At 43.3% G+C, this 71,800-nt stretch overlaps 1 protein-coding gene across 1 annotated transcript; it reads left to right on the top strand.

The window, feature by feature from the left end:
• Nucleotides 1–22,098: 22,098 nt before the first annotated feature.
• Nucleotides 22,099–64,442, top strand: VRK1 (VRK serine/threonine kinase 1; the record flags this gene model as incomplete). The annotated part of the gene is made up of 13 exons (XM_084240677.1): nt 22,099–22,261; nt 27,862–27,917; nt 35,954–36,023; nt 36,940–37,027; nt 40,266–40,374; nt 40,482–40,574; nt 42,528–42,660; nt 43,363–43,483; nt 43,740–43,798; nt 47,388–47,566; nt 59,946–60,033; nt 61,204–61,275; nt 64,411–64,442. The coding sequence occupies 13 exons, from the start codon at nt 22,099–22,101 to the stop codon at nt 64,440–64,442; spliced, it is 1,263 nt and encodes a 420-aa protein (XP_084096803.1).
• Between the last annotated feature and the right edge of the window lie 7,358 nt (nt 64,443–71,800).

Below are 71,800 nucleotides of genomic sequence, written 5' to 3'. Positions count from 1 at the left end.
TTTTGACAACTCTACATTTTTACTCTTAAAGCCATCTCTAATAAGATATAATGTACTATGAATAGGATTTTGATTTGAAAAATAAGGCTTCTGCAAATGAAGCAAAGCTTTAAAATTTACCTTAGAGCAAATGAAGAAGAATGACTTGTGAATTATGTCCCATATATTAGGCAGTGAATCTTGGGAGTTAGATGTGGGGAGGTGGGAGTGGAGAAAGACAGCCTTTCATGAAATATGGTCTTGAGGAAGTCTGAGAATAGGTTGGTGACTGAGTAGAACTGGAGACTTTTTGGGACTGGGGGAATGTTTTTCAGAGCGAGCAGGGCCAGGCTAATTTACCAGATACCTCGTGCGCCTAGTGTGTGTCAGGAGCTGCTGCGTGTACAGTATTCTTGCTCTCCATAGTGTTTTGTAGAAGCGAGTTATCTTTGTTTGAAATTAATATGGGTCATTCTTTATGACTTTAGTAATCTAGTATACAGCACACAAGAAGTTAATACATGTGTGCTACACCATTAGTGAGACAATGTAGAAAATATGAAATTTTTGATGAGGGTGTCAGCTTAATTTAGAAAAGGGGTGGAATCCTGACCAAGCATTTGCCAAGGCGATGTAAGCAAGATGTGCTTGTGCTCTCGGATATGTTTAGCCTTTGTACGAAATTGCTGTTGATGGCTTCCCATTTGCCATGATAAGGGAGGGCCCTGACCCGGGATTATATTTTCCCCCTTGACTTGTGCATGATTTTCTGAGGTTGCTGTGTTTCATGCACTTACGCCTACTCACTCTTTCTCTCTCCTCCAATGTTGTCTTAAATCTTTGCCCTCAGACGCAAGTACGTTCCGCTATTCTTCTAGGTGACTTGTGGGCAACACCGTAAAAAGAAAACTCTAGGGAGCCTGGAGAGAATGAAACTGCCCTTTCCCCCAGTTTGACCTGGAATACTCAGACATAACTGCGAAGGACAAGAAGCAACTCTTTTAGTAACAGTCTTTAGTAAAACGTATTAAGGACTTAGCCACAGCATCTTTGTCAACTTGGAAAAATAGGTGTTTGTGAATCCTATTTATTTAGTCATCATGTGGGTGCGTGGATTTTGATGGCTCTTTGCAGTAGCTCCTCTGTGAGTCTCTGCCTGTTGTCTGGGAACCAGTACTCTGGGCTTGAGCATGAAGAGAGACATTGTTAGTACTGGCACATAGTTAGGGTGAGTAGTCACAACTACACACTCAAATGTTTATCAATGAGATGTACATTAAATGGAAATTAGGTGGAAGTCATAATTGCTAGGTTATTTGAGATTTGGGGATGTTCATAGATGTTGTAGGGCTATTGGTCTTCAGTACTGTGTATGTACTGCCATATACTTTTAAATCAAATAGTATCCCTGTCTGATGGAGCACAACATCTGGAACAGTTTGTAGTTGGCCGGGCAAGGAACTAAAGAGGATTCAGAAGTCATTAGGAGCAAGGGCAGCACTGTGCTCTGCTTTGGGGACTTTATATTTTGTCTCTGTGCATTTATTTCATTTCTCTTTGCAGGACTTGCTGCTTGCTGCTGCTTGCACATGGGGCAGCTATGTCTGCTCTAGACTTAGCTTCTTGTTTCAAGAACCCAGAAGAGACTCCATTATCCATCTGTCAATTATATCTAAAATTAAAAGGAAAAAACATGAAGTTAGAAATCTTATAGCTCAGATAACTACAGCTTTATTTCAGGTTAATTGCTATCTCAAATTGTTTCACCAAGAGCTGAACAAATGTCATTGTTTGATGATACTATGTATAAATGCATTGTGATCACATTTCATAATACTAAGTGTTAAAGAGGGCTGTTAAGCCTTTAGTCTTCAACGACTCTGTCTGGGAGACATAGAAACTTACTCTTTCTACTGGCAATGTTGCTTTTTCCCACTTAACGCAGCTGGAAACTCTGGGCAACACAACTATCAACATCATTCAGATTATATCTAGTTGTACATTCTTTTTAGAGGTAATAAGAAAAGCGTGTTGTTTGGGAATCAGGAAAAGAGTTTTAATTCATTTTTTCAAAGCTAAGGCCAGGTTATCAACATATAAGAGGCTTACTCTTGCTGGTTTTTTTCAGACTCAAGTCATGACTTTCCGGCATGCATTATCACTCACGTTGCTGCGGTAGCGTGCGGGGGTTTCTTTGAGTTGATTTTAATTGTTACACATGATAAAATGAATGTAAGCAGCAAAATGTCAGCAAAAAGAGTGTAAAACTGAAATTTGAATAAGTAGATGGGTAATGAACGTATCGTGTCGGGTTCCTAGCAGCTTGGTGTCGCATGGCTCTGCCTCGTTGCATTGGACAGTTCACCTCTGAAGGACACGTGGGTGTTTTCTGGATTTGGACTATTCTAAGTAAAGCTGCTTTGAACCCTCATGTACAGGTTTTAGTATCAGTGTATGTTTTCAGTGTTTAGGGTAAATGGCCAAGGGTGCAGGTGTTGAATTGTAGGGTGAGCATATGTTTAACTTAATAAAAAACTGCCAGCCTTTCCTGGAGTAGCTGAACGTTGAATTGTAGGGTGAGTGTATGTTTAACTTAATAAAAAACTGCCAACCTTTCCTGGAGTAGTTGAACCATTTTACAGTCCTAGTGCTCACACACGAGGGGTCCAGTCCCTGCATCCTCAGCAGCATGTGATGTTGGTTTGGGTTTTTTCCGAGGTAGTGGTATTTTTGTGGTAGTCATTCTAGCAGGTGTGTGTGCTCTCTTATCTCATTTGGCTTTAATTTCTGTTTCTCATGGCTGATGATACTCGACACCTTTTTGTGGGCCTATTTGCCATTCATTGCTTGTTAGTGACGTTTCTGTTCAAATTTTTTGCCTCTTTGAAACTGATTTCTGAGTTCAGAGTATCCTTTATGTTTTCTGAATATGAATCTTGGCCTGCTGAGAGATTTGTGGATGTGTTCTCTCAGTCTGTGACTTGTCTTTTCATTCTTTTCTGGTGTCTTGCAGCACAAAAGTTTATCATTTTGGTCAAGTCTGATTTACCAGTGTGTGGGTCATGTTTTGGTGGCATGCAAGTCTCAGAACTCTTGGCCTGAACCTAGGTCAGGAAGGCGTTCTCTTTTCTTCTGAGCATTTTGTAATTTTATGTCTTGTGTTAACATCTCTGATCTGCTATGGGTTAATATTTGCACACATATGAGGTTTAGATATTGGTCCTTTGTCTTCTGCATGTGGCTGTCCAACCATCCCTAAATTCTGTCTTTGCTCTACTGAAACATTTTTTTGTTGCCTTTATCAAAAATCAATTGGCTAGGGCCTCCCTGGTGGCGCAAGGGGTTAAGCACCATACTATGAGGTGATCCACGGCCTCTGCAGCATGAGTTCAATCCCTGGCTGGCCAGGGAGCAACCCACATGGTGTGGCAGACCTCTCCTGTCTCCCCAGTGCTCCCCTCAGCAGTGTATTTCAGTCAGTCTGCCTGTTCTGTTCCCTGCTCTGTCTCTGGTGAATCCTCTCAGCCCACCCCACTCCACACACACACACACACACACACACACACACCTCTGGCCTGTACCCCAGCTCTTGTATGCATAAATAAATAAATCTTTAAAAAAAAGTCAATTGCTATAAACTGTGCATAAAGATGAAAATAGGGACTGAATAAGCAATTATGAAAACTGATATGGATTTATAAAGAGATGACATAGCTTGAGTTAAAAAAGTATGTATGGACTTGGGGGCATGGGGAAACCTTTGAGGGACCAGCATGGCTGTTTTGAGGGAGCTGTGTGCATGAAGGGGGACGGAAGTAAAGGAAGGAGAGTTGGTTCGTGAGTCCAGAGAACTGCTGGCTAGATGCTGGGGTTTAGAATCAGCCCCACTGGCCCCCAGAAACGTAATGTAGCTTCTTGAGTGACACGGTAGAGATAATCTTCAAGAGACCTTGTTTCAGGGCCTAGTTGGCAGGAATAGCTCAGTAGGAAGCACCGGCATCACCCTAAACACTTTTTGTTGTAGATACCCAGAAAGCCAAAAAAGTTGTTACTTCACGATATTAAATCCTTAGTGTTTCTTAGAAGACAAGTAGATTTAAGACTACTGTCTTCAGTAATTTTACCGCAAGCTGCCGGGCTTATAAACTCCTTCGTTTTGATGCTACTTTAGCATCAAGTGAAAGCATCGCCTCTGTTGGCTCAGTGGGTCAGGCACAGCATTTCTTATCCGGCCCAAAGCATTGAAAAAAATGAGTGACTGAAATGATCAGAACATAAAGGGTTGATAGATTGGTCTAATGAGAGGAAGTTAATGGAATCACTTTTACTTCTCAGGGCAAAGAGGAGACTCAGGGGTTATTTAATCAGAACGCCCTGATACTTGTAGATGAAGAACTATACAGAGAATGATGATGGGCCAGCTGTTGTTCAAACTCACCAAGGGCTGAACAAGAACAAATGGCTCAAATTGCAGCATTAGGGCTTTCCTCTGAGGGAAGAATTTCCAGACGGGAAGGACATTAGACACTTCACGCCAGTCACCCAGAAGGTCTTGAAAGGTAGAATGGGAACGTGAGTGTAGTTTTGGAGCATTTTGCTTATAGACAGGCTGATGTGAAAGGTTACAGCCCTCAAGTCCCGATTTATTCATTTGTGATTGAAAATATTCTATCTTAGCAGCCCCTCATTTCTTGATATCTTTCTTTGAACAGGTTATACTTCTTCCCCCTCCCCCCCCAGCTTTTCTACGGGCATCTCATTTGGTTTCTGCTTTCTTTTGTGTATTTAAAGGATTCTTTTGGATATAGATTAGACTTCAGTTATTTTTAAAATTACTGCCCAACAAATAGAACTTACTTAACTTATAAACTACTAAATAGTGATGCATTCCTGCTTATCCCATTTGAAAAATTACTGAAGACTTGTTGAGCAAAGGATGTCACTGCAGAAGAGATTACCATGCCATGTATTAATGAAAGATTGGCAATGTGAAAAGATCAGTGCAACATCTTATTTGTCTTCAAAGTACCTTTTCTGTTAGATTTAACCTCCTTAGTCTCATTGTTTGCCTCTAGTCTGTATCTTTTTTTCTACTGAAATGTTGTGATTGACCAAAAATATTTCACTTGTGATTACAAACCTTCAGTAGTATCATAGGAAAAAAGAATTTTTTTCCGCAGAAGAGCACGCTCTTGCAGTGCTGTGCAAGCTGCCCATTTAAAGCTATCATTGCTTGGCACCTATGCCCTAGTGACAGTTTGACCAACATGTGAGCAGGCACGCTGCCATCCTGACAGATGGGCGGGAGTCTAGGCAGCCAAGAAACCATGTATCTGCATCTAGTGTATTTGTTAAGGGCAGGATTCCCAGTCGGGGATGTTCAAACGTCTGTCCATCCTGAGCTTTCACGCCTGTGGATAAAGGGATGTCATCATTATCTCGGCTTCTGACTGGGCTTCCAGAGGCCTGTGAGCACCGCTTGGCTCTCTCGGAGGTAGGCGGCGGGAGCAGCCGGGACGCTGTCCCCTCCTCGTCGCGGGGCCGCTTCAGCCCGTCCTTCCCGCCTCCTCCTGGCCGACGGGCCTTGCAGGGCGTGTGGACACAGCGACTGCGGCTCGGCGTCCACCGCCGCGGGACCGTGCGCCCGGCTTTCTGGACTCGGCTCTTTCCAGGTCATTCCGCGCCTACGCCTTTGTCGGTGCCGGCGGCGGACGACCCGTGCTCCGCGGCGGCTGCGCGACAGTCTCGGGGCGCCGGGCCTGGCCGCGGGGCGCGGTGCTCACGTCGTCACGGCTGCGTCATCGGCGGGCGCCGCCGGCTCGGGCCAGCCCCACTCCACGTGGCCGTGCCGCCATCTGTTCTCCCGGTGACACCGCCTTCTTCCTAGCTGTGGGGACACTGTTGAGGTGGGGGGCGCATCTCTTCAGAGAGCAGCAGCGTCCCGTGCTTCCTCGCGTGCTGCAGGCGCGGCCACCCCGCGGCCTGGGGTTCGAGTATTCTCATCATCCCTAAACAGCCCTCACCCTCTCGTGGTCCCTGCGCTCTCTCCTTCTGCGCTGGCTTGTCCAGACATTTACTAAGTCTGGAAATTCTGCAGAATCAGACTCATAAAGGGGTCTTGGGTAACGGCTGCTGTCCCGCAGCGCGTCCCCACCGCCCGCCCGAGACGTGGGCCTGGGCGCTTCGTGCCTCTCCCTCGCCCGGCGCCACCCTGTCGTGCGGTCGCCGCGCCTGTTCATCCGCTCCTCAGCTAGAGGACACTGGCGGCGTCGCCACTCCTTGACCGCTGTGAAGAATTCTGCTGTCAATACGTCCGGACACGTTTTTCATGTTAGTTTTCATTTCTTGAGTATGTACCTACAGGTGGCATTGCTGGGCTATACGCTCGTCTAGGTTTCACTTTTCTAGACTCTGCCAGTCTCTCACTAGCAGTGTTGGTGGCGTTGGGTCCCTCCACATCCGCTCCCAGTACTTGTCACTGTCAGTCTCCTTGTACCCAACCTGGTGCCTGTGGCGTGGATCTTCCGCTGGTTTCGGCTTTCCTGTCCCTGGTGACTAATGATGTTGAGGATCTTTTTGTGCTCATTGGCCTTTTGTGTGTCTGTTTTGGAAAAATGTCTACTCACATCCTTAAGTTGGATTGTATTTTATTATTGAGTTCATTGACCTTTTAAAGTTCACTTTGATTTATTTTCAAATAGAAACACTTTCCTTCCTTGGTTTTCCTTCCACTTGGCTCAAGGCTGTCGGCTGCTTCCGTAGTGAGCCAGGGCGTGGCTGTGGAGCGTAAGCCCTCGCCTTCCTCTCAGTGACCACCTCTGTGGGCAGTGCGTGCTGCTGTGGGTGACCACGGCCTGGAAGTGCTCCTGCTCACGGTTGGAGTAGACCCTTTTGTGTTTCTGACTCTCAGATGGGCCATGTTGCTTTCCTTACAAGCCAGGAGGTAAAATGCTGAGTTTGGGCTTTGATCCTGCTCAGTTTTACTGTGAGAAGAAGAGACCTGGGGAACTTGGACCTTGTTTCCTTCACAACAAGTAGACCTGGAGCATGACTAATTTAGCTCATTTTCGAGAAATGCTTGTTGGTGTCTCGTGACAGATGTGTTACACTGAAGGGGTACCAGGGTGAGTAAGGTAGTGGCCTTGATTTCTAGAGTCGTCTAAAATTGGAACATTCCTATTTGGTATGATTTGGAAAATTTTATTTTGGGTTTGGGGCTATTTTAAAAAAAAGACTTTCATGTCAACGAGTGGCATTAGCATTCCTAGGCCCCCAAAGTAGCTTAGCAGGGAGGACTGGTCCACCCTCAGACAATGGGGGAAACTTTATGTTAAAAGAGACTGACTTAGGCCTCCCTGGTGGCGCAAGGGGTTAAGACACAACCTGTGAAGCTGTCCGCAGCCTCTGCAGCACAAGTTCGATTCCCAGCCAGCCACGGAGCTACCCACATGGCACAGCAGACCTCTCCTGACTCGCCCGCTGCTCCCCTCAGCAGTGTATTTCAGTAAATATGCCTGTTCTGTTTCCCACTCTGTCTCTGGTGAATCCTCTCACCCATCCCCACACGTCTGGCCTGTACCCCAGTTCTGGTATGCATAAATAAATAAATCTTTTAAAAAAAGAGACTGATGTGTATGCAACTAATGGCAACACCGAGTCACACGTGCTGGCAGTGTGTGAGAGAGGGAGCCTCTAGTGGCCATAACTCTGCCAGTGCTGAGATTTCCACTTTACTTTCTTTTGCGTGTCAGCCGAAGTAGATTTGTGAGTAGTTGATTTTGTCTGGATCAAAGGAATAGTAGTGAAAATGCCATCACCCACGCGCTGAAATGGAAGAAGTGGAGTTCAGACGAATCCTCAGGGTTTTGCCCTGCAGCCGGAGGATGGCCTCATTAAATGTGCCCTTTCTATATGTACATTATTTTTTGTAGCTATTTTTTCTTATATTCTGTGGTAGTTTATCACATCAGGTGTCCTCAACTGAATTTTTGTGACTTTCCTATTAAAACAACAATTAAAAACTTTCTGAAGAGCTTTACTTTGCTGAGTTATTTTATGACTTCTTTTGTCCTTTGAGCTTTGGATGTCGTCTTTTTTATTTAAGTTAGGCGTTGTGTTTGTGTTTGTAGTAACGTGGATGTATTTCTGTCTTGTCTTTTATGCAGTTATTACAGCATATGCATAATTACTCATTCAGGCTAGTCTCTTACCCCCTTCAGGCTTCGTCTGTTACAGATATGTACTCTCTCTCGATGCGTCTGTTAACTAGCAGTAAGGCATTTTTGCAGAAATTATGCTTTGCTTACCTGACTTTTGAATCTTGGCCTTGAATACTTACTGTTTGGTAGGCCATGGACAAATTAGGTATGGCCTGTGTAATACCTTTGTTTTATGGTTGTTTTAAGATTCAGAGGTAATACATTTAAGTAACCCGACAGAGCACATAGGTGCTTAGTAGTGAGGTTAGCAGTTGTATGTATTAGTTCATTCATAGGGAAGAGTGTAAGTTATAATTAATGGTTAATTGATTCTTTCCAGTATAGATTCAATCTTTTCATATTTACATTCACTTAGGATTCATGGGGCAAAAATAAATGATCATATTAATAAGAGAACTTCATTTCGGCATTCATTTTTAATTAATAGTCTTTCAGAGATTGTATTAGTCTTTAAAGACTGGCCTAGTCAAAACAGGACGGTATGATCTTGTCTGCAAATGAAAGTATTGAGAGCTATTTTCTACATAATTGATTGCAGGGTTTGTAACTTGTTTTGATCCTGATGTTAAAGACGTACTGGCAAATTCCAGATAACAACACCGAGAGAGCCACTTGATATTTAATAAAGCTTTTTTATCATTCATGAAAAATTTTTTTTTAAAGATTTATTTTATTTATACAAGAGCTGGGGTACAGGCCAGAGGTGCAGGCCAGAGGTGCAGGAGGGTAAGAGGATCCAGAGATGGAGCAGAACAGGCAGATGGACTGAGAGCACTGCTGAGGGGAGCAGCGGGCGTGACAGGAGAGGTCTGCCGCGCCATGTGGGAATCTCCCTGGCTGTCCGGGAATTGAACTCACACTGCAGAGGCTGCGGACAGCTTCACAGCGCCAGGCTCAACCCGCTGCGCCACCGGGGAGGCCCCTTGAAAAATTCTTTAAAAACGTTTTAATTGAGAGAGTACTACGCGCACACAATAATAAATTTAGTCACTATAGAAGGATAGAGAATGGCAAGTTAACCTCCCTCCCCAGACCGCTTTTGCTATCAGTTGATTGCACAGTTGGCCCTGGACAACTCAGCTTTGGGCAACTGGGCTTTGAACTGTGTAGTTCCAAGTATACAGGTTTTTTTAAATAAATATATGGTAACTTTTTTGGAGATTTGTGACAATTGGAAAGAAAAAGAACAACTTGCAGATGAACCTCGTAGTCTAGAAATACCAACAAAATTAACAAAAATGGCATGAGTGCTTAAAACATTTATAGATAATAGACTTTTTAAAAATCATTTATTACCTTAAAATACACAAATCTATCAAAAATTTGGGTTTATTAAAACGTATGCACACAAGCACTTAGGATGGTCATATTAAAATAATCGTGTGCATACAGGGTGCCATTCACAGCCGTCAGGAAAAACATAAGCAGAGGTGAAGATGCAGCACGTAATATAACTACATAAAACTCACTCAGCGGGCACTGTACGACTGAGTAATTTCGTAGCCGCCTCCTGTTGCTGTTATGGTGAGCGCAAGGATTTCAGCAAACCGCGGTGCTCTGCTCATCATCTCCGTGAGCGCACCTCTTCCAGTAAAGAATCTTATAGTCTGGATCTTGCCCCTAACCCCGTGTTGTTCAGGGGCTGATGAGGTAGCCTAGCAGACTGAGCTGTAGCTACATACACCGGTAGGTGGGTCTGTATTGGTGCATGTAGACCTACCTCTTTTAAATTGCTTTCAATTTTCTATTCTGAGGTTGCACCACCGTTCATTTCCCAAGTTCCTCTGATGTAAACAAGTCCGTGTGGTTGTGCAGGATGCTGCAGTGGGTGGCCTGGCACAGTTGATGAGGGCCGGGTAGGCCTGCAGGGGAAGTTGCTGGAAGTGGCCCTGCTGAGCCAAAGGGGGTGTGCATTTAAAATATTGGTAGATAATGCTAAATTGATGTGCCTTTTCCCGTGTACTCTTACCAACCCAGTGCATTTTCTAATTTTGAACTTGACTAATCTGATAGCTGAAAAATGTGATTTTAATTGTAAATTAAGTCTCATTGTAATTTTAATTTGCATTTTATTAATGAATGAAGCTGAGCCTGTTTGCTGTTGATCTCCAGGATATAGTGTTAGTGAAAGAAATTATGGTAGAGCAAGGGTGTAATGTTCTAACCCGTTATCTAAGAAGCAGGAAATGCAGATTTATGTATTTTTGTTATTTAAAAGAGAAAAAAAGAATGACGAAGTGAAGAAGTGAAAGTTACCAGGAACGTTGCTTGTGCAGAGGGAAAGAAGAAGATAGGGATAGAAACTAGACTTCTGTGTTGTTCTCACTTTATAAACTTAACTGTTTACATAATGATAAAAATTCAAAGAGAAAGAATTAGTTAACAGTTTAGGTTAATGTTGTTCAAAACCATGATTTTTAACGAAAGAGAAGAGACCTATACAAAAGCAAAGAAGTGGGGCAAAAACCCTGTAGCCCTAAGTTTGTTCATGTGCAACTCATGATATACTTTGTCTTTGAAAGGAATTCCCGTGGCACTGTCCACTCCAAAGACAGACGTAAGAACAAGCTGGAAAAGTTTGGCCTCTGCCCTTTTCCTAGTAGATGGGCCTCTTGTCCAGGTGACGTGACTGGTTTCAGGTTTGGGCCAGGAGAACACACGTGAGTTACCTGGACCATCTTCACTAGAAAGCAGGATAATGCGCAGGCTTCTGTGTCCGCAGGACAGAGCGGCCACCACAAGGACTTTCCTTGCCTAGTGCAGCAGAGGGAGGGAATAGAGCTGCCCTGGCCTCTGGACCTGGCCAGGTGCTCAGTAGCCGATCTGGAGACACACCTGCTTCCCGAGACCCTCCCCCAGATTGCCCAGCCAAAGCCCAAATTTGATCCTAGATTCTTTAGGACATTGACATTCTCTTGCTCAGATGCCCCACTAGTCCCCGTGGTGTGTGTTCTCCCGGCTTGGCTGATTTCAGGGGTGTTCCTGGTGGTCTTTGGCCGGAGGGCACTGACACCGGAGATGGGACATTGAGACACAACCAGCAAAATTCAAAATGGGGGAGGTTTTATTGGACAAATGACAAGGGGAAGGAAAACAAAAGAGGGAGGTGGCTCTTGTCACATGCGCTTTAGACAAAGGGCAGTGGCTAAACAGTTCTAAGAAGAAATTTTTTGGAGACAGTTCGAGAAATTTGAATCCTTACTAGGTGACATTAGGAAATTTTTGTTAATTTTGTTAAGTGTGGTGGTGATACAGGGTAGTTTATTTGCGTATGAAATGCTGTGTCTGTGGTGGGGGGGCACATAGGTTGGGGTAGAAGAGGGGAAATGAGCTGTGGGGGTGGGTGGTGATGTCAGGTCATGTGGACGTGGAGCTCATCATATTCTCTGCTTCCTGTGTATTTGAAAATCCCCCTAAATTTTTTTCAGCAAGACATTTATAGTTATTTTTCTGTGAATTTGCCTTTCCTTGTCATTTTCCATTTTTCTTTTGGGCTTTTGTCTTCTTGTCTTATAATTGAAAAGATTCTTTAAATACTGAGAAAATTAGCCTTTTGTCCTGTTCTGTAGATTGTTTTCATTTCTCCTGAGTTTGTTTATGGTCTTCTTCTAACCTGTGATGAAATTTTATTTATATTTTGTCAGATTTATCAATTTTCTTTGTGGCTTGAGTATTTTATTTCGTATGTTGGTTAGAAAAATTAATCTCTGAGATTAAAACTTGTTTTACGTTTTCATGAATTTTTTCATGGCTGTACTCCTCCTTGAGAGTGGCTTATCGCCATACCGACTTCCTTTGGGAGCACGTCGCCCCCCCCAAGACTCTGTATGGGCGGAAGCGCTGTCACGAGCTGCCCTGTGCGGCTTCAGGGGGGAAACACTGAGAGAAGGAGCTGTAAACAGAGGTCAGTGGTCAATTTTACCTCCAAAAGGGAGCATGACTGTGCAGTCTGTCATTTACAGACTTGTCAATATGCTAAATATTACCTAAGATGCTAATATAATTCACATTTGTAATAAATTTTAGTAAAGTTCTAGTGTCCGCTCTCCTGAGAGAAGCTTTCCTTTGGCTCGGGCCTGTGGTCTGGAGCCAGAGCTTCTGTGAGTGATGCGTGAGCACCTCCGCAGGGGTCCCTGGAGACCTGTTCGGCTGCAGGATGGATCTTCCAGCCAGGGCATCTGAAGTCAGAGGTGCAGCGTGGTTTCCAGGGCTCTTGTTTGGAGTGTGGCGTGCTGGGTGTGTCCCGTTAGAAATTAGTTCTGCAGTCAGTGCTCCTGCTGAGAACTTGTAGAAACCACTTGAAGGAAATGAAAGTTGAGGAAGTAACATCATCTGATACTGTGGCTGTACCACAGAATTGACAGTCTGACATTTTGATCTCCAGCGCAGTGAGGCTTCTGACTAGGAAGTGCCTTCTCTGAAGGGGGCCGCTTTCTTTTTCAGAGTTAGCAGCTCGCGTCTCCCCTGCTTCCATCCATTGTAGGTGTGAAGACGCGCCAGTGTGCCAGTGGCTTCTGAAGGTTGTGCACTGGAGGGTGGCGTAACGTTTTTCAGGAATAAATCTATGCATTTGTAGGGTCACTTTCTCTGCAGTGGCTCCCCTGTGTTCTCCCGGAGGGTGTGCGGTTTGCCTCTGGCTCTGCTGATGTTTCTTAGGGTGCGGGCAGCGGGAGTGTTTCTCCTGCCTCACTGCATCTGCATGGGTCTCTCAGTGAAACCAGGGACTAGTAAGGTGTCCCTAACTGGGCCTCACTGTTCACCCTTCTGGGTCTTGAGTTTTGCTCCTATGCCTGTTCTCACAGTTGTGTTTCAGCCCCAGGGCGTGTGGGCCTCGGCAGGCTACCTAGAGGAGGAGCTCTGGGAAGGGCTGTGCAAACTCCAGATTCTGTTTATTTTTCAGATGATTTCTTAGCACTAATCAAATGCATTAATCAACTTCTGATTAGCTGGCTCATTTGTACGGGAATTGTCTTTAGATGTATTGCTTTCAAATTGTTCTTGATGTAATTTAGCAAAAGAGGTGATGAAGTTCTTTGTTGACCGATTATCTCTTGTTTGATTTTATTCTTTGACTTACTGTAGTTTGGCAGGAAGCCATTCACACTAAAATATGTAATTACTTCTTAATTCCAAGCAAGTCTGAAACACGAATGAGTGATTTTGCCCTGCAATACAAAGGGGTGAGCAAAGGGCATTTTTTTAAGAGGGCGCACCTCCCAAATCATTCACTCACTAATTTATAACATAGAAAATGAACTGGAGGGAGCATTTGTTGATGCCTTCTGATAGAGTTGTATGTCCCGGAGCCAGCACATTGAAAGTCAGCGACGTGGCGAGGGAAGGAAGAGGCGCAGGAATGTCCAGGACGGAGGCCCCGCCGGTGGCCGGCTGCAGAGCCTGCGCTCATGTGGACTTTCCTGTTTGAATGCTGCTCCGGAGGTGCTGAGGGAGGTCCGGGCAGAAGACCTGCCTCAGAGGATGGGTAGATGCAGCCGAGTTTGTCCCTCTGCTCTAAACTTCCTGGCACCGGGTGAAAAAGAGGAAACTGGAGTTTCATGACTAAAAAAAGGTGCATCCGTGGGAAAGGCATCTTTTTCCCACCATGAAACCAGCAGAGTCAGATTTTGTAGCAGTCTGCGACTCTCGCTGTGCTTACTAGTTTATCAACGGGGTCAGAATATTCTATACCTGGAGGGCTTCTTACTGACCCATGTTTGAAGCTGATGGTACAGTATTAAATCCTGCCTGTCTAAGGTGGGACGCTAAGTGCAGCTTCCTGAGGCCAAAGGTTCCATTTTATTCCTGTTCGTATTTCCAGCCACTCGCACACTTTCCAGTACATATTTTGGAGACATTTTATAAATGCCTTTGGAATAAATGAGTTCAAGATTTTAAGGTCCCGGTGAACTACACTGCCATAAAGATAGAGCCCAGAAAATTTAGAGTAAGACATGATTAGCATGTTTCCTAGACCATCTGTCACTAATATCAATTGTTTCTACTTGGCACTGAAGACTTGTTTTTTGGGGGGGAGGGTAGCCTGTGTAAAGTTAAAAAAATTTTTTTAAAACCTTAGGCTGTTCTGCAACCCTCTGTTTAGTGCTGTTTTTTAATTGACATTCTTATTTGGTGAGGAGTCATGCAGTGACTGGGTGTCCCGGTGGCAGCTCCGCTGTGATAACTGTGGCTCTTTCTGCCTTGTCTGTTTGGTATTTTCAACCAGAGTGACCCTTTAAAATGTAAGCCCAGCACCCCACTTCTGCTCGGAGCCTTCCCAAGCTCTCCCAGCTCCCCGAGAGTTAGTTAAAAGACCTCGTCCTGTCCTCCTCTTGGGAGTGGTCTGTGTGTGGGGAAGTGACCTGGCACCCGACCCCTTACATCCCTGACACCAGCCAGTGCTCTCCCCTGAGGGCTCTTCTCCGGCACCCCAGCCGCCTCGCTGTTTCTGGAACAAGTGCCTGCGGCTCCCTCAGTGTGGCTATTCTCCCTCGCTTCGTTTCCAGGTCTTTGTTTAAATGTCACTTTCTTGTGGCGCTTTACTTGGCCATCTTTGACATTTCACCCCCATGTCCTCACCCTGTCCCTGCTTTCGCATTTTTTTCTGTGCCTGTAGGACTTGTTTGACTTAAAAAACACTCTTCTAAATTTAAAAACACGCTCAAGCAGGGCAGGGAGTTTTATCTGCTTTGCTGCTCTATCCCTGTCTTCTAGAACAGCTCCTGCCACAGTGTGTGCTCGGTAAGCATGTGCTCAGCAAATGCGTGAGTGAAGCCGGTGCTGTGTGTGGGAATACTGCGGAATTCCACGGGGTGCAGCACTTTATTTTAAATGAAAAAGAGGGTGTAGCATGGCAAAAGTTTTTGTATTTCTTGTCAAAATATTCTAACCGTTCACTCTCATAACACCACCAGATCACTTACACTTAAGTCAAAGGGAGCGTCGGGCCTAGTCCTAGCCTGTGAGATTTAGAAATGGAACTCGACCCATCACGAACCCCTTCCTACATTGAGGTGACTTCCGGGGCGAGGCCCTATGGGGGCTCTTTCGGGTGTGGGCTGTGTGTTAGCTTCTGTGGCTGGCTGTGGAGGGAATGGGGTTTGAAAGTGGAATAATAAACTCTTTAGCAAACTTGTGAAAGGGTAAAGACTTGTGAGGAATAGGGCAGTGGGAGTCTCTTGACTCAGGCATTGAGTAAGATTTGTGCTTTGATCAGAGCTTTGTGATTTAGAGCTGAGGTGCAGCGCGTGTTCCAACACCGTGGAGAAGCATGTGCCCCCTTTGGGGAGGCTGAGCCTGCGGGCCTCTCCTTGATCCGATGCTCCCAGGCCCCCTTCCCTGACTTCTCCCCTCCCGCTTCCCCCGCATTCATTTGCCAGCCTTGCTTCTGGGGGGAGTGTGGGGGAGGGCTGCTTCTCTGTGCTGCTCTGCCTCTGCCCAGACACCTGCTTCCAGAGCCCTCAGCTTCCTCACGGCCTTCGTCTGTACGCAGGCTCGGCCTCTGAGGCGGACAGATCCTGTCTGGTACTGCCACCCCTGCCCCTCTCACACGCCCATCCTCTGTCTCCCCGATCTCCATTAACTTACTTCAGAAAAACATCGCTCCTACGTCTTCTAAAATAGTAGTTCGTTTATCTGTCATATTTGTTTTTATTATTTGTTTCTTTCTGCTGGGTTGTGTCAAATGAATGGGACATTTTTGTTCCTTTGAGGTAGCAACTGTCTAGAATGGGGCTTGCCGGACACACGGTGGGTGGGAGGAGTGTTTGCTGGATGACTGAATGAGCCAGCCGTGACCTCCTGAAGTCATGGAATTCGCAGTCGGCGGGACCTAGTCGATGCGGGTGGCTTGCGCCTGTGCAGCTGCCGTGAACTCGTCCACGCCAGGCTTTTCCTGAACGCGGGGCCGGGAGGAGCGCCACCAAGGACGCGGCCAGGTTGTCTTCGTGCAGCCGGCGTCTAGGTCTGTTTCACCTACTGCGCCTGTAAACTCGTGTTCTTTGCCCACAATGTGGGCAAAAATGTGGTAAACATAAAATTTACCATTTTAGGCCTTTTCTAGGCTACAGTGCACTAGTGTCCCAGACGTTCTCCTGGTTGAGGAGCCCATCTCCAGAACTCTTTTCATCTTGCAAATTTGAAACCGTACCCATTAAACATCCCTCAGCCCTCCTGACAAACATTCTACTTTCTGTTTCTTTGAATTGGACCACTGCAGACACCCCATATAAGGAGAATTAGACAGCATTTGTCTTCCTTTTTTTTTTTTTTTTATAAGATTTATTTATTTTTATACGAGAGCTGGGGTACAGGCCAGAGGTGTGGGGGGTGAGAAGACTCACTAGAGACAGAGCGGGGAGCAGAACAGGCAGACTGACGAAACACTGCTGAGGGGAGCAGCGGGCGAGACAGGAGACGTCTGCTGCGCCATGTGGGATTCTCACTGCCTGGCCGGGATTGAACCTGCACTGCAGAGGCTGCGGACAGCTTCATAGCACGGCGCTCAACCCTCTGCGCCACCTGGGGCCCCAGTCTTCCTTTTGTGACTAGCTTACCTCAAGGGTCACCCATGTCGCAGCAGGTGCCAGAATTTCCTTCCTTTTTTACTAAGGCTGAGCAGTAGTCACTGTATGGGTATGTGGGGGATGGACACACATGCCACGCTTTGTCTCTCCTGTTGTATGATGGTGGACACTGGGTTGGTTCCACCACCTTTTGTCTTCTGTGACTGGAGCTGCTGTGTGAACATGTGTGTGCAGGTAACTTCAAGGCTACAAATGCTTTTTTTGAGGTGTTAGGCCTCAATAAACAGATCAGTTATTTTCTTAGTGTGCATCTCTCCATATTAATTTTAAGGTTCTTAATTTTATTTCCAAACTCTCAAATGTATTTCCAAGGTATTGGAATTATTTTATTTACTAGCATATTTTCTTTTGCATAGTTTATCATAAGATTTGTATTTTGATGTAAGCAGGGAAGTGTAGGTAGTCTTTTCAGTGTGATACAGTCTGGGATAACTGCTCATCAAAAAAGTAGCGGATTCCTTGAGAGAAGGAGCTGTTACTCGCTGTTCTGTCTCGTGAGTGTCCTGTTCAGCACAAGGAGAACCGGGATAGTATTGTGATAGCAAAGCAAGGGACTGTGGCTTGAAAGGAAGTGTTGTTGCTGCTGAGCAGACAGAAGAGATTTGGAGTGTCTTGGAGTTAGTGACCTGAGCAGGACAGAGCGGGCCCACGAGTGGAGTCCAGGGCAGGTGGGTCATGCTGTGAGAGAGGGCGCTGGTGGGTTTGGGTCTTGGAGAGAGAGAACTCCCACCTGGAGCTTCTGGGTTTTATTCTCTTTAAACTAGGAGATGAGTTCATCTGTTGAGAATTATGAGTTAGGAAGGGGAAGATGCTCCATTTATGGGGCTTTGAAAAGGAGTGGCAGTAGCCACTGTGGTTGACGATGGAGATTAAGCATGAAGTTAGATGCCAGGTACTAGAGAACATCTCCTTTCTGTTCTTTAATTTTGCACACTTTCTGAATTTCTACCAAGACTGTTCTTATCCAAGGAGCTTAAACTCATCAGTGTATGGGAACATGCATCGCGTGCAGTGAGGTAAGAGCAGTACTGACACCACAGAGCTCCTGTCTCCCTGAGGAAGGGTGATCTCTGGGCACGCTCTCGGCTTCCGGACAGTGGGCCAGGGCGGAGGAGGCGCAGGCTTCTCTGCAGCACAGCCACAGGAGATGCTGGCCCCGGGGATGGTGCATCTCCTCCCACGTGTCCAGTTATTCTGAACCAGCGTGTACCCGTGCAGTTTCAGAACGTGTTGGAGAAGCTGAGGACTTGAAAGAAAATGTCGTAAAAATAGATGACTCCCTCAAAGGCTCCTGTGGGTGTACCTGTTTTGGGAAGAAGTTACGCAGTGACCTGGTGTGTAACAGACTTTATTGCAGCCTTGTAACCTCCCAGTTTGGGATGATGAACGGATGACCTCATCCAGCTCATTCATTACGCGTACGAGGCATTGTTTGATTCATTCAAGGTTTTTTTTTTTTTTCCTCTTCAGCACGAGATTAAAAAATATATTCCACATTTGAATCTAGGACTTAAAAAATGCCGGTTGTCTAAATACAGTACCATATTGTGATAAATATAGCTATTGAAATTTTAAAAATCTATTCACAAAACTTTATTTTAATATTCATAGCAGAACTTTTTTTGGAATGTTATCTGAAAAACAGAGGACCATTTTATTATCAGAGCTGAGTATTAATTAGGGTATTGTTTCAGATATAAAAGTTGATCTGCCACTGAAATTCTATTTGAATATGTATAGTTCCAAGCTTGCTTTGTGTATTTAATAACTTTAGTACCATAATTACTCTGTTTACAATTAAATTTTGGTGAATATGCTAATCTGGAATATACCAGCCAGTGATTTCAGCAAAGGGCAGTGTTGATTTGCATCTTGATGGGCTGTTCACTTGCATCTGCATTTCGTTTAATGAAGCGGGAAAAGAGGTGGTGAGATTATATAAAATGGATTATGTGCTGGTAAACTTTTTCTTTGAAATCTCTCTGTTGGGTTGTTTTCTAGAATAGTGGATTTGCATTCCTCCCAGTGGGCGGAAATGACGTGGAAGGATTTTATTTGGTCAGGATTTGTGAGCTCCAGTGTATTTTTTGATAGAAACTTGAATGCAGGTATCAGAATCATTATTAGAAGAAACCTGCAATATATGAGAGAGCGTTTAATTCAAATTAGTATTTTAAGTTCTTTAGAAAATTCACTGCCTTAGGGTTATTTTTTTTTTTTTTAGTAGTTTTGAGCAGGGACTTTTGGCTTTAAATGAATCTCCTTTTTTTCTTTCAAAAATCACCGGAAAAGGAGCAAGGAGATAGTTTCATATTCTCTGAAACTTTGGTTTTCTGTAACCCTGAACCCCAAAATATGAGTGAGAGTCAAATGCAGTGAAAGTCAAGAAGGGATGCTGGGTGTGTTGGGTGGGGACACTCTTCTGTCTGAGACACAGGTCACTGGCTAAGCTGGCAGCACAGTGTTTTCCAGAGCACCTGGCATGCCCGAGGTCACACCGGCCAGCTTTTGTTTGGAAGAGCAGGCGTGAGTGTTGGCAGCAGACAGGCACATTCTGTGTCTCCACGCAGGTGCGTGCCACACAGGTGTATATGCATCCGTCAGCGTTTACAGTCTGCAGGTGTGCGTGAGCCTGGTGTCAGCTTACTGCTGCTCAACTTCAGATTCTCCCGTCTTTGCTCTGATTGTCACCCTAGAGCAGCAAACGTTGGGTTTTGTTAGTAGAGCACCAGGGAGGGACCCTGTGAGGGGCCTGGGAAGGGACCTCCTGCTGTTGGCAGTGTCTGTCCTTTCTATCAGGGGGGCTGTGGCCCCTGCTCTCCATGGCTTTCGGGCCTGGTAGGCAGCTTCTGGCTCTGCCAGCGTCCCTGCAGGTGGGGTCCTGTGGACCAACTCAGCCTCCTGCAGCCCAGGGAATGCTGCTACGAGGGCCTGGGAAGAGCTCAGTGAGTACACGCCCTTGGCCTTGCCCTGTGAGAGGTCATACATCTTCCGGTTGTCAATCAGCTTTTACAAATTAATATTCTTTCAAGTTAAACTTTCCTGTTGAGGTTACGTGTAAATCTCCTGACCAGACCTGACTATTAAACACTTAGGATTTTATGTTACTTACAGTGTTAATTTTATATAAACAAAAAATGAAATAATTCCTGGTGCACTACTGATTTTTAGGAAGTGAACATGTAATTTAAACACCACCAGGACTGGGATCTAGGATATCATCCGATCCCCAGAAGCTTGCCTCTTCGGTCTCTTAGTCATCTCCTCCCACAGGTGGGCCCTGTTGTGTGACTTGGCGCGGTGGGTTAGCTCTGTTTCCCGCTACGCCTCATGTAAAGGGGACCACACATTCTGTGGTCTTGTCTGGCTTCTTTTTCCCAACATAAGAGGTTCCATTTTGTTATTTCTTTTCCTGTTGATGGACTTGTGAGTTTTCTCCTTTGCACTATTTTGAATAAACCTGCTGCTATCAATTCTTGTACATGTTTTTTCTACATTTTTGGAAATGTTTTTATTTCCCTTATATGCACAGTAGTGTGGCTTCCTACTAGCCTCTGGAGGTAGGCACCTTGGTTTTCCTACTATTAGGAGCTCTTGATTAACTCTTTTATCTTTCCTATTCCATTTTGATGATTCTCTCTGTTGACTCACATGGTCCCATCTTTGGTCGGTGGGAACATCTTCCAGGCCGGCTCCTTAGACTTTTTTGATGTAACTCCAGGGCTTTTGACAACTTGTATCTAGACAGGGGTTCCGAGTTTATCTTGTACGTTTCCTGCTCCAAATGTGGAGTCAGTCATTTCTTCAAGGAACCTTTTAACAAAAATGGTATTTCAAGAATCTACTACCGTAGTTGTAAAAGTCACCTTTTTTGGCCGTTTTGAGTCTGGACTATAATGGCTGACCCTAAAGTTCCATTTAAGCAAGATTTTGCGATGATTAAAAAAAATAAGATAATTGATATGAAGAAATCGCAGGTGTATCTGTTTACCTTGAAGATGTTTAACTTAGTGGGGATCTAAACAATGCAGGTGCATCAGTATTCTGTAGGAAAAAAAATAAAGAGCGCCTGTAAATATGGAGTTTGTATATGTAGAATGGTAGTAGGTATTTGCTAGAAAACCAACAACCGTGATTTAATGTAGTATGTATGCATGCGGGATATCAGGCTCAACACCCAACTGCTTACGCAGTGCCTGTTGTCGTGTCTTCACAGACTTCTTTCACTTAAACAGATGATCGATCGTGCAGCTCCTGTTTATCTCTAAACCAGTTTAGGGAACTAAAAAGTACTTGTTTTAAATATTTTCAGCTAATGATTTTAGAACCAGGAGTCTGAAGTTATCTCTGTCTCTCTCTCACACACACACTCAAGTTATGTCTGAGGACGTTTAAAGAAAGTCCAGAGAGAAGTGATTTGACTAAGACCACTCAACTAACTACCTGGGCTGGGCTTGAGGTCTTTTGATTCTTTTCCAGTTTCTTTTCATAGTAAAATACTGCTTTCCTTGAATGTTACAGTAACTTGTCTGTTAGTGATAAAAATGAATATTGAGGCTTATCTCCAGAAGGACAGTTGATCAGAAGGGGAGCATGGGAATGCTAGGGTCACCTGCTTCGCCTTTGCTGTGAATCCAGCAACTAAGCAGCCCCTCTCTTCTTGTCACTTCCCTGAAGGTCTGCTCTCACTGTAGTGACTTGTGTAATTGTGGGGAACGCGTGCGGCCAGGTGTTCCTGCGTGCAGGTTGCTGCTGTTCTGCCACTTTGGGTTATATGCCCTTGGACAAGTTGCTTCACCTTGCTGAGCCTTCCTTTTCTCTTTTGCAAAATAGGGGTGATAATGTCACCTGCACAGAGTTGGGAGGGTGCACAGGAGCCTCTGTGAGCATCTCTCCCCCCCCCCCGTGTATGCGTGTGTCTTGTGTTTCCAATCTCTGCTGTGTTCTTACATCAGTATTGACCTTTATAAACTTTTTATTGCGTTTCTGTAAAGTGTGCATTCCCTCCTCAGCGTCATAGAACGATTCTTTATTGTTATACAGCATTTTTAGTCATAGATGGTGTTATGTCATTGGAACTTACAGTCAAGTTTTTTCTTGACAATAATTTTGTAGATCATTTCACTTATCATGTTGTAAGTTGACATAACCAAATAGGATTTAATGTATTATCAGAATTAGCAGATATCCTTTGTTTGCGTTTGAGTAAATTGGAATCTAAACAGCATCTCTGTTGCACAGAAACTTTCCTTAGTGCAAAGTGGAGCACTACTAGCATCATGATTCTGAGTGTGGCTTTGTTTCATATTATAGTGAAAATGCCTCGTGTAAAAGCAGCTCAAGGTGGAAGAAGACAGGGCCCTGCCAAGAGACATCTCGCAGAGCAGTTTGCAGCTGGAGAGGTGGTCACTGACTTGGCCAAGAAGGAATGGAAACTAGGACTGCCCGTTGGCCAGGGCGGCTTCGGCTGCATATACCTTGGTAAGTGTCTGACTGCTTTTACTCATCCATCCAGACATGTACATGCCTCCGTAGCACATGGTTTGTCAGTGACGAACTTTTACAGATGTTCCTAATAATCTGAGTCAACTCAGCATTGTGTTAGTAGGCAGAAATACGTTTCAGGAATGGAAAAGAAGACGGTTGGTTTAATCACAATAGAATAGAAGAGAAAGTCGCTGAATTTTGTCATTAGTGAGCATTGTGGCTTTAGATTTTGGATATTCTATCTTGCACATTTTTCTTTTCCCACCTCCACCCAGCTAGGATTTCTTGCCTCTGTTTTGGTTTATCTTAGACATTTTCAGATCTTTAGCAGGTGTGGATCCCCCCACCCCCTTTTCTGTACAACCCGAAGAATCATTATAGTGCAATTAGGAGAATGAACCTGCATATTAGACTTGATTAGATGTCCTGTTAATTAACACACTAAAATTTTGGGGCATCTATTGTGGAGCTCTGAGATTTCGTTTATTTAAAAAATATTTTATTTGATTGTTTCTAAAACTGCTTCACTAGGAATATTGTAGTGACACAGTGTATTTCATGTTCCCCTTTAATGTTTCCGACTTTTTCATTCTCTGTTCTTATTCCACTTCTAATCTTTATTTAATTAATTCCTGCCACAGAGGTTTATAAAATTTTATTCTGGTAGTGGAACTCCTTCTTTCAAGCAACATCTTACTCAGAATACTAATGGTATAGCATAGATTAGTATCATGTGAGCACCAGGGCTTTACTGTATTTTATAAAAATGATAGCTCCAGGTCAGGGGCATCTTTGGGAAATAGCAGTTGATTGTTCAGTTTTGTTTAGGACCAAGATCATTCCAGTGACCTAGGCTGTGTCCATTTCATATGAGAACCTTATGCACTGTGAAAAATTGGTAGCTCTGCTGGCCAAGGCTGTGTTTTTGCCCTTGTGATTCAGAGACAGTAGCTGACACACCGTCCTGACTGCAGAGCGTGCGCTCTCTCAGCACCCCACGCAGAAGAGGGGACGTTACTGTAAACAGGATCTGCATCTTTCCTTAACCTGCTTTTGTCATCTTTGGCAAACTTGGGCTGGCTTTACTTGTGTGTGAGCGGTTCTGTTTGTACATTTACTTGTGATTAGAAAGTACCATCTAATAATAGTAAGTGTTTTTAGTAGCCAATAGTTGGACTGATTTCTGTAACAAAACTTTGCTTCTGCAAATCATGATTGATCAGTCTGGAGACAGGACTTGCCATAGTACTGCTGCCTCCAGTTCAGCGCTCTGTGCCCCCTGCGTCCCCGGAACAGCCATGGCACGGTCATCAGCAATTTCTGCTAATGAATTGAAAAGTTGTTTTTGAATTTTCTTTGGGTTATCACGTGACACTATTTATTTTTCCTTCTAAAAGTTGCTTCCATCATCTTCCGCTGCAGCATACCGGCACCCATGTTTTTTCCCTCCCTCTTTGGACGTGCGTGGTCATCTTTGGAGATACTTCTGTGATCTGCGCTTTCCTTCTTTTCTCATTTTCCCTCCTTATTCTGAGTCTCACAGCTACTGTTTCTCCTCTTTACTGTTGATTTCCATATGTTGTCTATGGCAGCCCATATGACCACGGGCTTAGATGCCCCACAGGCAAGTCTGAAACTCACTGCTTCCTTTTCCGCTTCACGATCATCTCATCCCCAGGAGAGGATTGTGGGTGACACCCCTTGAGCCAGACACTGGGGAAGCATCTCCAGTTTTTTTTCACTCATGTCCCTGCCTCGTGCCAGTCCTGTGCCTTGCCTGTGCGCCTCCTCAGACCCACTCGTTTCCCTCCAGCACTGCTGCTGCTCCTGCGTGCAGGCCGTTTCCTTGTCTCGGTTCTCACTGGACACTGGGTCTTCTCGGCTTCCTCTTGCCCTTTCGTAGCCCGTGTTGACAGCATGACTCGAGGGCCCCAGCTGGCAGTTCACTTCCATTTGAACTTTTCCAGCGCCTGTAGCATAGTGTGACAAACTTTTGACAAGGACATACAAGTCCCTTCTTTAATCTGGCATATAGCTTTGTGACTTTTTAAAAAGACTTATATGCATACAAGAACTGGGGTGTAGGTCAGAGGTGTGGGGGGCCGGGTGAGAGGAATCACCAGAGACAGAGTGGGGAGCAGAACAGGCAGACTGACTGAAATAAACACTGCTGAGGGGAGCAAGAGAGGTCTGCTGCGCCATGTGGGTCAGCTCCCTGGCTAGGAATTGAACTCATGCCGCAGTGGCTGGCGATAGCTTCATAGTGCCGATACTAACCCCTGTGCCATCAGGGAGCCCCAGCTATGTAACTTTTATCTACACCCTTTTATATGCTTCCCCATCATGCTGTCCTTTGCCTCTTGGTACTTGTAGGTGAGGTGTAGGGTAAATAGTTGTCAGGCTTTTCTGCCCTCCCGCCATTAGGATCGATGATGGATCCCTGCGGTCCTGAATGCATGCCTGATGGCGGCACCTGGAGTAGGGTGTGGCTATATGTAGGTGGGATACACCTGGGCTAGACTGGGCCTACAAGGGCGGTGTCATGGGGACGCCAACAGAGTGAGAGAGAGCCCAGAAGAACAAGCGAGAGACTGGAAGAGAACCAGCAGAGAAGCAGAGGCCACGAGAGAATGCCGCAGAATCCAGAAAGAGTGAAGACTTGCCTGCCAACCTCCTGGCCCCCTGGCACCCCTGCCTGCCGTGTACCTGGTTAACTCAATAAAAGCTTGAAAAGCCACTGAGGGCCCCAGGACTTTATCCTTTACCCGTCTGCTCGGGTCATACAGATCCTGCACCGAGCCCATCCTGCCCCTACATGAGGCTTGTTTCATTTGTCCAAACCACTGTAGGGCAGTTACTACATGTTTATAATTCCCATGTGCTAATCTTTTCGTAAAACTTTACAGGCTACATTGAAATTACCTTTCTTCTAGCATAAACATGTACTTCTTGACAATGGCCAGTCCTTAATATAGTCCTAATGCCTGCCATATTTTGCAGTACATATTGTTTGAGTGAGTTACTGAATTTCTTTTTCCTTATCTTGTGACTTATGTAGTAGTACTGGGTTACTATCCTCATTTTAGTATTTTTTATACTCAATTCTTACTTAAAATAATCTGGTCTTATTATTAATTAAGTTCCTAAGTGATGCTCCTTGGATGCTAGTCCTTAAAGCTCAGACCCCTTCATCTACCATTTTTAGCCATTTTTATGATTTGGAGTTTCTTCTCTAGTCTGGAGTATTTCAGCTGTAGCCTTTTCAAAATATTGCTGCTTCCCAGATCACCGGTAGTTTCTGGGTTTCTTTTGTTTCCTTTCATCTCTTCCCCTTCTAGTGGAGAATGCCTTAGGGCTCATTCTCCTCCCTCACATCCCCCCCCCCTTTTTTTTTTTGTTTAAAGATTTATTTATGCATACAAGAGCTGGGGTATAGGCCAGAGGTGTGGGGAGTGAGAGGATTCACCGGTGGGGAGCAGAACAGGTAGATCTACTGAAACACACTGCTGAGGGGAGCAGTGGAGAGATAGGAGAGGTCTGCTGTGCTATGTGGGTAGCTCCCTGGCCGGGGATCAAACTTGTGCTATGCTGCAGTGGCTGCAGATAGCTTCAGAGTGCTGAGCCTTTTACCCCTTGCACTACCAGGGAGGCCCTCCCCACCCTCCTCCTTTTCCTGGGGGGAGTTGAGGGGTCTCTTCCTGGTTCATCTTGGTCTTAAACACATGGCATTTTTGTTGATGACTCTCAAACTCATTTCTCCAATTTGGGCACTAAGATTGCTCAGAACTCCAGACTTGTGTATCAGCTGCCCATTTAGCATCTGGACTTGGATGTTTAATAAACATCTCAAACTTAGGATACCCAAAGCACCAGCCCCTCCTTCAATTTTTTCTATATTAGTCAGTACAACGTCCTTTTTCTAGTTGTTTAGGCCAGAAGCCTTGACTCATCCTTAGCTCCTTTCCCCTTCTTGCCTGGAATCTCCATTTCATCAGTGAACCCTGTTGGCTCGTCTTTGAGGGTATGTCCACTCTGAATACTCACCACCTCCTTCTCTGCCGCTGCTATGCTTCTCGCCACCACCACCTCTTGCTTGTGGGACAAGCCTAATTGATGTCCCTGTTTCTCTTGCCTTCTTTGCTCTATTCGCCACAAGCATCCCTAAGAATTATTTAAAAATCAAGATTGATCTGGCTGACTCTTCTCAGAACCTTCCGCTGGCTCCCCGTCTCAGCTTGCCTCAGTCTAAGCTGTCACTCCCGCTTGACGGCCCTTCTCAGGTTGATTGTGTTTCTTCCTTGTGACTTCTCCCATGTGCCTCCTGTTACTTTCCACCTCACTTACTCTTTCCATGTGCTGTGGCCTCTTTGCTTTTCTCACACATAGGCTTCCACGCCAGGGCCCTGTGCTCTGCCTGCAGTGTCCTCGTACTTACCTGGCTTGCTTATTCCCTCACTGCCTGCAGAACAGCCCAGATGATGCCGTCAGAACTTTCTTCTACTACCCTGCCGCTGCATACCTGCCTTTCCTGCTTAACGTCTCCTGTCTAGCCCATACAACTATCTGGTATACTTTGCATTATAATTGTTGCTTGTTCCTGCCTCTGAAATGTTAGCTTCATAAGAACAGGTATTATTTTTTCCTCTTCTCTGCTAACTCCATTTCCTAGAAATTGTCATATAGTAGGTACTTGGTAAAAATATTTATTTAATGAATATGGACAGCCTTACATTCCTCACTTAGTACTGCAGGGCAACTGTGTTTTTTTGTTTGCATGAAAAAAAATGACAGCCTCATTAGTTATTCTGGATGGCAGTTCAAAGTTCTAGTGCCAACCTCTTGGACTATTGATCTAGATGGGTTTCATTCCCCCAAACTAGTGCTTTTGGGAACTGCAGCTCCCTCCATTTTACTTTCCTGACAATCCTTTTTAAAAGGATTCCCTAGTTAAATTTAAGAAATCAGTGTCAATTATCATCCCCTTAGGACTTCACACCATACATTAGCAGCTTATCAAAGACCGTGTGTACTTTTGAAATCCTTAACTCAGAGTTTTCCGGTCTTTATTTTTTAAAGATTTATTTATTTATACAAGAAGCAGAGTACAGGCAGATGAGTGGGAGGTGAGAGGATTCACCAGAGACAGAGTGGGGAACAGAACAGGCAGACTGACTGAAATACACTGCTGAGGGGAGCGGTGGGTGCGACAGGAGAGGTCTGCTGTGTCATGTGGGATTCTCGTCGGCTGGCTGGGATTGAACCCGCGCTGCAGAGGCTGTGGACAGCTTCACAGTGCGGCGCTCAACCTCCTGCGCCACCAGGGAGGCCCAGTTTTCCTTTCTTAATTGATGATTGTATTGAAGGTACTGGCAGTTATAAGCTGCAATCCAGTTTTAGACATGTTAAAACAAAAAAGTCTTAGAGTGATAAACTTTACGGTCATGGTATCCTGAAACACATATTTGGGAACTGAAATTTATTCTTATAAGGGGGCTATAGCTATACAGACTGAGATGTTAATGAAGGTTAGAAACTGGCGATTTATGATGTTGCTGCCTCTTACTTCTGATATTACATGTTACTTTTTCCAACAGCTGACATGAATTCTTCAAAATCAGTTGGCAGTGATGCGCCCTATGTTGTGAAAGTGGTAAGAAAATATTTCAGCTGATTTTTATCTTTTCTATTGATTTAGTGTAGTATTTATTTTGTAAAAAATTCTTTTTCATCAGTAGAATTAATTAAGCCACAGGTATTACATTTTTTATAATATTTCATAAATATATAATGAGGGCCTCCCTGGTGGCGCAGCGGGTTGAGCGCCGTGCTGTGAAGCTGTCCACAGCCTCCGCAGTGCGGGTTCGATTCTCGGCTAGCCAGGGAGATTCCCATATGGTGCAGTGGACCTCTCCTGTCTCCCCGCTGCTCCCCTCAGCAGTGTTTCCGGTCCACCTGCCTGTTCTGCTCCCCACTCTGTTTCTGGTGAATTCTCTCACCCTTCCGTGCCTCTGACTGTACCCTAGTTCTTGTATAAATAAATAAATCTTAAAAAAAATATATAATGAGATGCAAAAGTAGCTTTATAGTTTTAAAGTTGAGTTCAAAAAGAACCTCTTCTGTTGAATCAGAGAGGCACTGGTGTTTGGGGGAAATGAGTAAAAGCACAGAAGTATGCTGATGTGTCAACACATTCTTTTTATTTTGGCTGTGTTTACAAAGGATGAATTGCTTTTTATATTTTATGATACTATATTAATTTAATGAAATTCTATTTTACTTTATCTTGTACTTACTTCTAAACATCCACTTGGTCATTTATTTTTCTTTTTTTACTTCCAGGTTTCTTCCTTTCTATTTTAATAAATAATTGAATGTTGAAGTTAGTAAAGGTTGCCACGCTCCCCTTTGACTAAGCTTCCCTCAGGTAGCCAAGTCAGTTTATAGATTGCTTTTAATTACTATTTTTTTTGTGTGTGTTTTTTCTTTTTTAAAAATTTATTTATTTATGCATACAAGAGCTGGGGTACAGACCAGAGGTCCGTGTGGGGGGTGAGAGGATTCACCAGAGACAGAATGGGGAGCAGAACAGGCAGATGTACTGAAATACACTGCTGAGGGGAGCAGTGGGTGAATCAGAAGAGGTCTGCTGCGCCATGTGGGTAGCTCCCTGGCTGGGGATCGAACTCGTGCTGCAGTGGCTGTGGATAACTCCATAGGTTGCATCTTAACCCTTTGTGCCACCAGGGAGGCCCTGTGTGTGTTTTCAATATGTTACCCATCATTTTGTTTGCCATCATTTGTGATGCCCCCTTTTCAGAATTCTTTGATACATTTGAAGAACCCGTGCTTGTTAAATAGAAGAGGTGACAGCATCTGCTTTTTGGACAAGTTCCCACTTCCGCCCTCCTCCGCTTTTCTTTCCCCTGTAGACCATAGACCTGGAATTAGAGTTGCCCCAAGGCTTTCCTTTTGTTTCACTTCCTTTTCAAAAAGGAATATGCTTGATCCCTTATGAGTGAACTCTTTTGGACCTGACCTCTTTTAGTGATTTTTAAAAATATTTTTGAAGCATAATTTTTACAAGGAAATGTATAGATATTAAACAATTTGAAGACTTTTGACAAGGGCATATGCCCACACCATAACTCCCACCCTCATTAAAATAGAGAACATTTTTGTCATGCCCCAAAGATTCCTTGTGTCCTTTTCTGGTCAAACCCCTAGTTCCTGCACACTGAGAAATATTTGTCTAAGGTGTTTTTTCCTTGTGGGTGAGTTAGTTATTCCTGTGGTAGGACATCATATAAATACAGGCCATCGTATACAGGGAGTACTCTTTTGTCACTAACTTTTAGGGTCAGTATAATATTTAAGGGTTCATCCATACTGGTGCATTAGTTGCTTGTTTGATTCTGTTGCTCAGCAGTGGTGTGTTGTATACACTCAGAGTTCAGTGCATGCTCAGCTGTGGTGTGTTGCCTAGCCTTAATTTGTTTTCCATTTCCTGTTGATGGTCGTTTGGATTACTTTCCACATTTGGTTTGTTAGGAATAAAGCTTCTATTAACATTTTTGTATAGTGATTTTATGGATATACGCGTTTGTTGCTATTGCATAGATACCTAGAAGTAGATTTGCTGGTTTGCAGGGAAGAGGTATATTTAAATTTATAAGAAAGTACCAGACAGATTTCAGAGCGGTTGTGTCATTTTACACACTGACTGTAAGGTGTAAGCATCTGGGCTCTGCACGTCTGCTTTAGAGTTAGATGTGTGGGGTTTGCTTGTTAAGCCGTAGAGTAGGAGTACAGAGGGGTCTCAGAGTCCTTGTTTGTATTTACTGATTTCGAGCACTTTTCCCTTGTGCTTGTTGGCCACTCACCTCTTTCGCCTTGTGTCGTGCCTTTAATAATCAGGCTGTTTTGCTTTTGATAATTGAGTAGTAATAGTATTCTGGATACAAGTCCCTTTTTTCAGATATATGTGTTGTAAATATTTTCTCCCTGTTTGTACTTCGTCTATTTTCTGAATGCTTTTTTAACATCTATTGAGATGGATCACAGGATTTTTCTCCTTTATTCTGTTAATGTGGCAATTACATTGATTGGGATCTGAGTGGTGAACTAACTTTGTATTCTTAACATACACCCCACTTAGTTATGGTGTGATGCTCTCTCCAGAATGATGGAATTGATTTGCTAGGATTTTGTTAAGGATTCTAGGTCTTTTTTCATGAAGGGTGTTGGCCTTTGCTCATTGCTTTTAGTTTTCTATATTGAGGAAGTGTCCAGTCCCCTGCTTGGTTTCGCTGTGCTTGGCCCTTTGGCCCTGAGTGTCCTGGGTCTTGTCCTTTTCACACCTGCTGCCCGTGAAGGAAGTGGGGCTGCCTAGGGCTCGCTATCTCTTGCCTTTTAGAGATCACCGTCTTGTCCTGCCTATTTTCTCTAATGTCTGACAGTCATACTCTCCCATGCTCTCTCCAAGTTTATGTTCTTTTGTGACAGGAAGGCCCACCGTTGCCCGTAAGTGGCAGTGCCGAGGGGCTCTAACACGGGCCGTGGTTCACTTTCCCGCTGCTTAGGGTTTCTTCTCTCTCTGGTGGGGTAACCTTCCTTCTTGAGTATGTGCTTTACTGCTGAATGAGAGGAACAAAAATGCTTCCTGTTGATTGGGTCATTTGCATGGAACTGCAGAATTTTATCTACAGCTTGCTTTTGATATGACAAAGTAAAATATTAAAATATATAGCTAAGATGATGTTCTCAGGAATTTTCAAAAAATTTCCATTGACCCCGATGATGTCTCACAATCTTGAGATTCCAAAAATATGTTTACTGTGACCCCCTGCTCCTGTTTCACCCACACAGTCACTTCCATGCCTGGGGAGGAGAGTGTGTCGTGTCGTGTTGTGTCATGTTGTGTCATGTTGTGTCGTGTCGTGTCTTCCACGTGGTGCTGGCAAAGAACCCGTCTTCCTTCTTCTGTGTAACCTGAGCTTATTTAAATTGTTTTATTGTGGAGTTATCATAATTCTTTATTGTGAGTAATTGTAAATATTTTAGTTGTATTCAATGTAACCACTTTTACTCGCATTTTCACTCGTAGAGCTATGCAAAAAATAGGTAGAAACAAGTTTTTCCTAACTGCTTAAGGTAGCAAATTACATTTCTAACTTTAAAGCCACTTGTTATTAACCTAGTTCACTCTGCTGCATCTGCCGCCTGCTAATTTAGTTGTTTGCACTAGCTTGCATCACTTCTTCTCTTCGTAATTAGGACAGTGATAAATATTCAGTTGATTTCTCTTTTGCATTTAATATTTCAGTAACATTTTCAATGTCATAGTTTGCCTGTGATCCTGGAAGGATGCCATAAACAAAACAATATTATTGACTTTCTTTTTCCTCTCCAAAGGCTAGCTTGGTAACTGCCACTTGCTTATTTCGCCCCCATATCTGTCTTTTGTGTATTCCTTTGAACTCCTGTAGTGCTCATTCTGTTTTATTTATTTACTAATTTCACATGCTAATAGCTTTCTCATGCTGCTGGTTGTTATGACTTTGTATGTTTATATCATCTCCGTAACTAGATTTTATTTGATAAGAACCTTATTTTAAACTTTTCTTCATGCTGCTCTTAACTGCCTATTCTGTTCTTTTGAAAACTATTTAACCATAATTCCCCATTGCCTTTTAACTTTTCAGAGCCACCCACTTCCACCTTTTGTCTAAGCCTTTTAAAATGCGCCCATTTATCACTTATCTTTTGTGATATGCTGTGACATAACTCTGTCAATTATTATCTCCCATTTTTTTATATTCTCAGCACTATATAATATTAAAAGTTGAAACGGTTCATCAAATGCAAACATATAAAATGAGTGCCATTCTGGTATTAAAATTAGAACTGCTTATGACCATTTAAAACACTTAGGGGCTATTAAAAATATATTTTCAAAGAGTATTACTCTTTGGAGAAATTTCATAATTACTAAAAAAAAACCAAGATGCAAAACTGAATGTTTAGCGTGGACGCAGTTTTTTTAAAAAATCTATGTGAAGAAAACATTTCAGATGATTTCCAAATTTTCTAAATTGAGTGTATATTTTATCTTTAGAGAAAAAATAGCAGATGTTATTTAAAAAGCAATCAAAGGCAAATTGATCTTTAATGTGAATTAGACTCACTGTACACAGTAGCATGACAGGCAGTGGTTCTCTGTCCTGGATGTGGAGTCTCATCAGGGTCTCTGGCTGCAAGGCCTGGTGGCAGGTGTTCTGAGGGAAGCTCCAGGGACCTTAACACACGGGGTAGGAACCGCTGCTTGAGCCTGGCACGCACGGCCCTCCCTGTTGGCCGTGGTCGAGCGGGTATGTTTCACTTTGTTTGGGGGTCCTTTCTGCCTGTGCGTATGCAGTGCCTGTGCTTCTGCTGTGAGCTTCCCCATTGCCGGAAGACCCGTCAATAAAATTGCTTGCTGCTGCTATGCATATCAGCTCTAAAGAGAGAGCTCCAGATAGTTGACCCCCAAATTTCTTAACATTTGGCCTTGAAATGAAGTTAAGCCATATCTATTCAAGGTAGACGGCCAGGCGCACACCAAAATTATTCTCCTTCCTAATGACGGAGTCTGGTTTCGAGTGGGGCTTTCATCCTCGTCTTACAGGGGCAGCCCTGGCATCGGGTGACCAGGACAGTAGACTTGTATTCTCTGCCTCTGGATAGCGAGAAACCCTTTCTGTAGAGCCGTGGTAAGTTGATAACAAAAAGCTGGATATTGCAAGGAGAAGCAGTTCTCTTTTGTGTGTTCCCATTAATAGAGAGAGCAGAGCGAGAGGTGGAGCTTGTATTCCAGCAGTTCTCTATGCCATGGACACTTTCCAGAAGGGCCTGCTATAAATCTGTATTTCCGGGTTCCCTGGAGAGAAGTTTGCAGACTGATGTTTAATTTCCCTCATTGATATTATGAGAGGTGACCTGAATTTTCAATTCATATATCATGATTTTTTGGTAGAAAGGAGGAACTTTATACAGCTTCATATTTAAATGGCAGCCAGTTGCTTTTAGATGGTGCCATTGAAATATATCACATTTTAATTTTTTTCTGTTGTCATCTTCATTTTGACACTTAGAAGTCTTAAAGAAACGTTTAGTGATATTCTAGTTAAAATGTCACTCCCAATTTCTTTTCTAAATCTTGGCTATTACAGAGTTGGCAAAGTATTTTAGATTTGAAATATGTTAATAAAATTTTAGTTATGAGTTAAGGTATTTTCTTCAACAGAAACAGCCAGCTATGGCTAGAGTGCAATGCCAAAGAAGTGTAGATCCTTTATTTTGTTATAATGGAATCTTATTGGATTAGAAAACGTCTGAAATGAGCTCAGAGAACCTTCATTGTAGTGAGGCTTTCATTATAATAGCCTGATTTATATAGGTTGATTCTCATTATTATTATAAGTTCAATAAATTATTGCCTGAAGGAAAGCTTGAAAATTAAAGTTGATATGACATAGGTTGAAACTGAATAAATCAGAATTTTAAGATGATGGTAATAAGCCAGGATTTGTCTTAGGAAAATCTTTTCAAACCTGAATTATATTAATGAACTATCCCAAAAGTTAACCTTTGGAGAGTACCTTTACTAGAATTTCTTCTGGAATTTCCATTTTTCTTCATGTCCGACCTCGAACCTGTTCCTCCTGCTGAAGGCTATTCTACAGTGTGGGCTCCAATACTGACAAGATCTGTCCCCCTCTTGTTACTGCCAGCGGAGGAGCCCAAGTTATGACCACACTCGAGCTTCAGACTCTACAAATGAGGGGTTTGCCGCCCACATTTCGGTGTGGGGGTCTATTTTCTGCCTAAGAGCTGATCCCCTCTCTGCCAAAACTGGGCTGAAGAGTGTACTGACCTGTAACAGATAAGGCCAGCTTGTGGCCTGTTTGCTGCTGAATGCTCAATCTTAACTGGACACGGCCTGACTCTGCACACTGGCTGGTCATTCTTTCTGTAGGTACCCCAAGTGGGGGGCCCCCATCTTTTTGAGTTATAAGAAATTTAAGATATTAGAACTGCATGTGTGGTGACCTACATCTCAATAGTGTACCTCTGTATCATACACTGTAAACCAACATTACCTCAATAAGAAATAATGCAATTTTTGTACCCATAATTTAAAATTCATTTAGCATTTATCATAATTAAACTTTATTTAGCATTGAAGATTATGTAAATATAAAGAAAATAGAAAAAAATCAACTGCCAGCATTTGAATTTCATACCAGTTTTGAAAAATTAAGATTTTTTTCTTTTACTTCTGTCCTTTCAAAGATGTTAGAATTGAGATCCCATTTATCAGCATATTAAAAATGTTTTGCAATATATTGATGACTCTACTCAACTTAGAAATTTTGCAAAATAATAAAATCATTAAAAGTATATTTTAAAAGGACCGTGTATAGAGTAGTTTCATTTAAACCCCAGGAAACAAAATTAACTTCTATGACTGTTCAGAGTATTTGAAATGGTGAAAAAATGAACATGTCTTAATTACCTGCAAAAGGCATCTCCAGTTGCCAAGAGCTATGTATTTTCACAAATTTTCTCTCAGTTTAGGTTGGGAGTCTTTTCACATCTTCTGGTGCCCGGCTCACCCTTGAGCTCCAGCTGCACAGACTCTGCTCAAAATAACTTCCCTTCCATTCTTACTCAAAGAAAACCCTAAAATTATTTTAGAAATGTTAGCTTCCTCATTTAAAGTTTTTACTGCTTTTCAGAACTTTTCTGATTCTCAGAAATACCAAAACATTAAGCAAAATACCAAACATTATATATATACTAACCAGTTTTAATGAGACAGAATTTACTGTTTAAGAAGTTCCAGAGAATTCTAAGATCTTTCCCATCCTTTGTATGTATTTAGCAAGGCAAAACTCCCAGCAGAGACAGTTTCTTGCTGTGTTAATGAGTATATGCTTTTTTGCAAATAATTCTGTTAATACTCCTTAAACTATCAACTTGAGGTAGTCCAGTGAATTTGGTGGAAAACAGCTGTTATTGAGCCCTCTTTTTTCCCTCTTTTGATGGTCATGTGGGAAGTAAATTGTAGAACATGTTGATTTGAAATACCTTGGGACCAGTGTCAGAAGGAAAAGGATTCATTTGAATGGACAGAGCTCGCTAGCTGGAATCCCAAGAAAATTCTTCTTTGTGGTGATGTGTGTTTACTGATCCTGGTAAACTCAGTGAAACTAATGGGAAGCAGGGAGAAAAAGGGTTTTGCCGCTGATTGGTGAATTCAGGTATTGGAATTGATTAAATCTCAGCAATATCTTGTTCCTTGGTGATAACCGTTCATAATGATTTGTCGATTTTTGCTTAAAAGAATGCTTAATTGAGATGAAAGTAAGTTTAAAGATTCTTCTTAAATTTCTACAAAGACTGAGCTGTATATTTAGTTTTGTATGGAAATGGAACTTGAGAGAAATGTAAGACTTACGAACTATTCTGAGAAGTTCTAAAACATTGCTAAAGAGTTTGATATAATCTTGCACATGATTATAAACCTAAGTATCAAAGCTATATTGTTTGGAAAGAAAAACTGAGTTGTTGTCTGTTTTGAAGGTTCATTGAAAATAGTTCAGTAATTTAACTACTTCTAATAGTAATTAACTTTTATGTTTTAAGGAACCTAGTGACAATGGACCTCTTTTTACCGAATTAAAGTTCTACCAGCGAGCTGCAAAACCAGAGCTAAGTAAGAAATACTCTGCACGTGTTTGCTCATTTTAAATGACCTTGGTTTCTTTTGTTTTGTTTAAGCTGAAACTGGAGCTTTGGGTTTTATATTATGAGTTTTATTAGATTTTACTTCATATGTAATTTACTTAAATAAGATTTGTATGATCTCTTTAATGGGTTTGTTATGAAAAGATGCTACATGTGTTGATATATTGATGTATGGGTTAAAGTTAATAAATGAAATATGATTTAGGAAGTATTGGTATAAATAGAGAAAGAACCCTAACCCATGACTGTGGTTCAGGGATCTCCAGATCTTTTTGAGTGTTTTTCTAAACTCTGGAGAACAAAGATCAGGGGGCGGTAGGGGTGAGACTATTATAGTTAATGTGCTAGAAGAGGATGGTGTCGGGGGGAGAGGACTTCTCCAAGCTGCCTGTATCCCTTCCACCTGCCCCCGTCCCCAGCAGTCCAAGGAACTTCCTGGTGGGGTGGTATCAGGCTTGGGCGTCTCAAGGAAGGCTTCCATCTCCCCTCGAGCTTCGGAAGTTGAGACCTTTTAGAATGAGGTAAACAAATACTTTAGGTTGAAGTAAAAAAATAGTCTTTTTGTGGAAGCAAGTAAATATTTACATAATGAGAGCTATTAATTGCAACTGGGGGCTTGGTTTGATTTTTAAAAAAATGTTCTTTTTCAGATTTTCCTTTTGAAATCAAATTTTAGGACAGGAGAGCAAAATTTTATAGGTTATTAAAACTATGATTTGTTAAAATTACTTTTCATTTATTGGTTATCATTATTGTTCACTTCCTTTTTATGAATAAATAAAAGTGAAATCTCATTGCATTATAGGTACATTTTGCTCTTAATGATTAAAATAATTATTTATGTTTAATAGAATTGAAATCACAAGCATCTGTTTAACTTGTAGTTCAGAAATGGATTCGTACCCATAAGCTGAAGTACCTGGGTGTTCCTAAGTATTGGGGGTCCGGTCTCCATGATAAAAATGGAAAAAGGTAAAACTGTGTGTTTCATTTCTCTTCTTCCTTTCTTGAACATTCACTGTTCAGTTGGTTTATCCCAGAGTTCTTGGCCGAGCACCTGCAGGGGCGGTGCTCATCTTGGCCCCAGGGCAGCGAGCGGGTGCTAGGTATGCACCTCTGCCCTCTCATGCCGCAGCAACAGACTGCACACACTCATGGTGTCCGCTCAGGCTGGGGGCCTGTCCACTCAGGCCAGGGGGCTGTCCACTGAGGGCCAGGGGAGCTGTCCACTCAGGCCAGAGGGCTCTCCACTCAGGGCCAGAGCAGTGCCACTGATGAGCCCAGCTCACAAGCAGGAACAGCCAGACATGCAGACAAGCAAAATGCTCCCTGTCCTTTTCGTGGAAGGCGGCTTCTTGAGGCTTCTGCGCAGGATTTCGTGCTGGCTGTGGCGTCTGCCCGTGGAGTGCTGCTCTTATGAGGTTGCAGTCTAGTGGCTGAGAAAGCGACAGGACCACAGCAGTTTGAGCAGAGTTAAGTGCTAGATTGTGTAGTGGTGACTTGTGTGTGTAGGAGTTCAGAGGCTCTTCCATAGCGGAGCTGGAGAAAACCCCGGTACTTGGATGCATACTTGACACTTAGAAAGCATTTCCAGACGAGGAGGTAGTGATACTGGAACCCAGATACCACTGGGCGAGATTGCAGTTGACTGGCCCGGTCAGGTGAGGTGTGGGCCTGGGCTTGGCTATGTTTCTCTGTGTCCTCCCAGCCAGGTGGGAGAGTCAGTACTCTGGAGCTGTGGAGAGGAGGGCGTGATAGCAAGGGCAGATGCCCTGGCACATAAGACATGCTCAGTGAATGTCACTTGCAGCCATCATCATCATCATTGGTTTTGTTCTCTTATTATCTTCGTTTGGGACTGGAGACTTTCCTGAAGCACATTTTGCTTTATCGTCTCTTTTGTGATAAAGCAGGGGTCCAACTAAACAGGGCTGGTGTGTGTGGCTCCAGCAACGTGACGGGACCTGGAGAGATGGAGGGGATGGAAGGGTGACTAGGCCAGCGGACAGGAGAGGACTTTCCACCGCGGACTGTAGGGACTCCGGGCCAGTCGCTCCCAGGGCCTCTTCCTTCCTAGTGCTAACCTTACCTCTCGGGCTGTTCCTCCTATGACATGGGCTTGCTAGAAGTTTCTCCTTCTAAAAGGAGGCATCACTCAAAGTACTGATTTAATTTTTATCTTGAAGCTCTGAAATATCAATATTGTTCTTACAAGTAAAATGGAAAGTATGATTGTTCTTCCAGCCCACCTTCCCTGCTGGAGATTCTTCGTTTTCCCTGTAATTCATTTGAATGAATATGTATATACTGCTTAGAACTAGTGTTAGAATCATAAAAATATTCCCTGTCATCATTACTGAATCATTTATACTGATTTGTATTTTCCCATTATTTGCATTGTTTTACCTAAGTCCCCAGCAAAGAACAGGTGGGAGATTTTACTTTAGAGGAGTTACTTAGAAATAACTCTCATTTTACTTTGCAGTGGTAGGGGTATCCTTGCAGGAAAGTGTAAGATTTCTATGCAATATAAGGCACACGCTTCACTTCGTAGTTTAGAAATAGTGAGGTGATGGAGGGGTTTTATTTGGAGTAGCTGTGGAAGTGATCGATGAAAAACAAGCATTTACCCGATGTGTTGTATTTGTAGATTGCATGTTGTCAAGTGTTTTTAGCTCCCTTTCAGAATGTCAGCAGAGGTTCTAGTCATATATTACTTTAATAATTACATACAGACTTTTTTTTATGTATGTATGACCCTGGTCCTATTCCTCAATCTTTCAAAGCAAAAACAGGAAGTCAGGATTAATTGTTCCCCCGTGTCACCTTGGAGGTCAAGGTACTGGAAAATCTTACATGAATGAGTATGTTTTACCACTGACTAATTGCATGACTTTGGACAAATTACTCTCCCTCCACAGGCATCAGGTATTTTGTTTATTAAGAGATGTTTAGACAAGCCATCTCTAATTCTCTTTCAATTCAAACATGATTAGAGTTCTGAAATTTTTGTTCAGCATGTTGTCTTTTAATGTTGGGTCTTGCTTCCCTATTGAACTCTACATATTGTATTTTAATCCTAGACACCTACAGTATGTAAGTGGGATTTTTATGTCCTACTGATGTTTGTTTATTGTGATATATTTAGTGTGATGGTTAAAAAGCATGGCCTCACTGCTTCCTCGAGGACAGAGTGCTGACCATTGATTTTCCTCTGTGGTGATATGGGCTAACAGTGCCCCCTCAGTGGGTGCTCCTGGCACTGGAACACCTAGTGCTCATGCCCTGCTCACACCAGAACTTCAGAAGTGCTAGCGGGCTGCTGTTGTGATGACCAGGGTTCATCTTAGCCCCATTGGAAGGTGTAATTGATAATGCTGAATGATCTTGGTTTTTGTTGATTTTCAGACAAGCCAGAATCTGGAAAACTTGATAAAGTTAAAAGTGGTCCTCAGAGCAAAAGTTGAGTGGTGCTGCTGCAGCTAGGTGAGGCTTTTCAGTGTACGCGGAAACACGAGGGTGTGCTTCTCGAGTGCTCGGGAAGACTCTGCTCACTTGCCACCTGGGAAATTGGGGCCCAGAGAAGTACTGTGCTTGGCCGAGGTGACGTGGTGGTTCATGGCAAAGCCAAAACCTTCACATTTTCCCAGGATGTTGGCTGTTCCCCAAACATTGGCTGTTATTACATAAGTCTTTTTATACCATTTGAGCAATTTTATTGAATTTAGCTACTGTTGGAACATCTCTTAACATTCTTGATTTTAACATAATACTAATACTGCTAAAGTTTGCCCCAAAAGTAGAGAAAAATAGTCATAGGAAGAAAGCTAATAGCTAAAACTTGACTATGAGAAAAATCAGTAATACTCTTACTTGGATTGTTTTGTCTTTACTGTGAATGACTTGGTGTCCCTTCGGTGAGCTTGCGCTGGACGCTGAGACGGGGGCCACTGCGAGGTGAGAGGCAGGACTGGACAGGAAGGGCTCTCAGCTCTGAGGTTTCTAGTTGGAATCAATTCTCGGGTGTTTCTCTCTTTCCGTCCCTCCCTCCTGTCCCCTCCTCCCCCCTCGCCTTTTTTTTTTTTTTTTTTCTTTCTACTTGCTCACTAAACACTGCCTTGGAAAATTTGCTTTGAATGGAGAGTACTCCTTGCAAAGTAGGTTTTCCTGAGTTATATTTTGTTCATTGACTTTTCTTGTTTGTCTTCAGTTACAGGTTTATGATAATGGATCGCTTTGGGAGTGACCTTCAGAAAATATATGAAGCAAATGCCAAAAGGTTTTCTCGGAAAACTGTCTTGCAGCTAAGCTTAAGAATTGTATGTGAGCTACATTCTTGTTTATAATCTGGTAAAGGCTGGAGCTCGGTCCTCTGCTGGTTGGTGTTGGGTATTGCATTGATTAATTCTCTATGGTGCTTTTATAGCTGGATATTCTGGAATATATTCATGAGCATGAGTATGTACATGGAGATATCAAGGCCTCGAATCTTCTTTTGAGCTGCAAGAATCCTGACCAGGTAGTTTGACAACATTAATTTCTGCTATTGAAACCCTGTTGTTTGAAAACAAATAAGGTTGCTTTGAACTTTTGAACCCATGCAGAAGTTTTACTTTTGGAAGTAAATATGGTAATAAAAATATTTCTTCTTGACACTTTTATCTAGTTAACATTCTACATTTTTCATGCGATTTGTTGGCACTTTATCAACTTGGCTATTTTGCCCTAAATAATATTCTGAAGTAGTACTTGTGATACAAAATGAATTTCAAATAGCTATTTGGGGGTGGAAGCTTAAAATTATATAGTGCACCAATGAATTATGTTTGCCTGTCTGCTTTGTCATTTTTTTTATTTCCTTTGTTCAAGAAATCCATCAAATGTAAGTGTTCTGTTACTTGGAAAATTTGGTCTTTAACATGTTGATTATTCAAATCAATTGGTTTACAGAAATATCTTAGCTGTCTAAATTTGTATACCCTTAGTGTTTGGAATTTAAATGTGCATTTTTTAAGTTTATTGCATTCTCATAATTTTTACTTTTTAGGGAAAGGAGGAAAGCTAGTGTTACTATCCCTTTACTTGGGTCAGTTTAGTTGGAGTAGACGTAGACAGTTTTCTGGTAGCTGCTTTCATGATTTTGGTAAGTAAGGGTTAGTTGGCGCTCAGTCCTGGGCCGCCATACTTAATACATCCTCTGTGTGTCCTCACCTTTTACTTGATCTGATAAGAGGAATGTTAAGCATTCGATGCTCTAGACCACATTCTTTTTCTCAAATCTGCCTTTAACTTCCTCTTAGTATCCTTTGTCTCTCTTTTCTTTTTTTTTATCATCTCCTATATTTGCTTCCTTTCCTCCATCTCTCTGTGGTGGCTGTACGGAGTCTGTATACACAGAGCAGAACAAAGTTGCTGTGTTAAAGCTTCTCTTGGGGAAATATTAAAGGCATTCACAGAATTTCCAGCCGTCTTGTTTGAGATGCTTTTAGGTCAAAAAAAGGCGTAGCTAAGACTCTGCATGATCAGGGTCTATTAATTAAAGCAGGCTGGATTTGTACAACATAATAAATGAAAGATGCAGCTTTACTTCACTTTGTGGTTGACCACGACTTGCTGCCTTTTGTTTATATGGAAATATTTTTGCAGCTCTGTTATCCTTCAGGCATCCGGGTGGCATTATTTTTCTATTATTATATGTTTGTGCTAGATCCAGCCCCATACTTGTATTTCCGTTTCCTCTTGTGACCAAATGCATACATTTGCGAGACAGATACCCAGAATTCAAAATGTAGTGTGTGGCTATATATATAATAGAAGAAAGCAAATTTGTTAAGCTTTGTTTGCTAACGCGACCCACATGTCCATGCCCACAAATATGTGTGTGTGATATTAAAATTTAGTTCTAATTAAGAAGACTTGACTTCAACATTTAAACACATGTGGATAAAAGCCTCATCAAAAAGTTCTTCAGGTCACTGTTATAATCTACAAACTCTTTTCATAAAGTGACTTGGAAGGTGCTTATTACAAGTGCAGCAGCATCGAGCCTCAGCCTGGTTGGCAGTCTTGTCACCCGTGGCGGCTGTGCGGCAGCAAGTACAGCAAGTGCCGGTGGTTTGTTTGGTGCTTGATTTTGTTTCAGACTTTGTGACAGAAAGCGGAAAGTCCTTGCTCAAGCTGAGGCACACGCTTAGTTACAAGTGTAATACATACTTGTCTAAAGAAGTACATAAAGTCAAGCGATTTATCTGCACTGTCGCGACAGGGTCTTTGAGCGTTTTTCTTTAAATAACTGTCTTTCACAGTTGAGTATCTGCTGTTGTTTGCATATTGGGTCTCACTTGTTAGGTTACTCAGGTGTGACCTTGTAGCAGAATCTACCCTCGAGTGACAATATTTTGTTTCTGGACACTGAGAACGGTCATGTGTAATCATTCTAGCTTTCTTTGTTTTGGTACTTGGAAACTTATAGGTGTTCTTGGTAGATTATGGCCTTGCTTATCGGTACTGCCCAGAAGGAATTCACAAAGAATACAAAGAAGACCCTAAGAGGTGCCACGATGGCACTCTCGAGTTCACCAGCATCGATGCGCACAATGGCGTGGGTACGTCGGCCCCCGCAACGAGATTCACGCCTCATGTCCCAGCCAGATACTTATCTCTGCGTGAGCAGATCAGAATTGAAGGGGCAAGGTGGGGTGAGGAAGACGGGGGAGGCTGTGAATCCCTGCCTCCCCCTTAAAGTGCTAGGATTTTAGGTGCTTCAGGCCACTGCAGGGAGGACTTCCTTTTGGTTTTATTTGGCTTACTTGAATGTTGGGGTTACCCCTCCACCAAGTCTGTAGATTTCTTATTCAGCAACTTTATAACAGGAAAACTTTTTTTGTCTGTTAAAAGTGAGCCGATTTCTTCATTGGTCATTTCTTTTTTCTGTGCCCAACACCGTGGAGGAGCCAAAATCCCTAATTCTCTGGTCTCTTAATAACCTGTGGCCTTTTTAATACTTCAGGTTTTCCAAGGGCAGCATTAAATGTGCCACTGCTTTATAATTTATTTCCTAGACTAACAGCCTCTGTTTGAAACTCTAGACTAGTTTGCCAGTTTGGACTTTAAAGTAAATTTTAAGGAGGTAAATTATTTCTTTTTTCACTCTCCAGTGTTCAGTATATTTTCATTCAGTGGAGTCACAGTTTTTATGATGAGAAACAGACTGTAAATGGGCTGTTTGCCCTTAAAGCTTTATATACACTTGAAGTTATATCTTAGAAATTATTTCTATACTTAACCTGCCTCTTTTGCATTCATAGCCCCTTCAAGACGTGGCGATTTGGAAATACTTGGTTACTGCATGATCCAGTGGCTTAGTGGCCATCTTCCTTGGGAGGATAATTTGAAAGATCCTAACTATGTTAGAGATTCCAAAATTAGGTAATGGAAAGCTTGTAATAAATTATTTGGGGCAAAAATCTTGATAAGGCAAGTGTGTTTCTGTCAGTCTCACAGGAACTACAGTACTGTGGTACTGCAGTAGAAGCAGGATTAGGCGTGCTGAGGGGCAGCTGGCTGGGGCTCCGGCCCGCTGAGGTCGGCCCCGCACAGCACTGCCTGCGGCCTGTCGTGAAATAGCAGCGACTTTCTGTGCAGTCAAGCTTCAAACAATGACTCATTCTTTAATTTTTAACAGATACAGAGAAAATATTGCGGGTTTGATGGACAAATGTTTTCCTGAGAAAAACAAGCCAGGTAGGAAAAGACTTTGCAAATGTTTACAGGGATTTTGTTGTGAGAAAAAAAAGTCTCCATGTCCATGGATCGCCCTTAATGTAAGAGCCTGGGTGTCGTTAGTGCTGTTGCTGTGCTGGGGCCTGCTCGCACCAAAACACACTCCCCTTTCCAGAAGTGGACGCTGGAGCTTCAGTCCCCTGTTGGGCATGCGAGGCTTCAGGAACCAGGTCTCGACTTGTTTTCAATGGGGTTGTTCATTCACGTGCCAGGGACGAGGGGCAGGCCTGAGAGCAAAACAAATTAGATTCCTGTCTTCGTGAGACTGGGGCTGTCGTTAAGAGAGACAGTAAATGAATGACTGAATTTTACAGGGAATAGAATTAGAGGGTGGGGGGATGGGATCAGGAGTAAAGTGGGGGGATGACTGGAATTTTAAGGAGTAGGGCCAGGTGTGGCCTCATTGAGAAGGGGCCACTCAACAGTTGTGGGTGGTTGCAGGGAGCGAGCTGTGGGAGGGCTGGGAAGAGCTTCCTAAGCAGAGGAGCCTTGGTGCCTACTGTACTGGAGAAATTCTCCCTTGTAGGCCACAGCGGGGTTTTGGGTGTGACTTGTAGCAAGTGTGTAAGGCTTGAAGTGGAAGAGTGATGTGAACTGTCCATCCAGAGGAGTCCTCTGCAGCTTCTGTTTTGAGGGTAGACCGCCGTGGAGCGAGATGGGGCATCAGCAGGAGTAGGGTATAGTTGGGGTCACTGTGGTAATCCAAGTGGGAGATGGGAGTGGAGAAGAGATTTGGGATTTATTTGCAGTTCTTTTCAAGTCTTTGCGCATTTGTCTCCCTTTTGGAGAGGTCTCCTCTTGCCTTATTCTGCTTAAAATTGTAATCTCCCAACCACGTCAAGAAATACAATGTTACAGACTTAATAGAATCCCCTCCTTGTGTCTCCTAACAGTCAGGAGCGTCTCCCTCTGGACTAACACATCTCCAGCCTAACTTCCAATATCAGAGATTTGGTTTTGAAAGGTAGAGAAATGCAATCATAAACAAGACATAAAATCCCTGCCCTCATGAAATTGACCTTCTAGTTCTGTCGGGCCCTTTTCTTTTATTTGGTTTTGTAGTTATAAAGTTTATTCCCATAATTGCAGGGGTTTTTTTGTTGTTGTTGATTTTTTTTCTTTAAAGATTTATTTTATTTATACAAGAACCGGGGTATAGGCCAGAGGTGTGGGGGGGTGAGAGGATCCACCAGAGACAGAGTGGGGAACAGAACAGGCAGACTGACTGAAATACACTGCTGGCGGCGAGACAGCGGGCGAGACAGGGGAGGTCTGCTTGCCCTGTGGGTTGCTCTGAGGCCAGCGGGGATCGAACCAGCACTGTAGAGGCTGCGGACAACCTCATAGCTCAACCGCCTGCGCCATGAGGGAGGTCCTGTTGTTGATTTTTAAATTTTATTGAGGAATAATTGATAAATATGGTTCTATGATTTGACCCATATGTGTCGGGTGATTACCAAGATCAAGATAATGAACACACTTCTCACCTCGTGTGTTTAACAGTTACTTCTGTGGTGAGAAACTGGCTTTGGTCTTGTCAGCCAGCCACCGTGCTGGACAGTAGCTCCTCAGACAACCACTGCTGCACGCTTATTCATCTCATTTGTTCGTTTCCCTTTCTGCTTGGGGTTCCAGTGCATTTGTGTACTGTCTCGATCTGTTCTGTTGAGTTGTTTCCACTTTTTAGCAGTTACAACGTGTCAGTCACACACAGAGGTGCACAGTTACCTGCAGCTGATTGTTCTTTGCTTACATGGGGAGGAGTCTGCTTTCTTCCCTACCCCCGTGTTTCCATCCAGTTGACCCAACGTCCCTGCTTGAAAAGACCTTTCTCTCCATGTGATGTTACTTCTTGTAAATCAAGTGTGGATCTGTTTCTGGACTCACCACTCTGGCCTTTTTTTTTTTTTTTTTCTTGGGCCACACTGTCTTCATTCCTGGGCCTTGATCTTAAGTCTCATTGGCTGCTGTTCTGGTATTCTGGCACTGCTGTTCTCCGAACTTGACCGTGCCATTTGCTCTTCCAGGCTCTCATGTCTGTGCAGCCTCAGAATCACCTTGCCAGTTCCCCAAGCATCCTGTCCCTCCTTGGCTTGCTGGAGCGGGAGTGGGTTGCACTCATTGCAGACTCGTGGGGGAGCTTTGTCTTGTCATGTTTATGCTGTTGTCTTCCAGTCTGCTAAGGTGCTGTCTTTAATTTCCCTCAACTGTATTTTATAGTTTTCTCTGCAAAAAGAAAAAAAAAAAATCTTGCCCATCTTTAATTTTTTGTGCTGTTCTGGTGTTTTTATAAATGATATTTTAAAAATTTTATTTTGCAACCTTATTTCAACATATAGAAACAGATTTTTATGTATTTTCTGGTATTCTGTGACCCTGTTAAATTTACCTACTAGTTCCAGTAGGTTTTGTTTTTTTTTTAAAATAGATTCCTTGGGGCCTTCTACTTAACTCTCTTGTTGGTGAATGAACTGTTTTTTGGTTTCATTCCGTTCTGTTTTTTTGTCTTGCCTAATGTGCTAGCTAAAAGCATACCTGGCTGTTACACTGAAGAGAAGCGGAGAAAGTGGACATCCTTGCCATTTTCCTCTATCAGAGGAAAGCTTTCAGCGTTTGCCACGCGTGGTGATGTTTACTTTAGGTCTCTACTTAATAAATCTTTGAATGAATGAGTGAGATGGGTGAGGGGGGATGAGAGAGAGAGAGAGAGAGAGAGAGAGAGAGAGAGAGAGAGAGAGAGAGAGAGAGAGAGTGTGTGCGTGCGCGCGTGCGCACGCAGCACTGAGATGTCTGACTTACTGGATGTGGGAAGATCCTGGCTTGTGGAGTAGCTGGGACAGGGGAACTGCAGGGGGAGCAGGAGTTTGAATTAGGATTTGAGATGACAGTTGCACACCCAGGGGCCAGTGTGAGGCAAGTCTGGAAGTCGGGAGGCCAGGTTAGAGGCAGGTGTGCGCGTCACTCATCTCCAAGGGCCTTTCAGTGTTGAGAAGTGTCTCTCTCAACTAATAAGATTTCATTCATGGGTGTGGTTTAGCCTCAGTGTGACTGTCTTTCAGAAACCCCTTTTTTCTCTTTTATGGGAAAACGAGTCCTGGGCTTTTTTCTCCTTCCACCTATTTTTAGTATGTTTTATTTCTCATTCACACAAAAAATGCAGTTGTCTTCTGAAGACCTAATAGCTTTCATGGCAAGAAAAATATTGCTATTATATTAATTGTATATTTAGGACATTTTGTTTCATAATCTTTATTCTAGGTCCTTTCATTTTTTAATAGCTTTTTACAAATTATAGCATTTATTTCTGTATGTATTTAAAATATGTCTTCTTACAGTTTCAGAAATTTTTTTACTTTGTATCTCAAAATAAATTTTTTATTTCACTTTTCTGACAGTTCCTGAGTTTAGAAGTACTTTCTATTGAGGAAGTATGGGATAGAAAAAATTTGTTTGTATTCTAATTTGACTATAATCATGAATTCTTTTATTAGATGTAAGAGGTAAATGTATTCATACTAAAAAAATTGCACAATAATTGTTACTCTTTTAGGTGAAATTGCTAAATATCTGGAAACAGTGAAGTTACTGGACTATGCTGAAAAACCTCTTTATCAGAATTTACGAGACATTCTTCTGCAAGGACTGAAAGCCATCGGAAGTAAGGATGATGGCAAACTGGACCTCAGCGTTGTGGAGAATGGAGGCTTGAAAGCAAGACCAATAACAAAGGTGAATTTCATTATTGAGATACATTTTGGGTTTCCTATGATTATAATTGCAACAACTACTAATTTTAGGAAATTAAATCAGTAACTCAGTAAAGAAAATAATAACTGATTGTCAATTAAATATTTATCATGTTATATAAAGGCAGAACTCTTTATTACACAGAAAAATGTATAGAGGATTATAGGAAGAATGAATATTTGCATTCTTGTGTCTGGCTGTTACTCCCTGGCGGGGGTGTTGATGAGGTAGGCAGGCCACAGTCTGTGTGTTGTCTTTTCTTCCACATCACCCCCAATAGGGGTTCCCTGTTTGTGTGGCCAAAACTAGTATATGGGAAGCTACTGTTTAGAAGTCACCATTGAGAACTCCCGTGTGTGGGTTCATGGCAGACACCCTGTGCCAGCCTGTGGTAGCTTCTGGCATCCCTTCAGGATTTAGATTTTACATTTACATTGTTTGTTGTTGGGTTTTTTTTTTTAAAGATTTTATTTATTTTATACAAGAACTGGGGTATAGGCCAGAGGCACGGGAGAATGAGAGGATTCACTAGAGACAGAGTGGGGAACAGAACAGGCAGACTGACTGAAATACACTGCTGAGGGGAGCAGGGAGCGAGACAGGAGAGGTCTGCCACGCCATGTGGGTATCTCCCTGGCCTGCCGGGAATCGAACCCGTGCTGCAGAGGCCGCGGACAGCTTCACGGCGCTGCGCTCAACCTGCTGCGCCACCGGGGAGGCCCTATTATTGATTATTTTTGATAATCAAATTGCTGATTATTGATTTTCTTTATGCTATGAAGTTATTTAATGATGTGTACTAGATGGAAAAGGAAAACTACTTTTAGAAGAATTTTTTTTATATTATTGATCTTTTTTACTGTTGTTCACTATAAATTCTAGTAGATTCCTTTGAAACCTCATATTTCAAACTTTGAGAAAGGGTCAAAAACAAAATTTCTCACTTTAAGAAGAACAGCAAGAGAGTTTTGCGGTTCTTTTTAACTGACAGGAAATAGGCATTTTGAAATTGGACCAGGAATTGACTTTTTTTGACAATCGTAGGTCTTTGTAATTTCACTACAGAAACTGAAATTATGCACGTGATCTATATATGCACTTTCTCTTACATGTTTTGTCTTAATTGCATCTCCTCCATTTTTGTGGTCCCAAGTGTGCTGACGGCCACGTCCAGCTTGGAAACGAAGAGGGTACAGTGGGAGCCTGAGTGGAATTTTCCAGAAAGGTGGAAAACCTAGAGTGGCGCGTGTGTGCTGCGTGTTCATTTTTATAGTTGGCTTTTGTAGTTTTTCCCTAAAACTTTGCTGACTTGAGAAGTGAAGCCTCTGCTGCTCTTGCTTCCTCTGCGGGTCAGGTGGCTGTGGCTGGAGTTGTTGCTGGAGAAAGTGTGTTTTCTGCTGGTCGGCTCACTTTACAGCTGAGCGGGCCGGCCTCTGCGACCCTGTCACTCTCTTGTGTCCTTGGTGGGAAGTTTCCAGTTGGATCATCCCTACACGTGTAAACCTTCATTTAGAGAGAAAAAATAAATACCAGGTGAAACTATTTGGAGATTTTCTTCATTGGTTCACTGCTCTCTCCCCCTGTCACTCACACAGGCTGTTCTTCGTATGGAAAAGACAGTAGTGAAAGGGAAGGTCAGGGTCATGGAGCTCCGTGGTAGCAATAGAACTGTGGAGGCATCATCCTCTCTTGTTGGCCGCTTGTCTTTTTGTGTGTAAAGTGAAAGAATTGGATTAGCTGGGAGTTTTTAAGCTTTTCTTTGTTTTAAGCCCCGGAACATTTTTTTCAAATAAATTGTAAATGCCTGAATCTAAAACAGGTAAGGGCAGAGTTCCATTGGCTGAAAAGTTGGGAACTCCCAATAAGCAAAAACTATATATTTTGAGAAGTTACTAGTCTTTCCCCCACCTACGATTACCCCCTTTTTAGCAGGGATATATAATTGAGGTACATATCTTGCTTTTATTCCCAGGAACCTGATGCTTAGCCATAGAAACTATATCAGTCCTTAATTAGCATATTGCTTCCTCTTTTCCTTTGTCATACTTTTTAAAAACTTTTTAAAATAGTATATGCTCTTCATGTTTATCAGGCTCAGATCTCTTTTTGGAATCAATTCAATATAAATTTCTCTTTACATTCCTGAGACATAGCCATTATGGTAAAACCTATACGAATTGATGAACAATGGAATGAAACACGTTTTTCATCCATTTTTTTTTTTTTTAATAGCCATGCTCAATTATGGTATAGTGTACTTGGAAGCTAGAGTGAAATATGAATTTACCCACTTGGAAATGTCTTCAGCCTTTGTAGCCTCATCGTTTTATTTCAGGCACATAATTTTGGAATGACAAGAAGCTGAAGAAGAAAGAGACTAAACATTAACGTGTCCTTATAAAGTACATAGCCAAAGATTTTCTTTGTTGATTTGAACTGAATGCTTCCATTAGAATCTGGCTGCATAGCCCAACAGTTATTGGATTCAGGGTCTACTCTTAAATTAGTATCCAGCAATTATGTTTAAGGTCTAATTTATGCACCTGGTCTAGGCTAGCTCTCTGGGGCTACAAAGATCAATACCATGTAGTTCCATCCTTAAAGAATTCCACCCTGTCCCATCTAGGTTAGAACAGCTTAATTTACTGGAAAGAACTCAGCAAGGTAAAAGGACATTAATACCTCCATTAGCTATTTTCTTGTAGGGTTTTGCTCAAACCAACAAAAAGGACTGTTTATTAGATTCTCTTGGGGCCCATCCTTGGATACTCGTTGTGTAGGCTTAGGATGTGACCCGGAGCTTTGTGTTTCAGTCTTCACTTCTAGACAGCATGTATATCCCCCTGTGAATGGTGTGCACATACCCTTCTCTCCACCTCCATTTTTTTAAAGTAATACTAGTTAGTTGGTATTTCTGGAATTTTTTTGAAAAATCATTAACCATTGTTAGATAAATCCCTGCTGGCACTCAGTCAGGAACAAGGTTCAGAGGACTGAATGAGAGCAAGGGCTTTCCAGGGCAAGGCGGCGGCCTGCATCAGCTCTGTGGGTGGCTTCCCGTCCCTGAGGTGACTGAGCCTCACTCGGAACACAGTTTATACCATGTAGCCCATGCACCCTCTAAATTTGGTGAAAATCTATCGAGCCATTTTATCATGGTAGAGTAGTAGTAGAGAGTATTTTCATTATATAGTATATGCTGTTGAAGTCAATACATTTTCTGTTTTCTAACTGTAGGTTGGCCTTAGTTGTGCAGTAAGCAGATTCAGTGGTTACAAGGTTCTTTACCATGGGTGCCTCCTTGTTGAGCCTTTATTTTGAATCTTGTCTCATATTGCTGGATTTTGTGGAGTGGCCTTTCCTCCCTAAATTTTTAAGTGAGATTTTGATATATGTACAGAAAGGAGCAACAGTAAATGTGGAATTGAGGTTTACGCAGTGAACATATGCACTTAATTTATCTAGACCAACATGTGGAGAGCATCCTAGAAATCTCTCTTATGCCCTCCCCTCGGTCATTATGTCCTCATTAAGAGTAATTGGTATTTTGAGTTCCAACACCATAGTTTTCCATTAAAAAAATGAATAGTAGTAGCACCAAACAATAAGTATTCGTCTGTGTCGGTGTTTCATTTGTGTGTCTGAATTTCTACATGGTTGTGTGTGGCAGGGGCTTTTTGTTTTTCATCGCTGCATAGTACTCCATTGTGTAACCACATCATCATCATTTGTGCTTTCTCCTATTGATGAGTGTTTGAACTGTTTGAACTGTTTCCAGTTCTTGATGACTGCAGTAATATTATTTAACAACATTATTTTAATGCCTTTGAGGAAACATTTCTTATGGAATGGGTAATGCATAGTAGAATTATTGGGACACAGGGATCATGTTGTTCAGTTTTAGTGGATTCTACCAAGTAGTTTTACAGAACAGCTACCTCAGGTCACAGTACCATCAACTTACAGTTTCTCACTGACACTAGCTCTCGCATTATATTTAATTTGACCTATTTTGGAGGATGCGTACTGGTACTTTATGATTTTAAGTACCTTTCATATGCCCATCAGTCTTGATTATGTTTGTGAGGTGCATTTCAAGTCTTTGTTCATTAAAAAAATAGTGTTGCCTATTTTCTTTTAGTTTGCCAGAGTCCATCCATTACCTTGTATATATGCATTATATGTACTGCACGTCAACAGTTCTTATAAACCTTCCAGCCAGTAGATCACCTTTTCACTTTCTTAATTTGGTATGTTTTGATGAACAGAAGTTCTTCATTTTAATATTCTTCATTCAGTCCTTTTATTAGTGGTTAGAGTGCTTTTTGTATTCTAGTTTCAGAAAGTTGTCTACATCAAGGTCACAGAGATAGTTCTGTTAAGTCTACAGTATATAATAGAAACTGACTTGAGTGTGGTGTGAGTCAGTCTTTGGATGTCTAGTGGATCTGAATAGGTTTCTTGAAAAGACTGTACTGTCTGCAGAGCATGAATTGTCTCTCAGAAAGCCACATGGGGTTCGGTGTGTTCTGGGGGCTCTGTTCTGCGTGATGGGGCTGCTCACCATTCCGTGCCAGTGCCGCAGAGGTGGAACTACTGACCTCATGATGATGTCTGCATGCAGGTCCCTCGACTTTGTTCTTCAAGATTGTCCTTGATGTTCTGGGGCCTTTGACTTTACATATACCTTTTATTTTATTTTTTTAAGATTTATTTATTTATGCATATAAGAACTGGGGTATAGGCCAGGCGGGTGAGAGCATTCACTGTAGACAGAGTGGGGAGCAGAACAGGAGGATTGACTGAAATACACTGCTGAGGGGAGCAGTGGGCGAGTCAGAAGAGGTCTGCTCTGCCTATACCTTTTAGAATCAACTTAATAATTTGCACAAAAATAGTTTTGGAATTTTGATTGAGATTGCATTGACTTCCCATCACTTGTGGAAAAACTGTTACCTTTACAAGATTCATTTCTGACCCATGAGTGTGGCATTCCCATATCATGTTAGGTGTTCTTTAGTCCGTCTTAGTCATGTTCGTAGTCGTCTCTCTCTGTGTAGAGACTAAACACATCTTCTGACTGCATATAAATCGTATAGTGGAGGTTGGGAGTCTGTTCTTAGGGGGACTTCAGTGAACTTGTGTCATTCCCTAAGAACCTTATTCATGTGTGTCTTGAGCTCATTTATTTTTTCCACCAGTATGGATATAGAGTTTGGTTTTCATTGAAATATTTATCTTAATAAATATCAGCTTTTCTACTTTGCAGTGTTATAGCTCCAGGATCGTGAGCTTTTAATTCTTATTCTGAGAATTCCGTGGGGACTCCTTGGTGCTCCCTGTTGGTGATAGGATCTCAGCCCTGTGAGCTTCAGGTTATCACTGAGCATTGGTGAGTGCTCTGTGTTCTGTCAGTGCTTTGCAGCATCTGTTCACACTTGGTAGCATTGAAGTTCAGAAAAGATCAGGTGAGTTGTCCAGGCCCGTGCGTCCTTATTATTATTATGTATTTCTGTTTTTTTCCCCAAAGATTGATTTATTTATGCATACAAGAACTGGGTTACAGGCCAGAGGTGACTGGGGTGAGAGGATTCACCAGGGTGGGAACAGAACAAGCAGATTTTTGCTAAATCCACTGCCGAGGGGAGCAGTGGGGAGACAGGAGAGGTCTGCTGCGCCATGTGGGTCAGCTGCTTGGCCGGCTGTGGATCAAACTCGTGCTGCAGAGGCTATGGTCAGTTCCACAGTGCTTGTACTCAACCCCTTGCGCCACCTGGAAGAGCCTATTATGTATTTCTAGAGCTTTTTTCCTCAGAGGAATTCAAGATACTTGAAAAGCATCTAGTGATTTTAGGCATAAAATATTAAAGGAATTCAAAACAACTAGCTACCCATTTGCCACTCCCCATAAATTGTCATTGAAGCACCTTAACTTTGCTAAAAAGTTTTGACTTTAATGGGGCAGGTCGTGGAGCCTATAGAGGGAAAGATGAATGAAGAGGTATTAGTTCCGACATAGACGCATACAGCGACAGACTAGTTTTCCGGGCCTTAGTTTTATTGGATCTCAAGAAACAATTTTCAGCTTGTTAAGTGACTGCACGTTTGATCACGTTGAAACTTCATGGTCCTTGTGATACGAATGACATTAGAATCATGAGAGTCTGCCGTTGCTGGTAAGTTGAAGTCAGGTTTACTGTTTGCAAAAGATCTGTTAGGAGATCTTTCCAGACTATGATTGCCATACTTCACAGGAAGTGAAGTCCAGGACAGTGCAGTTGGCAAGCCTGTGATTAGGGCTGCCTGTTTCAGCTCATTTACTGAGTGTTTTTCCTGGCAGGGCAGCAACAGTAGGGCTCTAAGGCAGCTCTCACTCCAGTTCCTCAGTAGGCCAAACCCCAGCCACATTAGGCCTGCTTTGGGAAAGCAGTGCTTTTGCTACAAAATGTGTCACCTGTGGAGCAAGGAGCAGTTCTCTCTGCGCATCTGCATGCTGTCAGAGCCTGCAGTGACTCATTTGGTCAGTCCTAGGGCAAGTGAGTGTTCACTGGGCAGCTTCAGATACAGTGCAGGCTGGGACTTCGGGAGAGGGTAAGAGGCTTCTTGAGATAAGGACAGTAAGTTCTAAGAGGTGCTAACCAAAACATACTCCAGAGATGAGGTCAGATATCCCAGGAGTTCCAAACAAAAATAGTAAAACTGAGAGAATAAGACCTTGGATACGGAAGGTAAACTCTGAGAAAAAGGTTTAAATACCCCTAGACACCGGCCCACAACAGCTTCCTTGCCTCTCCCAAGTACAGCGCATCTGGGAGTCCTTACTTTCTTCCTTTACTTTCTTTCTTTACTTTCTTAAAGTTTGTTTCTCTCTGATTACTTACCAAAAAAATCTGCGAATTCCTTTTTACAGCTTCGTGGACAAGAACCTGTGGTGGTTCAAGGGCTAGATTAACAGCGCACACCGTCATCATTGGCACACTCATGAGCTAGTAGTGGTTTTTTTTTTCTGTCCCCATTTTCAGATATTTATGGTCATTTCTTCCTGGTGTTGAAAGGGCCGGGTAGCTGGTCTGCTGAAGGACGTGTGCATTCCAAACTTAGTGTGAGTCATGTACTGAGACCTTCTCTTTTGTGTCTTTCTGTCAAACCTGTTGTAATTAGAAAAATGACTTGATTTGTACTTCCTCTTCCTACTCCAGAGTAGATAGCTGCAAGTGTTTACAGGAGAGAGCTACATTTAAGCAAACAAACAGTAACAGCAACAACAAACAAAATGGAGTGAAAATCACGCTTGGGTCCCATTACAGATGCGTTGAGACTCACAGAATGAAATTGCGCGTGGGGCGTGCATGGGATGTAGACTGAAGAAGACTCAGTTATGGGCCAGAAATGGTCTCTGATGGGGCTTGCATGGTGTAGAGTAAGGTAAAAAGTATCAGGCTTTTCAGCCCTCCCACCATTAGGATAGATGACGGAACCCTGCGGTCCCGAATGCATGCCTGATGGCGGGCACCTGGAGTAGGGTGTGGGCACATGTAGACGGGATTCATCTGGGCTGAGACTGGGCTTTTAAGGGTGGCTTCACGGGGACGCCAGTAGAAGCAGGAGCAGAGAACCGCGAGAGAGAGCCCAGAAAGAGTGAAGACTTGCTGGGGGCTGGGAGGCCTGCCAACCTCCCGGTCCCCCAGCACCCCTGCCTGCCGTGTACCTGGTAAATCCCAATAAAAGCCTGAAAAGCCATTGAGGGCTCCAGGACTCCTCCTTACCCGGTCTGCTGGGATCATAGAAAACCTGCCCCGTGCCCCTTCCTGCCCTTACACATGGACAGGGGTTTAGAAATTTAAGTTGTGCGTGTTTAATGTCTTTATGAAAACTAAAGCTATTCTTTTGGCTTCATCTATTTCAGTGTCTTTTTTTCTTTTTCTTTTTCAACCTGAGCGTGCAGCCTGTCTCGTGCCAGGCACCCAGAACTTGGTAACCGCGCGGGAGTCTTCCCCTCTGGGATGTGCCCGGTGTTGTCGTGGGCGGAGATCGCAATACTTGGTGTTACTTCAGCCTTTATTGCTGAGACTCATTGAAAATAAATCAACTTAATGCACGCCAGAAGAATATTTTTGGATTCTCCCAATTAAGACTCTGTTTAAGTCACTCATTTCTCAGCTCACGTCCCGTCTTCTGATGATGCCTCACTTTGCCTTCTTTTTCCCAAAACATAGCTGTTGTGTGTGTCCCTTTAAACCCTGCGCGGTTTTGAGAGGCTTGGGTAAAGTGAGAAGTCATCTCCTATCATCGCACTAGCTGCTGGCCAGGTGCAGATCCAGCGATACTTGTGTAAATCACCACGCAGAGCCTAGCGCCTGCCCCCAGGGAGCCTCGTGGCAGGGGTGCAGGGTGGATTCTGGTGCTTTGGGGAGAGCCCTTTCCAGCTGGTTGCACAGACACCCCTCAGGCCAGAGGCTTACAGCTGGGGGGCGGCTCGTTTGTGGAAAGAGTATTGTGGGAAGAATAAAGAGCTCTGAATTCTAGTAAATTTCAGCATCACCAGCTGGGAAACACTGGGCCTGTGCGGAATCTTCTCTTCTGTTCCAGTTTGTGTGTGTATAGTGAATTTAACTAAATCCTCTCATCTCTTGAATATTGTAGTAAATAAAACACAGTTGTTTTATCTTTGTAGAAGATATGGCCAATCTTTTTTTAACTAAAAAAGAACATAATAATTTGAAAATTGTGTCCATTTGAATGGTGATTTCAGGTGGCCTTGGTCAAGTAAATAAAATAGGACAAAATAGTGATGAATGCAGTTATGTATTTGCATTTAGAGTTTTGTTCTTTGACACATGCAGTATCAAATATTTAAAGATTTTGGTGCCATAATCTTAAGTTTCTATTATGAATATTTATGACCTTTGTAATAAGGGGGGATAAAACCTACAACAGTCACTGTTCTCACCGTCTCCTCTGATATGGCTGTGCATCTGATGGGCTGTCTTAGAGGCTGTTGAAAGCATTTAGAGGTGGTCATTTAATGCTTCACTTGGGAAGCAAAGAATCAGTCTTCACGTTTTGCTTCTGAAGATTTTTATTCCTTTTCCATTAAAACAACTGTAGGGTAAATGGATCGGTCAGGCTTTTTGCACCGCGAGCCTCTGTGGCTGTCACCTGCAGTCTTAATCGTGTTGATGCAGAAGGCGCTTGGTTGCATGGGCTTGGGGCACGTATGCCTGATTGTGGACACTTGGGGTATAGGTGCGGGCATGCATAAGTGTGTACACCTGAGCCTAGAGGCCAGGGATATAAGGGCGGCGTCACTCAGAGATAAGAGGACGAGTGACTACAGAAGAGGCGAGACTGTAAGACAACTCAGAGAGAGAAGCATAAAGAGTCACTGGGGGCTGGGAGGCCCCACCACCCCGGCCTGCCTGCCTTGCCACCTGCAGGCTCGCCCACTAGAACAGCTTTAAGTCTGTACTGGTCTCCAGTCAGGGTTTGGACTATTGGTGAGTTACCAGTCCAGGTGGGTCTAGCTGATTTACCTTCCTGTTTCTGAACCGGAAGTGAGAGAGTGCACATCGTCAAGTACAGCCTGGTGTCTCTGAACACCTCCGTAGTGTGTGCGTACTACACGCCCTTGGACAGAAACCTGAACTTTGGAGCATCTTTTGGCCATGCTGAACTAAAAGAAAACCCAATCCTGTTTATTTTATAAGTTATTCTGTGTGTCATGCGATACTTTGTTTTCATTTATAAATGTAAATAAAGGCCCGTGAGACCCGGCGTGGAATGTGACAGGATCAGGGATCAGCACAGTGAGATTGGGGTGGGTTTGCAGATCCACAGTATGCACCATGTGAAGGCTTGGATGTTGACAAATAACCAAATGAGGTGTTTACAGGTAATCAGGAGCAAAGCTGGCAAGAAATAGTTTGAAATTCTACTCGTTGCCTTATAAAGTGAGTAACATACTTAAGATCTATTAAACTTGGGTTTTTTTTAAATTATTTTTAAAAGATTTTATTTTTTAAAATTTTTATACAAGAACCGGGGTACAGGCCAGATGCGCAGGAGGGTGAGAGGATTCACCAGAGACAGAGTGGGGAACAGAACAGGCAGACTGACGAAATACACTGCTGAGGGGAGCAGCGGGTGAGACAGGAGAGGTCTGCTGCGCCATGTGGGATTCTCACCATCCGGCCAGGATCGAACCTGCGCTGCAGAGGCTGCGGACAACTTCACAGTGCGGCCCTCAACCACCTGCACCAGCAGGGAGGCCCTATTTTATTTTTTAAAACTGGGCCCAGTACATGGACCGTTGGCCTCTCCTCTCCAGTTTACCACAGGCTGCAGGAGTCAGGCCAGAGACACCAGCTGAAGTGCCGATTAATGAAATTCAGCGCTTTACGCAAAGCATGCTGCTTAAAACACAGGTGTTTCTTTTGTTGGTTGAATACTGTCTGATTTTCATTCCTGTGTAATTTACCTGCCTGGAGATTAAGAAAGCTCCTTTTTATTAAATAAGCTTGAAAACAAGATGAATGTACTAGGTTCTGGGGTAGAATGTATTGGATAGCTCTCTTTATAATGAGCATTTAAAAATCTGCCCTCCTGAAACTGGAAAATGCATTCGCTCCTGTATGGGAAAGCAATATAGTTCTGAAATATTCCTCCTTAATTTTGGTCCGAACGAACAAAAGTGTCTGTGTTTATTCCTGCCTAATGCATCACAAATCTGCTGACATGCTAACCTTGGAGTCTTGGCTGGCGTTAATCAGGCCTGTGCACCGGCAGGAAAGATGTACCTAATGCACTCCATCAGTGCAGTTTGCATATGGAAGTTCTCACAGGGGAGCTGCCCTGTGCCAGCTGAGGGTTACCTGCCCACTGCAGTTATTGTATGTAATTATCGAACCAATCTGTTCAGCCCAGCAGGGTTTAGATGGTAATCATGAAGCAACACTTTGGGAAAGAAAGATGTAAGGCACTCTCCCCTTCCCTCATCAGTTACACGAAGTTACAGCCACTCGTACAGCAGTAGGCCCTGCACAGGTCTGTCAGTGAGTGCCTTTGAAAGTTTCTTAAGGTTAGTCAAGTTGTCGTTTTTGTATATGTGAAGGATTTTCTTTCAGAACATGGCAGGTTCTCTGAGTTCTCATCTTGCCACAGCCACCGTAAGGCTGTTTGGAAACAGTAGAATTGTAGTACATAGATAATTACAGTTGTGACCGTTTAGAGGCTCTAAGATATAGGATTCAAATAGAACTTTCCCACATGGTTCTCTGTGGAACAGCGGCCACGTTTGCCACTAGGGAAGGGTGATGTGCTGCTGGTAGAGATGGTGCTCTCACGGTTGCTACCTGGGCAGCGGTCTCCAGCGAGTTGAGCTTCATTCTAATTGTGAGAAAGGATGTTGTTACATTGCAGTCTCTGAAATTTGGGAAGGATCAGATAATTTCCTAAATGATACAGCTTAGTTCAGCAAGCTGGAGAAGCTTTGAGTCATAATTTGGATTTTAACACATCTGTATTTGAGACTGTTTGGGATAAAGTGCTATGAAAACACCACATTCTAACTCTATAGTTAATATCCTGTAGTTTCACCCACATGTAGCAATGGTGAGCACTTTAAACTTTACATGGGATTGACTAGTTAGAAAATGTTATAGTGGTGGAAAGTAATAAAAAGGAACCGAATGAATACTTGGGAAGAATGGATGGTGGTGGGACATAAGCATTAACTCCGAGCACCGCTCAGCTAGGAACCTCTGTGAAAATAGGAAAGGCCTCAGAGACGGGTGGAAAACCCATCCTGTTTCTGAGATTTTAGGAAAGCCACATACTTTTAAGTTCTAACGTTACAGTACTGTCTATGACCGTCTTAAAATTGTAATAAGAAATACACCAAAAGAAGACGTGTATTAGTAGTTTGCCATTACTGATTCATAGAGTTTTACCACCAGTCTTTCAAGGCATGTATTTTCCCATTGATCAAGTCGATCCCTGTCCCCCAACACTGTGAAATGGGGAGAAGACGTGTCCTTGGCCTGAGTGAGGGTGATATCCAATGTGGAAAATACTCCGCTTTAAGAGCGTCTCTGTGTAATCAGTCCTGATGAGTAATCTGTGGCTTTCAGCGATGCGCTGTGTGAGGTGCAACAGTTGCGGGGGCGTGAACACCCACCCATCATGTAGCAGGTCCTTGAGCCTCTCCCCCACCCCTGGTAATCATCACCCTGAAGTTGAACGTGTTCTTGCTGTGTTGTGCCCAGATTCACGCATAAGCCAATGGCCAGTAAGTTTGTGTATTTACTTACTTGACCGTCAAACCACATCTCTGTTTCTCTTTAAATTTTTTATGTGTAAAAAGCGAAAGAAAGAGAAGGAGGACAACGCCGAATCTAGTGTTGAAGATATGGATTGCTCGGATGCGCAGACAGAGGCGGCCACGCAGACTCGTAAGTCCAACAGTCTTGTGTATTAGTTCCATCCTTGCAGAAACACAGATTCTTTCCTTTCCTCTAGCCAAGGGGCTGACTCTGGGCTGTCACCCAGAGGACATTAGGGGGAGCTCTCTTGTGGTGTGCACCCCAATCTTTTGAACACACATTGTTCTTGACTGGGCACAGGAGCCACAATGTGGGGCTGCAGCTCTTCTCATTCTGCAGCTAGGGACCCGGCGGCACCCTGCGCATGGGCACGGCAGCCAATGTGACAGGGTAGACCTGGAGAGCAGAGTTTGACCTCTTGGGCCATTGTCTCCACACATAAACCATGTGATGGGGCTGCTGGGGAGTGGCGGGTCAGGGGCCAACCAAGGGCCATCACCCCTGACAGGGTCCCCTGGCCCTGGCTGTTTGGGGTTCCCTGTAAATTCTGCCAACTCTTTTGTCTCAGGCAGTTGGGAAGTGAGGCATCGAAGCCTGGAATCATTACTTTTGAAAGCTCTTGAAGGGAAAAGCAGGGTGTAAAGTCAGTACTTAGATGCTGAAGGCATGTCCAGTGTGGGTGGTTTCAGAGAGGACACCACAAAGGCAGCATTCGCAAGGGGTGGCACTTGGTTGGACTTTGGTTAATGAAGTGGCCAGCCTGTGTGTGTGGGCGCACCCATGGTTGGTCCCCAACAGGACAGGTGTGTGTGGTTTCGTGAGAGTTGGCTGACTGTGCTCGCTGAGGAGGGTCTGTGCGGAACAGTGCCTTTCTCTCTGAGTCGCTCCTGTTTATCTGCTTGCATCTTGTTATTTGGTAGGTACTGATGAAATGTTTGATTTTTTTTCATAGCAAAGGTTTATTTTTGCTAAAATGTCACTAGCACGTGAAAGCCCTGTCGAGTCAGGCCAGCGAGATGTTGCGCTTCCGTTGATGCGGCCCCATGCATTTCTGTGGAGAGCAGAAGCTGGACTTTGAGCAAGATGCATTTTCGTGTTTATTAGCACGTTTTTGCTGTGGAGTCTGGCTAGGACATTCATAGGTTTTCCTGAGTTCACGCCAGGAATCCTGGGGTATCTGAAGAGGGGTTATCACTTCAGTCAGGAGCTGAAGGTGTAGCAGTGGCCCTCCTTTCTTCTCCACTCCCGCCTCCCACCCCCACCGCCTCCCCATCCCTGTCTTGTTCGTTTCCTTATTAGGCAGTGAGGAGGCTCCCGGAGCAGGACGTCGAGGCATGTCTCAGCCAGAGGCTGGCAGCAGCAGCTGTGACAGTGAGTGGCAGCGAAATTAAGGAACATTTTTAAAGATAGAGTAATAATTCTTATTGAAAAAAAATCCCTTCAATTATAAAACTGGCATTGTCAGCTTCGGCGTTATTGCAGTGAAGTTGATACTGGTTTCAACCAAAGCGCAGTCATAGTCGCGTCTCCCTCTGCTGCCTGTGGGCATTCGCTGCCTGGTCTTGCTTAGGAACAGCAGAGGGGTTTTGGTGTATAAGTGACTTTAAGTCGACTATAATCATGAAAAATAGGGTTTATACCTAAAATTTAATAAAAGGTCTTTATGCTGATAGTTTTCTGTGAGACTATGTAACTAGTGTTTTTGTTAATGACAAAAGAATAGACCCCATCGCTAATTTAAAAAGGATTGAGGGTTTTTTAATATAAAAAAGATGAAGAAAGCTCAAATTCTAACTTCATTCCTATGAACTATCGCTTGATTTAAACGCTGTTTATTTTCCAATTGTGATTCATTGTTTCCCCCAAAGTATAAGGCTAGGTAAGGTATTTTACTATCTAATTCTTCATAAATGAGGGAAATGTTGCCTGATTTTGCATGGACAAGTAAAAATGTATATATTTGTATATATCAGGTTTAAAGTAACTTGAAGGAGGAGGCACTTGATCACATTTAAATTTTTTATAAAGAAATATATAATTCAGTGAATTCTGTTTCAGAGCTTTAAGATTGTGTGACATAAACGTGTTTCAAGAATGGTTACCTCTAACAGCAGCTTTAGAAATGTCAGTTTCTTCATTAACAATTTTATTTTCAAACACAATTTATGGTTTACAATATGGTAAGAGATTTTTCTCACTGTGTGATCTTTCAGAATGCTGTGCCTAGCAAAATGGGAGCAACTTTCCTTTAATATCTATTTAGACCATTTTAAAAACGTGTATAATTTTCTTGATACACCTAAACTCATTTTGACTAGTTGGGGGTCTATTGTGTAAGAACATATTCTGAAAGCTTTCAAAATGTGTATTGTGTAGGTTTTCTCAAAGAAAGAGCGGGGGTGACGGGTGGTTTTCAAGAAGAACAGAGGCCTCTAATCCTTTTATTTTTATGCAAGGCATAATTTTTACCAATTGAGAAAATTTGGTTATTTGCTGCAAGTAATTCCCCCCCCCCAAAAAAAAGATAAGCCTTAAATAAAACTCACATATTCTAGCATTTCAAAACCATGCCAATATTTCAAAATTGTACTAAAAATTAGTTAATGTAGTCATGATCCATATGGCTAGTGTACCTTTCCCTACTGTTCGTAAGATGGACACAGCCAACAATCTACTCTCGTACTTGGAAGTACCTTGGATTTTGGACCACTCTGAGGGATTTTCTTTCAGGAAATTATGATCTGTTCACCTCCTGAGTATCTGTGGCCTAGTCAAGAAAGAGATCTTTAAGGTCGATCTGTAAAGAAATTACCTACTTGTTTTCCTTCAGCACTATAAATCACAGTGCAGTATTCAAGACGTGTGTATTTTCAAACATTAAAATTTACACGTTTGTCTTTGACTATACCTTTTACTAGTAGTTATGTACCATGGAGATGGGTATACGTTTTAAAGAGATGAGAAGAGAAAACAGATTTTTCTGCAACAATCAGAATTGAATATTAGGAGAAATACTGAATCAGTACATGCGGTGAGGTCTGAGTTGCTTTAGACTGATTCTGTAATAAATTCCAGGTAGTGAGAGCATTTTCAGCTGCAATGAAAAACTTTAAATCTACCTTGAAGGGGACAAGCAGCAATGGTATTTAAGATGAATGTGTCGCATTAGGGCATCAGTGACCATTGTTGTGCCGTGATCATTCTTGGTGGCTTATAATGTGACTGTAGAGTCAAAATTGAAGGGGAGAGAAACTATAGTGTTGATTATTGGCCTAAGTTTTGTGATATCTGAGTATGGCAATTTCATGAGAATCACATTCACTATGCAAAATTAATTTCAAAATTTTTGAAATTAGAAATTAAAATCTGTCATGGAATATTTTACAAAGAAGACTATTTCACAAAAATTGAAGAAAAACTCAGAAGTTTAAACCTTAAATAGGCCGTGCATTATGAATGACAGAAAAAAATATATATTCATTTAAGTTTAAAGTTTCCTATAATTGAAAGTGTATGGGAACTGAATAGGAACTAGAGCTTGGAAAAATAGCACTAATGTTCAAACTGATCTTCCAGTTAAGTAACTAAATAAACCTGTAATCAGAAAACCTTTAGAAACTTTATTATTAGACGATGTGTGTGGTAGATATTTTGCCCTAGATTCAAAGCACGTTTTGTGCATTTCAGAAAAGGAGCATCGATCTCTTTGTTGGTAGCGCCTCTGCTGATGGACATGGAGGGGCTGGAGCCTCTTCCCTGGCAGAGAGGGTGTGTGGCTGGGGAGGGGCGCTCACCAGTGCCTGGCACTTGAGACCAGCCCTCAGGCTCCTGCTCCCTGCTGTGCTCAGGGCTGGGGTGGAACAGGGAACTACAACTAAGTCTCCTTGCTGAGGCCATCCCCAAGTTTCCCTGCAGAGTCCTTGCAGCATTCTAGCCCAGAGGAGTTGGGAAGGAGCTGTCCCAGGTACCTGTACCGCAGCGTGGGATGGATGGGATGCTTTTCTGGAAGGCTTTAAATCCCTGTGCAAAAAGACACTGAGTTTTGGAATAGCCCACTGTTCTCCTGCCCAGAGTAGGGGTAACAGGCTTCAAAAAGCAACACAATTTAGAATGAAATTCCTTGCATTTCATATCATGCATAACCACCTTGGCTCTCCCCCCAGGATCGAATGCTTATCTTGTTGCATTTACATTAGGAGCTAATGTTCTAAATCATACAGTAAGATGTTTTGAGAGAAATATTTCAGTGCAGGTGTGAATTGGATATGTTTTACCAGTGAAAGATCTAACTTAAGATTAGAAGATAGACTTTGTTGGCATATTTTTGGCATATTAAAAAATTAACATAATTTCTTAGATTTTCAGGTTATTAACAGTTACACCTTTTCATTTCCACAGATCATCATAGTCTATTAGATTTTTAATTAACAGTGACTGTATATGGAAATACATTTGTGTTTTGCTTTTGTAATTTAATGATTCTGATTTCTTTGTTTTCTCTTCAAGGTTCAAAAACCAGAAAGAGAGTCCAGAAATAATGCTGTGCGAACCAGTTTCTTTCTTTCATTTGACTTTTTCTATTTTTAGTGTCTTATTTTCATGTGAGTCTTGTGGGGTAGGGAGAATAATGAAGTACCTGTGTCTTTGAAAGCTAAACTTTTTAAAATTAAAATAAATACTTTGTACAATTTATTAAGGGCTAATTTATAAAATTCCAAAATCTGGAAATTAGTCTTTGAGCCTCCTACTGTATGTGTGTGAAGCTCTGGAGTACATGAGAAATCATGATGATATGCACTTTCTGAGGGTTGTGTGTTTCTGCGCGTGTAGAAGGATGTTTGACCCTGCCCCTACTTTTAAGGATATACAAAGCTGAAAATAAAGTCTCTTTTTGCTCGATAGAAGCACATGATTTGTTGTTGCGATAAGGTTTGATTTGTGTTGATTTGGTTCAGTACCACAGCATTATTAAACACCTGCTGTATGAAATGAGAGTACAAAAAAGGGAAAGGATTGTGAAAGACAAAGTGAATACGTATATCCATGAGAGAGAAAATAGACATTAAAGGTACATTACAGAAGAGCCATGTCATCACGCTAGCTGTGTGGTAAGAGGAAGGTGACACATTATCAAGTGATGGCAGAGCAAAGATTTTAAAAGACTGACCTCCCTGTGAGGAAGGTCCTGTAAACTAGTTGTATAGATGCCGCTTCTTGTCTGCTCACAGATTATTTTTCTTACAGGTTTCATTTTTTTATATTACATAATATTTGGATGGTAAGTCAACCATCTGAGGATGTTAGGGATTAAACATTTTAAGATGTGGGCTTATTTTATTGCCTTAGGGACCCTAAGCTTGGAATCAAAACATTTATGAACAATTTTAAGAGCTCCTTCTGGGACCCATCGGGTGGTAAACACCTTAGCCCTGCTAGAGAGGGCGTGGCTTTTAAGATAGTGGAGAGACACTGTTGTTGATGTAAGCATTTATTTTGTAACTATTCAACATATAAGTTGCACATTAAACTGGTTTTGCTACTGTGCAGGAGATCCCTAAAGAGGTATTTCAGTGTTCAAAGAAGGGAGCTGACTTGAAAATAGGTAGTATCAGACATTTCAGGAAGGGTGAGGGTTGTACCAAGTTTGCGAAGCTCTGAGTCAACACGAAGACTGCAGACCTTGCTGTGACTGGATGTTCAGTTCTCACGGGAGGCTGTTACCACTGAACTTGGCACATATTGAAACTGCAAAACATCTGCGGATTGCCTCGTGGAGTAACCTCTCCAGTGCCTTCTGAAGCCCTCGGCGATGTGTCTTTCTGGGGTTGAGGACTGGACTTCGGGTGCGGATGCCTCCTGTTTCCTGTACAGAGTTGGATTTTAGTACTCAGTGTGACGGTCCCAAGTTTATTTGTAACACCTAAATCAACTCTCAAGTTCTGTTTCAAACACATTGATGCTTAAAATAGGACAAAATGTGTGTGGTGTGTTTTGTGTATATGCCTTAGCCTTTTTTATTTTTCAAAACACAAAAACAGCAAAACCTGTTGGTTAAATATTAAGAAAACAAATATTTCTTCACATATTGTTTTTAACAAGTGCTGGCATTTTCTCGAATGTTACTCTATTGGCAGGTCTGCAGAAATGAAAACCTAGTGGCCATAGGAGCTGGTCTGATCCTTGGGCCCCAGTCCCACACTCTGCTTTAGTTCCTGCCTTGTACTGGGTCTTCTTATCCTCTTTATTGAAGGGGAAAAAAAAAAAAGGCTAAGTCTCCTCTTTGTCTCTTGGAGCCATGCTTATTCCTGCCTTTTTCAGTTCTTCCTTGATTTTCCCATCACCCTTGACTCCCACGTTCTCCTGTGCATGTGTCGTGCCACCTTGCCTACCTTGCCTGCCTTCACGGCTGTTTTCCTGGGCCCTGAGTGAGCGCAGGCTATCTGTGCGGGGCAGCAGCCCTGGGTCAGACCCTGACCTTCATGTCATAGGAGCTGCTCACACTCTGAATTTTCTAGAAAGCAGCTGGCAAATCTTTGTAATGGGCCAAGCCCTGAAATGAAGTAGCTCCCAGGTGCTCTTCAGCAGGGATTCTGAAGACAGGTAAGATGCTTGGAGGCCAGGCCAGCCATGCCCAGATGTGTCTTCAGATGACCACTTGAGGGTGCAGCTAAACACTGAGTCGCAAGGCAGCGAATCATGGCGGGAACATTAGTAAGTGATGTGTCTGTATGTGTCTATTACTTGTTTGCTTGTTCTCTGAGGTTCTGCTCTTAGCACTCAGTGTTCTGACTTGAAAGCTGTACAGATAATTCATGGTGATCGTAGGACTTTTACAGAAAGGAGGCAAAAGGCACAGTAGCCGGGCTGCCGCCGCTCCTGAACACCTCGGCCTGTGGGTGGACAACTTCTGGGCTTTTCTGTGTAGTTTTATCTTCAGGTAATTGTCATATTTCATACAGAACTTTATTCTGCCTTTTAAAACCTAGCGTTGCTCTCTCTGTTGTTAGAGGTGCTTTATGAACGTGCATCGTAGGTGCCCTTGGTGTTTTCCCAGCTGTCGGGCCCTTGCTGTCCTCAGCGTTGGGGCAGGACCAGCGCCATTTCTGGGGTTGTGGGCAGATGTCTTCGTCTGTGGGTACAGAGAGTTCCAGATTTTCAAAAGGAACCGCTGAGTCAGAGACGACGGGCGATACAGATGGGGGTCTCACCTCCGCGTCGCTTTGCAAAGCCCATTCCGTGCAGCACCCAGCGACTGGGACCCGGCTTACATCTTGGCATCCTATGGTTTTCCTGGGTTTTCGGCCTGAAAATATCATTTTTTATTTGCTCATGAACCCGAGCAAATTTTTATTTGTAAACATTCTATGTTCTCTTTGGTGTATTTGTACTGTTTGTTTAGTAAGGCTCTTAACCCATTGTAAAGTTTGCTGCTGATTTATTTTTTGTTGACAAATTAAAAAAAAATTTATGACTAAATCTTTTTCGTGGTGATTTTTCCCAGTGTTTAAAAACACTTCCTATCCTGAAATCAGAAATGTTTCCCTTGGCTTTTTCTAGACTTCTTTTTATAGGGCCTCTAATTTTTGGTGTGTGAGCAGTGAAGTAGGGATCCCCGTGGATTTTTTCCAGATAGCGCACCGTAGCTCTCGGACCATTTGTTCAGTCTCTGTCCTGCCTTCCCGCCTCCTGGGTCTGCAATGCCTGCTCCATTACGCACTGAGCTCTCACACAGGGTCTGCTTCTGGGCTGTTCTGTTTCACTGACGTGCTGTTCCTGGCCAGCACTGCGCTGATGTGGTGAATGCCGTTTTACTTACTAATTCCTACTTACTGGCCAGAGCACATGAGCTGAAATCAAAATGAAAAAAATCCACTCACAATCTCACCACTGTGTCAAGAATCCAACACTCATCCTTTTTTGGATTCTGTTCATAATACCTACGAAATTTCCCCCAGTTATAACTGTTGCCTAAGTAAAGCTTTGTGGGTTTCATAGGTTCCACAGGTTATTCTGTTCACTCGGCTCTGCTGGTGTGGCGCACAGGTCGCCTGAAAGCCCACCCTGGACAGGCGTATCAGAGAATCACCGCAGCGTGTGCGGTACAGGCTCTGCAGGGCTTCTGGACCAGAGGGGGCAGCCCTCACCTGGGCGTTATTGTCAGGCAGGTGATGCTCTCGCCACTTCACTGTTGCCACCCTGTTGTGGCAGAGCATCTCGCGGCCTCCACGGAATCATCAAGAATTGTAGGTTGGGCTCATCGTGAAGTTCACTGTAAAGTTTCTGCCTTGAGAAATTTTGCTTTTACTTTGAACCATTGCAGATGATCTTCAGAAAGCTCTTCCCTCATGTGGACGTAATTAAGTCTACGTTTGCTAGGAGTCTGAATGGTGGGCACTGAGTGGAGGCACCCTAGAGGATAATCTTTGTGCCTGGAGTGTGGGAGCTGGAAGGGGTTTTCAAGGCTTGAACCCAGAGTTGGAGCGGGCAGGAGTTTTCTGCAGATTTCCTCTGGTGTCTTTTAGAAGCAAGTGAAGAACTGTTACAGTTGTGTGCCTGTCGCATGTCCTTAGCCAACCCCTCCGGGCCCAGCGTGTCCCACGTCACAGGCAGAGCAAGCCAGGCCCCTGGCGAGTGCACCCAGCCAAGCCCCGGGCAGTTCCAGGCAGGCTACGCTCCAGTCGGCCCGGTGCTTCCCATGGACTGAGGAGAGAAGAGAAACAGTTTATCTCTTGAACTTTCCTAGATGGAGAAATGTACCTTCAAGATCTTTAAGCAGACTTTCATACACTGGGCGTTTTCATATCTCCACTGCCCCTCCCCCAGGTGCAAAACCAAACCCCAAAAGCTTTGTTCTTGTAAAGCGTGTTGCTGAGGCCCGAGTGGGTGCCCCGCGGAGTCTGGCGTGTGTCCAGTCGGTCGCGCTGGGCGCTAAGGGGAGAATCTGGTGCCCGCACAGTCACTCTCTTCCCAGCACCCTGGAGTTTCCATTCCAGAATCCCCGGCAGTTATTTTAAAGCTTATGACAAAAATAAATGGCTTACCCTGCCATTTTAGTGTAAAGAAGGCTCGTGCAGACATTTTTTAAGATACGCATACAGTACCAGGGGGGCCCCTCACTCCTCTTTCACAACAGCCGTCTGCGTGCCTGGTGCTGCTACCCCCAGGTAAGTCCAGGTGTGCCCAACGGCGTTCTGAGAGCAGATCAAGGTGGCTGCAGTGGCACCAAAATGGCTTTCTTGTCCCTGCCGGTCCCGGCGGAGGTCCGAGGAACCGTGGCAGCCGAAACACGTTTCCAGGTCAAGAATGTGCGGCACCTGCTGTTCCAGGGCTGCGGGATGCGCGGAGAGGCTGTTGGGAAGGGTCCAGCTAAGTGAGCAGCCCTGGCGATACCTGCTTGGTCTTTTAGCAGCCAGAAAGGCGGGGGGAATATGAAACTTTTCAAATGGTGGAGTTTTCTTTTTTCTTTTTTTGGTGTTATTGTTGATACCCCTATTTGAATGTAAAGTCCCTAACAAAAGAGGCAAGCTCTAGGCTGCATTTACTGCTCTTGATGACTCCAGTTGTGTGTAAATATTAGAAAACAGCGGGGTCCTGCATTCCAAGAATCACTTGAACTGAGCCACGAAGACGAGTGTCCTCACTGGCATTGTAGTCATACTCTGAGCTTCCCGCTGTTTCTAATCTGTGCGCACAGCCGTGAAAAAACTGGACTGACATTTACAGGCACAGCAGGGAGACACTTGACTGGGGAATGTTAAAGACTTCAGTACCTCCGACTCCAAGCGGCCCCGCACACGGTACATCCTCACAGGAGAGCTCGCCGGCAGCCGCCGCTGGAACGAGGCGATCGGTAATGAAGCAGAGAAGGAGAACGTTTTTTTCCCACTCTAAGCTCAACTTTTTAGCAGTCAGATATTTATTGTTGCCTTTTTAAGACCTGAATATCCGAAGGGAGACTTTGATTCTGTGGAAGGTCTTTTCCCTTCCAGCTGGGCTTAGCAGAGGGACGACGTCCAGCCATTTCTGTCCTGGCCAGGCTCTTTACGGGAACATTCCTCCGTCAGAGAACACCCCTCAACTGTGAATAAAAATAAAATTCCCTGGCCCCTGCTCTAAGTGGTATGTAAAAGAGGGTCAGTGCTTTCTGACTGGATCCTGACAGACTTTGCTCCCGCTCTGTCCCAGGGAGCTGCCAGCTTTGCACGCCATAATACCAGTAATGCAATTAGGTTTGCTGCACATTGTCTGGTTGACTTCTCAGTGAGGAGTTTCTTTCCCTATGGGAATAAGACTAGACAGACTGTCATTTGCTATTACTAATTCTGCTTAGCATTATCACTGGAGCTTTTTTTTTGTAATTAGCTATCTTAGCTGGCTCTTAAATTTTAATAGCCAATTGAAGCTACGTTTTAGCCAAGTTCCATATCTAAATTGCATTCAGTCCATTAACAAAGTTGGTTAAAAGGCTATTAAAACAAAAGCCAATATATGGTGGTTCCCGCTTAAATCTTTGCAGCGGCAGCCACGCCAGTCCCCCGCACCCCAAGTTCTCAAGGAGCTCACTCCCTTGGAGCAGTTACGCCTAAAGCTGGACTCAACTTTCCAGAGGCCAGAAATTCTAGTTGATAATAATTTGTAACGTATTAACATCTTCCAAACTGCCACTGCCTGTCCCCTTTTCCTTTCTGTGAGACTTTTGGGGGCTTGTTTGGTTGCTGGTGATAGAGGGAGGAAGGAAGGGGCATTTCATATTCCAACTTAAAATTGACGGTTTTGAAAAGTGAATAATTGAAATGATGTTTTTCTCCATTTCAGCTGATCAAAATTATTAGCAAAACCATCTGAGGCACCTTCTGGTAGAATTGTAGTCTTGCTGGGTTTAGTTTGTAAAACATTCTGCCAGACATTAAAAAAAAAAAAAGCTTGCAGATGAGCCAGCACATGGGCTCCAAGCCCTGGTCGCCTAATTGATAGTCCGCATTGTTCGTATTTTTAAATTCAGAGACCGTTTCTGCTGCTGACACCCCCCCCCCACCCTTTGCAGATGATTTTACCCTGATCTTAGTTTTGAGATTGAGTCCCCGAGTCCCCTCCCTCCCAATTGGGACAGTGGGTCTGTTTCCCATTTTCAAAGATACTTAATTTCAATTTTTAAGATAATTTGTGATGCAGGCTGTCAAAAGAAATCAGGCGGGTACGGGGTGCCTCAAGTTGACATTTTGTCTCTGAATCATTAGATCTGTGGGAATGAAGATGTGGGGAGAAGGTGGTAGGCAGGGAGCTCGCCTTGTCACCTTGACTCAGCTGAGTTTGGCACACAGCTCCCCGCACCCGCCCTGCAGGCTCGGCCAACGTCCTACTCTTCTGTTTCAAAGCATACAGATTTTTTTTTAAATTCCAAAAGGTGCCTTTTTGAATGTACCCATTCGGGAGATACCAGGAATTAGGGTGGAGCTTCAATTTTGAAGCCATAAATGGGCCTGAGCATTGCCATTCCCCTGGATGGGGCCAGCCTCCTAGTTAGCTTTTTCTAACACCCTCAGAACTGCTGTCAAGCGTCAGCATGGCTGGTGCTATCTTCCCCACCGAAGGCCACCTGGCAGACAAATTCTAGCAAAACCCAGGCGTTCATTATAATTATGTTTCCATTTTAAATACATGTCGTACCCCTGATCTGATCGCCATGCACTGGCTTCTCCGGCCTGTGGCCGGGTGACGGCACCGCCAGTGAAGACGCCGTGTGGACCGTCACCTGTGTGAACAGGACCAGAAGCGCTGGAGGCCTGTGCTGGGGATTTTTGTTCTCTGCCAGGAGCTGATGGAAGCGGGTAGGAGAGGCCATTCTATCCAGCATTAGGGTAGATGCAGTGAAATTAATATACTATTAAAAATGTAT

The sequence above is a fragment of the Talpa europaea genome, assembly GCF_964194135.1.
Source record: "Talpa europaea genome assembly, chromosome: 8".
NCBI lineage: Eukaryota > Metazoa > Chordata > Mammalia > Eulipotyphla > Talpidae > Talpa > Talpa europaea.
This window is presented reverse-complemented; position numbering and strand designations above follow the sequence as displayed.